Here is a 72,089-nt window from a genome sequence, read left to right as displayed (position 1 = left end):
TGCACAGAGATTTTAAATGTTACAACCTGGAGGTAACAAAATGAGTCAAGAAAAAATTCCTGTCATGGTGTCTGATCATTAGCTGCCCACTGGATTCAGGTGAGGAGACGTGCAAAAAGAGGATGCTGGGGATCATGACCACCATCTTAAAAAAAGCCTCCCACTCACTGCATTCCACTGTGGAGACCATGGACAGCTCCTTCAGAGGCAGACGGACATCCCAGATGTAAAACAGAATGCTGCCGTAGCTCATTCATCCTCTCTGCAGTAGGAGTGTATAACTCCTCAGTTTAAGCCGTGTGTTATCCTGGTACACAATAACGCCAATGCAATATTCAGTATGTGCTCAATACTCGTTCAATACAGGATTTACATAGTATGTCCGTGTCTCTTGCAGTATGCTGCAGGTAGGAACCCACGTTTTTTCTTTTTTTATTCGTGGTTTTTAGTGGTCAAAAGCTACAGTAATAGATTACTGCCTATGTGTATATGTATGTACCTTTGTTACTATTTTTCTTCAAATTATTCTTTTAAGTGTTGGTGCTGCTGTAACAAGCAAATGTCCCCTCTGTGGGATCAATAAAGTCCATTCTAAACAAATGTAACCACATATTAGTGAGGGGGTACAAACGTTGTTCTGTCAATATGAATAATCTGAATTGAAAATATGCCATAAAAGTAAAAATAATCAGTCATTTTAAGTCTATGAGTTCATGATTTTTGGAGGTTTTAGATACACGGTTGAAACTGTAACTGTGCTAATATGAGAAAGAAAGAAAGAAAGAAAGAAAGAAAGAAAGAAAGAAAGAAAGAAAGAAAGAAAGAAAGAAAGAAAGAAAGAAAGAAAAGAAAGAGAAGGGAATAAAACAAATTGCTAAAGTGTTCAACTATCCCTTTAATTGATGTAATGTGATCCTTCGGTTCTCTTGTGGCCCAACATCGAGTCAGTCCAGTGCTGTGGAGCCTCTCATCAAAATGATCTACGAGTCATGACGTGGCCCTTGTATCTCCCTCCCCCACTATCTCTCCCTCTTTCTGTTTGACTGCCCAACACTTTCCCATCTCCTACATTAGATAATGCACAACCCACCACGTAAAAAGTGCAATAGATTACTCTCTATTCTTGGTGACAACGGAGGAGAGGGAGGAGGATTATAGGGAACAGAATGATGAGGAGGCTAATTTAAGCAGTTTGAAAACGCTAAAGTGAGAGCGAAATGTTGAAGAAGGGATGAAGGGAGGGAGAGAAGTTTATGTGGTAATGTTTCAAACGTGTTTTGGAAAAATAAAATGTGTCTTCTTGAATCCACTTTCCTTACCACGGCTACCTAAGTAAATCTCTTCCACACACTAATGAACTATTATGACAAATACCAAGAGAATATTTATTGTGTTGTGTCTTCTGTCCCAGAGGGCCAAAATAAATTATAAATCACCTTTGTTTTCTCTTCCCTTCCCCTGCCGCCACTTACAGCTTGTTTGCTCTTGTAATGTACCTCACCCCCGCATCTCTAGCCATATGGGGACTGGCATACGTATCTCTCATCTCCTCCCACAGAGCGACCGAGCTGTGTCACTGGTATGCTGCCTGTGGAAGCCTGTGGTATTGAGTTTAATGACCACCAGCGTTTGTTGCGATTAATTGATACTAATGGCTAAAAGAGTTAGTGGTGAGCGATTACTGCCACACCGCAGACACGCTGAAGGACTTGACACAAATCAAGTTCTGACTCTGCTCTCTCTGCAGCATCATGCTCCGTCTGTTCTGCAATATAGCACACAGTCTGGGACCAAAGAGAGATTGTCTTGGACCATAAAACACCAACTACATCATCATTTAAATGGGAGCTGTTACACACTAGACTCTGACTTCACTGTGTGCAGAAAATACTGAAAGAAAAGTGCGTTTATATCAAGTTATTAGCTTTTATTTAGTTGGCGCATCTTAAAAATGCACTTTGGCCTAAATTTAACTGCTTTGCAAAATTTCAGTCAAGAAAATGAAACAGAAAGTGCATCATGTTCACCAAGAGAGTGAGTGTAATCTCAGACTGCAAGTGTATCACAGCATGCAGTGTGAGCCATGAATATGTATAGATTTAGGGATAATTCATCATAGCCATGTCTGCAAAATCCTTCCAGGGAAAGCATAACAACACATGCAATGGAGTTCGGATTATACAATAATTTTCATCAGTATTCCTGCAAAGCAACTTAAACGTGGAAGCAGAGCGCTGCAGTACATGATCAAGAAAGGATTTTGCATCACATTGCCCTATATTCAAAATTAAAATCATAGCAAAAAACTGTACAAATTATTGCCTGTTGAGCGACAGAACCAAACACAATAGGTAGTGCAATGATCATAAAGCGGTAACAATCACAACAATTCATGTCCACATAGTGGAACATCAGGAATAGTATTTGTGCAGTAATGCCAGTGTTGGGAACGTTATCGTTAAAAAGTAATTAGTTCTAGTTACTGATTACTTTGTCAAAAAAGTAACTCAATTACCTACTGAGTAATTAATTCTAGTTACTGATTACTTTGTCAAAAAAGTAACTAATTACTTACTGAGTAATTAGTTCTAGTTACTGATTACTTTGTCAAAAAAGTAACTCAATTACTTACTGAGTTACAAGATTATAAAAGTAACTAATTACCAAGAAAAAGAACTATTTCATTACTTTTTTCATTAAAGAATGCAAGAAAAAAGGGTCCCCCTCTTAATGAAACATACTTAATTTACTATCAATTATGACAATACAGAAATATAAATGACTAATGAGTCAAAATTCCTGAAATAAATGTAATTTCCACAGTTTTCTGATTTTTTCTAGCTTCACATAATTGTGCGTTTTAGTAGCATTTCTGTTGCTGGTAATCTAATAATGATTCAATAAATGAATAAAAAAATCCTTTAAAATGACACTAGAAGAGGCACAAAACTGATGGAGGACTTAAATGTACTAACTTGGGTCAGACCCAAACACAGACGAGCTGAAGCTGGGTGGTGAAGACACACAGGTAGTTCTAATAACACCTGAGTGCCATGACGTCTGAGACTGATGCATCAGTGTTACAGCGGGACTAAAGAGATGATCAGGAACAGGTTACGGTTGGATGATCTAGGAAGGTAGGAGATCGTGACGTCTGAGCGGTGAATAGGTGAGCGGACCTTCGAGACGTCACGCTGTCACGCCAAGAAGAGCACGGCTGCAGATTCACGCCTGCAGCAGCAAACCTGCGAGCCAGCAGCCGTAGACTGTTCATCACATCTTCCTCGTACTTCACGGGCGTGATGCGGTTGGATGAAAACATCCACCTCTTTAGCTGCCGATCTGCGGATGACAGCTTCAACACACATGATAAAAGAAGACGGTAATGAATTAGATTACTCGTTACTGAAAAAAATACTTTATTTAGTAATGCCATTATTTTAAACAGCATCATTCCCATCACTGAGTAATGCCAGGAAGAACTGGAAATCAAACCTCAGAGAAGAATCATCAACACCAGATTCCCCCTAAGGCTCTGTACTGAGTCCATCACTCCACACCCTCGTTATCCACGACTGTAAGACCTCTCAGAACACCACGGTCAATAAGCTGATCACCAAGGGACTGGAGGCAAACCACAGGACAGAGGTTGAGGATATGCTTACGTTAGAACAGCAGTGGGATGAGTACTGATCCAAGGACAAAAGATTTTGTAATTTCTGTGAAAGTTGAAGAAATGTGGCATGTCGAGGAAAAGCTTCCATCACACTGTGGCATGGAATCACCACCGTGGAGGAGAGCAAGGCATGCAACACAGTCTGAGCAGCACACTTGTGGACTTTTCTTTCTTTCTTTCTTTCTTTCTTTTTAGTAAAAGACCTGTATTTGGTATAGTATCTTCTAGGGTTCTACAACCCCCAAGGTGCCTTACAACACAAACAGTGATCGACCAAAGCACACACACATTCAGATGCTGCTGGTGATGGGCTACAATGCCCTGGGGCGCACTGACACTAGTAAATCTGCCAAACACTGGCTCGGTCCCGCCGATTGCCACCAGCAAGCAAGGACGGGTTTAGTGTCCTGCCCAAAGATACAACTCATGCAACAGATGGGGCTTGAGCCTGAAACGCTCTGGTTGCAGACAGACACTTAACTCTTGTTCCACGACTAAAGATGAGAACTAAAGACAAAACATACAAAGATACATTTGGACTTCATCTTCAGTAATGAGAGCATTGCTCACATCTCTCGTGATGAAAAAGAGAAATAAGGCTCATGTTTTTTTGGTTTCGGCTGAAATGCACTTCCTCTGTGGGCTTGGTCAAGCTCTGCCTCGGGGATAATGTTAGGTACTCTTTCCTTAAGGGGACACTTGGAATAGAGCTGCTGCTCCAATTGGAAAGAGTCAAAGAAGTTTGTGCATCTGACTATAGGATGCCTCCATCTGAAGGTTTTACAGGCCAATCCACTGGTGGAAATCCCTAGACCTAAATCACAGCAGAAGGATTATGTACCCACTCTGGCCTGGGAACACATTGGGATCTCCTAGAGGAGCTGGAAAGAGGAATTTCAGGGCATATCTCCAGGATCCGTAGCTTTTGTCACCTGACTTTTTATAGGGGGTATGGATGGTTTAATGTAGTGTTACCACACACTTGACAATAAGCTTCTTGCAGTTGGAATCAGATGCAAACTTTCATAACTAAACCTTTTGGGGATTTCTGATTCTTTTATCATTTATTTTACAGCATCAACAAGCTTCAGTGTTAAAGCGCACCAGATTGTTATTGCCGCATCAAACCATAAAATGAATCATGTTTCCTTGGCTTCTGCGTCTGCTGATCACACAATGTGTTTCGACAACTGTTTGAAAAATAGTCATCCACTTCGGCCTGGATGACTCATCCTGTATGGCTGTCTCTCAATCACAGTCTGCTGGCCGGTTCCCTTCTTCCTCCCGTCGCTCCCTCGTTGCTCTTCTTCACCTCTCATTCATAACTCATTCTTTTTGACGTTAACCCCGAACCACTGTTCTCTTGGTTAGCCGAGACAAAGAGCGCGTCGTTGCTCTTCATCTCCTCCAGCTGACTGACTGACAGCTTTGACAGCAGGAAAGGTAGGAGGAGTTACTGTCCTGCTTCAACTCCTCATACACACACATACACACACACACATACACACACATGCACGCACACGCGAAAAAAATCTACATGCTTCACCCTTTTTATTCCTCCAAGGAGCACAAGAATCCCATCATCCCTCCATGTCAGCATCGTAGTTGCAGCCCTCAACTCATTTGCATAATATTCCCATCCCCCTGCTGCCTCACTCCTTGGGTATGTTACAAGAAAGAAACTTCTCCTGGGAATTATTATTATTGTGAGATATTCTGTGAATATGGTCAAATTTCTTTATTTTCTCAGCTTATTACACATTCCCATCCCCGTGCATGCACGCACGCACACACACACACACACACACACACACACACACACACACACACACACACACACACACACACACACACATTTAGAGGCTTGCAAACACAGACTCATAAGAAAATTGCATCAACTTTAAGTTATTCTGCAGAGCGAGCCAAACCACAACTTTGCTAACAAGCAACCCCATATTCCATGTTTTACCTCCATGGGATTGAGTTTGCGTTTCCAAGAGCAACTGGTTGGTGTCCGTCAAGAAAAATAGTTTCTCTCTGTTTTGAACAACGTTTCCACGTGTCTTTATCAGTGTGTGCCATGAGTGACAGTAGTACTACATGAGATTTAGCGTCTAGTTGACACTCCTTTCCTGTACAATTGCTCACTGCTCGTTACCCAATCATATGGTAGTGATGTAATGCACTTGGACATCTAGATGTGGTGAAAATGAGTGGCTGAAGTTTAAATGGAGTCTAATTGAGCTAGTCTGGATATCTCAGAAAATACTATAGGGATTTTCACCCACAGCCATTTCTGGGGATTTCAAAAGATTAGTCTTAAAATGTTGTGTGGATGAAAATGTCTTGATGGTGCAAGAAATCAGAGATGAAGTAGCAGCTCAGATAACAACTGGTTCCAGCCAGAAGAGTGTCTCAACATGATGAGCCTTGAAGCAGACGGAGTCCAGCATCAGAAGACCACACCAGGTGTCTCTCCTGTTTGCTAGGAACAGGAAACTAAAGCTCAACTCAACTTGCAGCCCTCAACTCGTTTGCATAATATTCCCATCCCCCTGCTGCCTCACTTCTTGGGTATGTTACAATTACCGGATCACCGGAACTAGACATGGGGAGACTGGAAAAACCTCCAGCTGCAAAATCCATATGTTCAGGTCAGAATTTGGAGTCACCAACATGAAAGCATGGATCCATTTTGCCTTGTATGAACGCTTCAGGCTGCTGTTAGTGGTGTAAAGATGGTGGTGGAGACGTTCTTGTCCCACTTTGGATCCCAAGTACCGCCTGAGTTTCAAACACAAGCAGTGACCATTAAAACATACCTAATCCTGGCTTGAATATTAGCTGGAGATGGCTTTTAGGCTGCAGGGTGAGCAGAGTCAAGTCACCTGACTGCAAATATCTTAGCAGAGGTCTATAATTGCCAAAACGCCTGCAGGAGCCTACGGTGCGGTGCCTAATCTCAAATAAAACTCATTTGGTGTTTTATAACTTGTGCATGTTTGAAAAGATTCCCAAGGTTATGCTCACTGACTGAAACTCATTATCTGCTTACAGAAAAAAAATAGGTAAAAAGCTTAATTGGTTATCTTTAAATGATTTATCTTATCTTTGAACAAGCAGAAAAATATGTTAATTTGTTAGTGTATTAATAGCACCATTACTCAAAAAATCTACTAAAGCACTGAATTGTCTGGTAGCTGATCATTCTCCTTATACTGTAAATGCAGTTGTCTTCTGGCCAGTGAAGACAGACAGACAGACAGACGATTCCTACAGTGTGATCAAACCTGAAATCATTGAATTAAAGGCTTAAAAGAAAGCAAATAAATTTACTGAAGAACAAAATAAACCTGTAAATAACGGATCCTGTGTGCAAACCTGAAGCAAATGGATCACTCTGATGGATGGATAGCTGAATCTGGAGCCTCTCAGAAGGCGTGCTCTCCTCTCAGAATGATTACTTTTCTGCAGCAGGTTCAATTTCTGATTCACTGAAGACTTAACTTTGCCTCCATCTACCAAGAACAGGAGGTTTTACCTGATTAACAGTTGCAAACCAATCCTGTACTCTATCGCCCCCTGCTGAGGATTTTGGCAAAAGTCTAACAAATTAAGGGATTTGAAATTCTACCAGTTTTTTCGTGAGATTAAAGCTGATTCTCTTGCTGTTTCTAATGCCTGGATGTTGTTACGTTATGTTGGATCATAGAAGCATGTAGGAAATCATCTCTCTGAAAAGTGTCACAGAAAGATGAGCAACAAGCAGGAACTTCAAATTGTGATTATTTTTTTAATTAGGTCAATCAGACTCAGCTTTGAAAAACTGCAACAAAAACTGAACTTCTTGGGATTTTTCATTGTTACAGGACAAATTATTAATCAGGAATAAAACCAACCTGGTGGTGTTGCTCTTTGAGGAGCTACGATAAAATATGCTGCTGATGCGACTCAATTTGTCAAGCATTGTTCTACATGTTATACCCAAATAATAGTTTTAACGTCACATGTAAGACAGTGTTGTATACGAAATGTTTATTTAAAGTTTTTTATTATTATCCATCCATCATTGTCTGAACCCGCTTTGTCAATGTAGGGTCGCGGGGGGTGGAGGGGGGTGGGGGGTGAGGGGGGGTGGGGGCTGGTGCCTATCTCCAGTGGTCAATGGGCAATCAGGCGGGGTACACCCTGGCCTGAGAGCCAGTCCATCGCAAGTGTTTATTATTATTATTATTATTATTATTATTATTATTATTATTATTATTATTATTGTTGTTGTTGTTGTTGTTGTTGTTATTATTATGTAGTAATTCATCACCAGAGTCTAATGGTTATATGAAGTGGTTAAAAAGCTACTCAGAAAATGAGGCATATTTACAAGAAAACGAGTTAGAAAGTTGAAGAGATCCGATGTGACCAGCAGGTGGCAGCAGCACGTCTGCTAATGTTTGAGTTCCCAGCTGAACCGTGAGCGCACTCGACTCCATCCTCTGATGAACAGGAGGAGCGGTAAAAAGTGTTTTTGACTGAATGGCTTTTGATTGGTTGGAAGTTTTAGTGATTTTTTCCCCTTTTCTCAATAATTCTCTATAAAGCTTATGATGTGTTCGAAGCTTCATTGTTTGAAAGCGCGCGCGGTACACCTCCTTTGACGGGATCAGGACGGAGAAAGTGATCTTGTTTTTGTTGGACTAACTTATTTGATGGGATATCAGTCCTAGACTATATATTTCTGATAGATTTTTACTTTCGGGCTTAGTTGTATACGTTCTGACTGTTTTTGAGTTCGGAAGGGGTCATCTTTACGCACACTTTGCGCCATGGCAAACTCTTGTCTCCGACTGAGCGGATTTCTCCTCAGCACCCTCGGATGGATTGGTATTCTGATCGCCACATCTACAAACGACTGGGTGACGATGTGTAAATACGGATTGAACACCTGTAAGAAGATGGATGAGTTGGTGTCTAAGGGACCCTGGGCGGAGTGCGTCATCTCCACTGCGCTCTACCACTGCGTCACCTTCACTCAGATACTTGAGCTGCCAGGTAGATTCCTCAGGCTTTCAAATTTTGCTTTCACGTTTTTTCCTGTTTGAGCAAATTACATTTTCAAACCCTCAAAGTTTCCCCACATAACTGCTTTTTCCTCTTCACAGCCTTCATCCAGACAACTCGAGCCCTGATGATCATCGGCTCGATCCTGGGTCTCCCTGCAGTGGGAATGCTCCTCATGTCCATGCCTTGCATCAGCCTTGGAAATGAACCCCAGAGCTCCAAAAGCAAGCGCGCCATCCTGGGAGGAGTAGTGATGCTGATCGTTTGTAAGATTTATTTTTATTTCTCTCACATTTAGACAGAAATACAAAAACAGAATCAGAAAAAGGGTGCATTAACTTTTAAAAGTAAAAAAAATCTGCTCCAGTTGACCTTATTTGACCTTTACCAACATGCTACAGAGAGCAGAGGATGTTGGACCCTTCCTGTCAGGGTGAACACACACACACACACACATCCACACCTTCAAACTGTTAAATGTCTCTGTTATTGACACCCCCACCCCTGCAGACCCCATCACATTCCTCCTGTCCACCTACTCTCATCCACACCCTCTCTTTGTCCTAGGCCACATGGAAATTCCCAGAGCTGCCTGGGTTTGCTGTGATTCTAAATATTTGACTGTTGTTGGAGCGTTTTCCACCACCTGCTGTTGTCGCTCCAGATCATTTCTCTCTTCCACACCTTACATGAAGATTTTTTTCAGTTTAATCACAATTTTTTTTGCCCCAAATTGAGCATTTAAGCCCTAAATAACATAATCCCAGCCTGAACTGCTTAAGACATTTATGATGATGATAATAATAATAATAATAATAATAATAATAATAATAATAATAATTATTATTATTATTATTATTATTATTATTATTATTATTATTATTTCATTTCCTAATCTTTATTTCACCAGGATGTTTCATTTAAAGAGAAACCTGATTTTACAGAATTGGAGGTACTTTTTTTTTTTTTTACTAATGTCAACAAGCACAAAATCATTATATGAGTATCACATTCCCCCCAGAACACAAATACATTAAAACAACAGATCATATCTTTAATCTTTAGAAATCAAAGACTGAACAAATATGTTTTGGCTTTGAACAAACTCAGTTTGAGGAGTTGTAGATCATTTCTGAACAGAGACATAAGCTAACTAATAATCATTGTGGGGAAAGTCAAAATAACATATCGTACCACAACATCTCTTAGCAGGTTATGTGATTGCTGTTTCCCAAACCCATACTCTGCATTTCTTGACTCGAAGTTCCTACAGGTGCTTGAAATCCTTGAAAACAAAGAAAAATGAAAAAATGTTTTTGATCATACATTTTCACATTTAATTTAAGTTTAGCAAAGGTGTAGGAACTCGAATGTTACTCTAAGAGAATTTTTCTAAACTTGGCTGGAACGGTCCCACCTTTTGTCAGTTTGGTTGCAAAAAACACAGAATTACATGAAAAAATACATTCAATATAAAGGTTATGGGGATGTAAATGTTTATAAATGTAGAATTACATCACTAGCTAAATTTATGTTGAAAATTAGGCTTTTTCTTGGCCTGTTTTGGTGCAACAGATGCACAATATTTGTTTGTGTGATGATGTCACAGCTAACTTAGGTTCATAGTAGCAAGAAAATGAAAATATCCCTGATAAATCCCGTGTGTGCTTATGGAAAACACTGTTTCCTGATTTGGACTGTGTCAATGTTTATCCTTCCTGTTGTAAAATCCTTGATGCCCTCTGTTAGTATCATTACCTTCTAATGGAGTTTTTATAATAAATATGTTTTTATTTAAAGGGACATTATGGAAGTTTGACAGCCAAAACATGTATAGAAATAATACAGTTCTTCATACATTCTCCTGCAATGCCCTGGTCCTGTAGAATGAGCCCTGGCATTTTTACTGTGATTGCCTGTTTTTCTGTAAAATCACAGAAAAAGAGAGCTGCTCGGGTCAAGCAGGCTGCTTCACGCATATTCACGCTCAGGCGTCGCCCGTAGCATTTGCTATCAGTAGCTTTAGCAGCAGAGAGAGAGGTAGTGCCAACTCATCGACTTTGTCGCTGTTCCTAACGCCTAGTGATGAACCTAGCTACATTTCTGAGGACCCTTAGCTACTTTCTTCTAGATAATTCCTGCAAATTCGCAACAAAATAGCCATTTTTGCTCTAAACCGTTCTTTGAACATTGTTTCAGCTGTCATTCAAGGACATAAAAGCTACAGATACAGAAGATGTTATTGGTGCTTTAGCTCACCTGGTAAGACAATGGACTCCCGTGTGGAAAAACCGGGATCAAATCTAGATGTGAGCAAAATTTACAATTTTTACAGTAACATGGCCACATTTTTATATGACTCGCCGAATGGCATTGAATTCACAGATAAAAAAGATGTGGGTTCAACTTTCATTTTGGAACAATTTTTCAAGCAAGGGAAGGGAAGTTCTGTGAAGCTGACAGACTGACCCATCTTAAACCTTTGTCGGCTGTGCTGAAGAGAAAGGTACAGAACCAAATTATTTAATTAATTAGCTGCACGTTCTCCTGTCCTCTGTCCTCCAGGCCACACGCACACGGAGCTGACTGTCTCAGCTGTTATTGTCGTAAAGGAGTGTGCACGTACAGCATGCGCGCCTCGTGCATGAGCCTACCATTGAAGCTGCCGTTACGCTTTTGGCCTGAGGGGGCAATAGCGAGCATAAAAATTCAAAACTCTGTAAAGTCCCTTTAAATGTTTTATATCCCATCCTTATTGAAAATTGACCTTGATTGTGCAAAATATTTCAGGGTTTACCTGCTTGCACTTTGCATTCCCCTTTTATTAGAGTATAATTTGTCTTTCACTATTTAATATTCAAGTTAACTTGGACTAAATGTCTCTGTCTCTCCTCAGCGCTGTGTGCGATCGTGTCCACCATCTGGTTTCCCATCGGCGCCAACAGAGAACACGGCCTCATGTCGTTTGGCTTCTCCCTTTACGCTGGCTGGGTGGGCGCCATTTTCTGCTTGCTTGGTGGGTTCACGCTCATCTGCTCATCTGACTCCTCATCCCCATCTTCGTCTCGCTCTTATCAGGACAACAACCATTTTTACTACTCCAAACAGGGAGGTGGCAACCTGCCTGCTACCTCCTCCAACAATCACGCCAAAAGTGCCCACGTCTGAGACGTGTCGTGTGTTAGAGCGTCGAAGGACGGGACTGAACTTTGTACATAGAGACTAAAGCACAGAAGTGAACAGTCATGGTCATTACAATCACATACATATGTTGCAGAGGAGAAACACACACACACACACACACATGCTAGTTAATGTGAATACACACCTTGACTGAACATACCATCAGAATACATCCAAAGACTACTTTTTCTCCTGTAGTACGATTCGTCCTGCCTGCCTATATTAGTGTCATTTGGACTTTATTACATACCGTAAATGAACAATAATCTAACAGCAGCTTTAGGTATTTTTCCACTTTTTATCACACAAAAAAAAACCTCACAAGTGCCTTTGTTCTTGGTTATTTTGAAACTGTTGTATCGTGATGTGTTGTATTGATTCAGTGTTGTTATGAAACAAGTGCTTGTGTACTTTAGCAGTGCTGGACAACTCCTGAGGGACTGGCTCAAATACATTTTAACACCTCCACATATTGATGGCTGCATTCCTTTGTCATAAAAGTGTATTCTCTATTAGGTTGTAACGTTTTGCACAATAGAAAAGTATTTCAAAGTCTAACATTTAACTTTGTCTCCTGATATTCATAACTGGAAGTGTGCCTTTAGTATATTTTTTTAAAGCCTGTGTCTATTTTAGGTTTGGATGATGAATTATGTGACACAAAGATCACTTTTATTATCCATAATTCCATAATTAGATGAGATATCTTTAGGTTTTCTTTTGAGGCCAAAACTTCCTTTGACCTGTGATAACAAGAAGATGATCTTCATTGTAACAAAGCTTCCAGATGTGGATATTTATTGTTTCATTACGTTTTAGTTTTCAGTGATTAATACAAAAATAAACCATATTTGACAGAAAAAAACTGCTTTCTGATGAGATTTTTCTTTCAAACACTCTGTTCTTTTTCTGATGAACACACACAGGAAGTGATCCTCATATCCTGGAACAAGGTTACACACTTATGCGTGGGTTTTTGCTAAATCTATTACAAATCTAAGCTGAAACAAAAAGAAAACAACATATGCTGTGACTTCATTTGCCTCTGTGACCTTAGCTGAGATAATCCCAGAAGAATCTGTCCCTAATAATAAATAGCTACATTATAAACACACAGTCTGCAGCTGAGAGAGAGATAATCATGTTCGCTGTGTTGCCCGAATCAAGGTCACCATGTCATAACACAGATATATAAATCTAAAAACATTGTGTTCTATCAGTGTGTCCTCTTCTTATCATCAGACAGACAAAAACACACCTCTGTTGCTCTCCACACAATTACTGTATTCTATCATTTTGCTGTTGTTTTTCATGTGAGTTTCCTGGCGCGTCCATGGCTGCAGGTGTGTAAGTGTGTATTCCCTGAAACATGATGCAGTTCCAGGCACAGAGCCATGCAGTTCACAGGAGGCTAGTGGGAGGTTTATAGGCTCGGGATTGAGTATTTCTGTCTGTTTCTTATTGTGACGGGGATCCAATTTCTCATATTTGCTTTAATTTTCTTTCAAGATTTTGATTTTACAGGTAACTTTTTTTCCCTCAAAGATTCACTTTCCACCATCCCACCACTGAGTTTTAATCCCAACCATATTAATGATAAACATGGACATCCTCCGTGTTTTATAGCAATAAATATTTTTGGAAAATAGCAATTTAGTTTGACAATAATTTGCTTGAACTACAGAAAATGCAAGTTGGACCACTTAAAAACATCTGAGTCTCATTTTTATTTAAGCATTGACCATTTTCAAAAGAAAGATAAGAACTTTCTCATGTCCAAGATGACTGAAAGCTGTTTTTGAAGCCCAGAGACAGTTAAACTTGGAAAATGAAACAATGCAGTTATTTAAAGAGACAATCAGTAGTTTTTACCTTAAATCTCTGGAAACATCCATCAAAATGTTGTTTAATACTATTGGCAGCTTTGTACCAAATAACAACAAAAATCAGGTCTAAAGTCCACAGGGCGCGGGTCTAGCGTCTTTGAGGGAAACCATGGGTGGTTGTCGATGCCAAGGAACCTCACTTTGATGCCTTGGCCCCGCCCCGGTTGCCTAGGAAATACGTCATCAGGAACCACCAAGACGTGTTCCAATGTTCATGTTCTGTTGAGGCGTGGGTCTCCGTTTGTTAGCCGTTTAGCTAGCTGAGCGAGGATACACGGGAGATGTCTTGTAGCCTAGCCTTGGTCAAAGATTTCCCAGAATACACCGCAGTATTTTCAAAAGGATGGCGGATCAGAAGCCAGCAGCTACTTTGGAGGCAAATTTCAAGTTTAAAAGTAAGTCAACTAATTTTAAATGTTTATTTTAGATCCAATAAGTTTTTTATTGTTGGTTGGTTGCTTATTAGTTGCAGCTTTGGTGGCTAACGGGTAGTAACTCACTTATATATTTAATTTAATAAACATATACACAATTTAAAAAGTAAAGGGCTCATTTTGTATTCATATTCAAACTAATACGTATAAAATATAACGTTATCTCCGGTGTCACGTGACGTTACTTGACTGCCGTGGAAGTCGTGGTTACATGATGGAAGTCTGATCCATTTAACCGTTTTCTTTGACCAAGGAAGGAGAGTGTCCTCATAAGCAAGGAGCCTGGCCTTGCAAAACATCGCCTCGCATGGTGAGGCGATGTTTTGGCTGCCTTGGGGTCTTGTGCCTGTCAATGACGTCACAATAGAAGACTGGCTGGATGTGCGACTGACTGAAATTACGTTATCACGTTCAAAAACATTTAGGCAGAAAGAAACATTAATTTTAAAAACAAAATTGCTAAAATCATTCCAAAACTTAAAAGAACAGATTTGAACCCCAAGCTGGAAAGGGCCTGAAAACTACAATCAGCATTGCATTTTCTCATGGAATTACCCGAAGGACCATCAAAACCTGAGGAGTCGCATCAAGGTTGCATGCTTTCTGCTCCACAGGTAACGTTTACTATGTTTTTAACTGGCGACAGTCAGGAAGATGTGGTGTAAAACTACCCTGACATCTATGTGTGTTCTTCTACCTAGCATCAGGAAACTACATGCTGCCACTTTAAAAGAAAAGGTCTGGAAATGATCACAAGAGTGGGATATTTTCTGCCTCATTTTACAACATCGTAACCAAGCAAATTTGGTGTGGCAGTGTGGTTAAATCCGATTTCATCACTTCCATCTATTTTGGGAGTTCACTTTTTTTCATGAGTTCACAACAGTTGAAGGGAGTGTTGATTAAAGGGTGAGGGATTTTAGCTCTATATGAAAAACATGTTTCAGGGCACACTTTGTAATAAAAAGGTACCTTCTGCTCTTGCAAAACCTTATAAATTAGAAACTTTCATAAAAAAAATCTTAACAGTTAGAAAAGTCACTACAATTTGTGGCATGATGTGTTCCGATGCTGTTTGGTATTTATGTAAATTAATGAAAACAATCAATATGTTTACTTTTAATCAATACATTTGCAGTGGTCTCTGGTAGGAATGAATGTCTTGCAAGTCGTACCCGAGGGAAAAAAAGCCCAGGAGTGCCTGGATCAGCACGGACAAGTCTACTGCAACAGAGTGGCAGCAGACAGCAGGATTTTGAGTCTAATTTCTTGATATTTGGACATCTTGCCTCAGACTGGATAACAGCAAAGTGACTCTACCACTAAGTCTGTTAGCTCTGCGACATGGATGTTTTATGTCCACAGATAGCACACGCTTGGAGGAGGTTTTGCCTTGTGGTGGAGTTGCTAATGCTAAGGGCTAGCCGAGATGTTCAATGCTGTTTCCTGGACGCTAAAACGAAATGCCTTCCCCATCGCGAGCCAAAAATGGGTGAGCCCAAGCAACCGCTTGACGTAGAGTGGCTTTTCAATGTCCGTTTTCCATCACAAGCTAGGAAACAGGTGTAAGAGAAAGTTTTCATGTTCAGCCTGCATGAAAAACTCAGAGTAACTGATTATAATAAGAAATAATAATTAAAATTGTTTTTTCAGTGAACCGCACCTTTAAAGTTCGTATCTCTAAAGTTTTTGTTTGGAAGCATGCAGATGTTTTTTTTTTCTGAAACCAAAGGATACTGTACATCTTTGCAACTGCTCTGCCCAAGATCCAGAAAAATATGTAAAAGTTCACTGACGCACTCAAGTGCAACGAGTGTTGCAAAGTGAGAATATTTCAAACTAACAAAAGTTTTGATGCAAGAAAACCAAAGCAACAAAAGTGCAACCATACTAGAATCATTTGTGTATTTAAGGGGGAAATGATGCAACAAGGAAATTAGATCCAGCCAATAATAATTTTTACAATAAGTCCACTAATTATCTTAATAATTAAATGTTTTTACAGTTTAAAATTAAACCAGTTTCTTCGTCTTTGGAGATTTTTAAATATCTTGGATGATATTTTTGTGCATTGTGCTTTAGATGCATTATGTGAATCCACTAAAATTAAGTCAAATGTGAAATTGTTACCCAGTAAAAAACATCAAAGATCACAACACACCAACTGTGCATTTCACACAGTAATAAATGACGCTTCAGTTTGGTATTTGCAATAAACAACTTCATTGTTACATGGAAGCAATATCCACAATTTAGCAACAAAACAAAGAAAAAAATGACAACGGAAAACAAAACATCTCACCCAGGATGAAGATAATGACGGATATGGAATAAAAACATTACAAATCAACATAAAAACTCACACTATTATACAGCTTTGTGCCCAAATTTACAGAAGAATAAAGGAACATCTAGTTGTTGCGAGCAAAGCCAATCTCAACATTTCCAACACACTGACTAGACACGTGTCCGCAGCGAACATAGAACAGAAGGAACATGGCACGTCTTCTCCAAGACAAAATAAACAAAGAGGAACTGATTTGTAAACCAATGGTGGCAAAAGTTTTGATTCTATCTGCTTACCCCTTGTTATAAAATAGTTTCTGCATTTTTGCTAAACTTTCTGGAGCTCTAGAAACATCTACAGCAACCATTTTAAACTATTTAAAAGAAAAGGAATACAGTTTATAAATTAGCTTTATCTTTTCTAGAGAGCCTGCATTTGGTAAAAATAGACATATTTATAGTTTCTGTGCTGCATCCAAGGCCTCTTTCTGATTAAACAATAGCTCATAAAGCAAAGGCTGAAAACTCCACCCAGTTCAGCTGAGCACACCCACCCGAGGAGAGCCTGTGGATGGGAAACAGCTGTAGAAAAATACTTCTCTTTTACTTCACTACTCCTTTAGTGCTGTTCTTTTTACTGGATCACCCAAGACAAATGCATGGAATAGTCATCATAGTCCAAACCAATACTTTCAAATTTTAACAAAACACCAGCAATAATTGTACTTTTGAATAAAGTTTCTCTGTTTAGGGAAAGTAGCTTATAATACGACCATTTAGAGAAAGCTTTGTTTTAGATTATGTTCTCACTTTCTGTGAGTGATTAGGTAAATAAAATATAATCAACGTTATGCGCTTTGGTTGGTGAAGCCAGGAGGAACTAATGTACAGGAAGCAGAAAGTTGCCGGTGTTTGAGAAACAATGTGAAAGGAATCATTTCTCACAAAATCATCTTTGCTACATGTTTTGGAGCCCTGGTTTGTTGTGATTTCACAAAAAAAAATAAAAAAAATAAATACATACATACATAATCTATCATTTAATTCAAATGACATAAACTTAAATCAGAGAGAATTTCAGTGCAATGCAATAAACAGACAACCCCTAAAGAGTGTTTCTTGGAGCTACATCCCTCTAAAGAACAGAATCCAGGGCCTTTATGTATGAAAACAAAAAAAAAAATCAGCATTTGGTTTGGTTTATTGTCTCCTTTGTCCTGGTGAAATCCATAACCTCATGCAAAAACTACATTTAAACGCAGAGCCTTGTGCATGAAAAGCATGCTGTAACATTCACCAGATGGCCACACTGATGAGCAGGCATTGGACCGCAAGTGCAAATCAAAACACACACACACACACACACACACACACACACACACACACACACACACACACACACACACACACACACACACACACACACACACACACACACACACACACACACACACACACACACACACACACCTGCACTGCACATGCATACAGCCAAGCACACAGAACAGAGAATACACCATGCTGATAGTACAATCCAGCACCAGAGGCACGGCACCGTCGGAATTTGCCCGTTTGTTTTGGCTGAACTGTGAATGCAAAGTATTTTGGGGGTTTTTGGTTGAAGGAGGAGGTGAAATGAGCATGGCAGACGTTTTTGCTCCATTTGTTAAAAGAGAATTTATGTGGGTTTGTGTTAAAATGTGCCAATGGTTCAAAACACCGGAGGGAGCTTTCACGACTGAAGAGTCTGCAGAATGTCGGATTGTTTACTTCCTATTTATAAAATCGTTGATTCACTAAACCATTCAGACTTATAGAAAAACAGTAGGTGTGTTATGTATGGTTCTCTCAGATCATTCTTGTAAAAAGCTAATTAAGAACCTTTATAAATGGGTTCAAACCTTTAACTAGCATCTGACCAGGCTTTGACTGTTGACAAGTAATTGAATATTTGCAAATGATTTTAAATAAAGGTCTCAAAATCAATTTCCCTCTGGGATTAATGAAGTATTTTTGAATTGAATTGAAAACATTCATGAAAGTTCTAATTCTAACCAGCCTGGGATGCTGGTGATTGGATGCTGGACCATGTTGGACCAGCACCAAACACAACACATGCTGGTTTTTCCATTAGGGCAAGCTTAAACCTGTTCTAACTGTTTATGCAATAATAATTTCTTCGTAGAATACTTGCAGAGGGCCCGTGGACCTTGTCTCAAACCCTTCCTGATTTAGTTTTTGTGAGTCTTAAAGTAGAAAAAAAATGTGGAACAACTTCAGTTTGAATCCTTTAATTGTAAATTAAAGGGAAATCAGGGAAAATTATGAAACTTTGTGATGCATGATTGCAATTGTTTGAAATGATGTCATATGTGTGAATGTGTGTGTGAATGAGTGGATGACTGATTGTGTTGTGAAGCGCCTTGGGGGGTTGTGGACCCCTAAGAAGGTGATATACAGAAACAGGCCATTTAACATTTACCATGCGTCCCAATATCCTCATTTAGAAAAGAATGTCGGCAGTTGTCACGGACTTCTGTTTAACTAAGACGTAACATGCTTTTTAATGCGATCGAAGCAGCGCTCATGACGTTTTTTTAACAAACAGCTCCTCAAAATGTCTGTTCTCTACAGTCCCTGTGCAGTCTGGTGATCTCAGCTCCAGCTCTAATGAAGAGAGGCTCCTGGAGCTCTGCATCGCTTCAGTTTATCATCTCAGCTGGTTCTGTTTACAAAAGTGAAACTTACTGCCGGTGTTTACTTTCATTTTCAATATAGCTGCAGGCAGTAACTCTCCATGTGATCATGTGTTGCAACACATTGTCACACCCAAGGCAGCTAAAACTGAAGAAGGGTGACCCGACGCTTTAGGGCTCCCACCGCGTTGGAACCAAACGCTTGGTCACCCTTCGTCAGTTTTAGCTGCTTTGGGTGTGAGAATGTGTTGGATCATGACACCTCTCTCTTTTGCACCAAGCCGTAATCTGCATTCACAACTCCAGCCTTGCGGTAATATTTCTAAGCGTGGCGGCCTGAATGTCACGAAATTTCCGCAATGCCATGCTGCCACGGCTCGTTCATAACGCACACCATAGCGGCAGTATTATGCAAATGTCCCAGCATGGTGTGTCTCAGGGCTATTGACAGTATTCCATGCATAGTAACGGTTGGAAGAATGTAAAGCAGAAGTTGGAGCCACAAAGAACAAAAATGCCTCCTAATGGCTGGTTAGAGTCAGCATTAAGTTTAAAGTCGTGCCCTCATCAACACAAACGTTTTCTTGGTAAATGGCCTGTGTTTGCATGGCCCCTTCCCCCCACAGTTGCTTTACAACACAATCAGTCACACACTGGTGATAATGAGCTACTTTGTAGCCACTGCTGCCTTGGGGTGGCCTGCCATACATGGGCACCACTGGTACTGCTGACCACTACCAGCAGGCAAGGCGAATTAGTGTCGTGTCCAAGGACACAACAGCAGCAGTCTCTGTTGGGAGCTGGAATTGAACCTGCAACCCTCCAATCACTGTATAACCCTCTCTATCTCCTGCGCTACTGCCATCTTGACTGAAAGATTAAAAATATAATTTTATTATGTCAGCTGTACAAATTCATTGTGAAACCAAAAGAAAATGTGCACACTTATTTGCAATCTTGTGTCTCCAGTTAGTCGCCAACAGATTCAGCCCAGTAAGATGGTGGCTTTGAACCAAACCAGTTAACCAAACTCTTGTGATACAAACTAAAATCATATAAGTACTCCATCATTTTGTAAATGCTTTGATAGAGAAAAAAAAGAAGAATGTTTTTATTTTAAACAGAAAGATAAATGTGGGAGAAGAGGTAGGGTGGTGTTGGTTTGTTGGGGAAGGTGTAGCGTGGCATTCTTAGATTTAGTGCATTAGACAGATAAGGCTTCCCAAAAAAGGGACTAATGCAGCAACATGGGGCACAAGGAGGAGGTACAAGGGCAACAATCAGGGCAGAAAAGCACCACAAGCAAATTGAAAGGGCATCATTCACCCTCTTCATGTTAGCATTACCTTTGGTGTATGCAAGTGATATGATGGTATATGTTGTAAAATGACTTTTCTTGCCTCATCTTGAATTAAAACGTCAATAGTTTTAATTTACTTGGCCAACTATATGAATTAAACAGAGAATGTCATTAGAATTAATAAATTATCTTCAGGCTGTTGTTCACCAGAGAGAGTGAAGAAAGTTCAGCACTACAACTACACGCATGCAAACTAAAGAGGAATGGGTAAGCCGACAAGTCAGATGGGAAGTGGCAGACACTTATTAGTCAAAAGTGGAGCGAATGGATCCATGGAGCGTGAACAGATCTCTATCACGGATCCAGACTGCAAACCAATTTCTGGTTTATTACTTGTGACTCTGAGTAACTCACTGGGGATATGGTTTGATTGATATCAGGAGGAGAATACGGCGGTAAAAGGCTGGAGGAAGGGCTGCGCTGGAAAAGAGAAATGATGAGTGGAATGTGTTAAAAAATTGAAAAAAGGAGAGTAAATACTAAAGAGCAGTGCCTTGATTGACCATAACAAAATTAAATTGGGGGGGGGGGGATGACTCATGAACGTTAAACCACACAGACACAACTTAAAAGACAGCATGACATTCCGTTTAATAAACCCTGCAGAATGACTGAATGTTTCTGCCTATTTTGAGTTTATTCTCTAATCCTTAATTAGACTGATGAGCAGACATGATGAATCCTGCAGGTAGAGGGATTCTGAGTTTAATGCTCAGAAGGGAGTTGGGGCAACCAAAAAGAAAGGAACATACCTCAAATTAAAAAAATCATAAAACAAGAGCCTAAATAACAGCATGGATGTAAAGGTGGAGTTTTAGTGCACATAGAACAGACTCCACACATACGCAGGCAAAACGAAAGTAGAAACCAGACAGAACCAGAAAGACACAGTAGATGAAGGCACTATTGCAAGCAAAGTCCAAGTACTATTTGTCACACACACACAAAAAAAATACATCAACACCCTTTTCCGTATCCTTTTTTATCCCTTAGGCTAGATAGAAACATGAATTTATTGTTGCTTTCTGGGATGTTTTTGAGAGAATATTTCGAGCACTTTTCCTTGATTTCTCACAAACATGACAGCGTTGACAGTTGGACATTGCTGCAGGAAGTATTTGGATTCTTCACGCTGTCGTCTACCTTTCCTGTCTGTCTTGAAACAGGAAGAAGAGATGCTGATTCATCAGTCTCATCTCCTCATCCTCCTCTCTCCTGTGTCCCATTAATCCCATAAATCTTAGCTAAACAGTTAAAAAGTTGCTCAGTACAGAATGCCACTTCTCAACACAGTGCAATGATACAAGACATATCTTATCGCCTGCTTTGTCAGCACCCGTCTAGCTGACCTTTCACTGTGTGGGAAGTGGAGTCAAGTGGCTGAATAATAAGTGGATGTGTGGAAACACTCATGACCTTGATCTCCACGTTTGTGTGGGAGAGGAGGACCAAACTAAGAGGTGAAAGACAAACTGTTCCACTGCTCAGAAACAAACTAGCCCAAGGGTTTGATACATAAACAAAAACACACGTGCAGGCATGCAAACACACACGCACACACACCAAAACCAGTCGTGCACTCACGCTGTTCCCCCTCCCTTTCCCCAGGAAGCAGACACGGCAGTACATTCAAGGTGACACAAAGTTGGCCCCTTCAGAAATCCATCGGATCCTCCTCAGCAAGGCCGCTACTATCAATGGTTCTGCTTCCATCTTTTGATGGAATCCCATCACTTTCAGGCTTTGCCTTAGGAGGAGATGTCAGCTCAGACCCTCCATCTTGTGCACCCCACGAGTCAGTGGTAGGTGGGTAAAAATCATCATCAAAGCCGCAGAACCCTTCGTCCACCCCTTGATCGTAGCGCTGGTAAGTGGAGGCGTGAACCTCATTTTCTCTAGCGGTGATCTCCAGTGTGCTATTCCACATGCCATAGCCAAAGTAGATGAGAACACCTGAAGAGAAACACAAACACCTCAATGCACAACAAAAATTAAACAGAACAACGTATCTGGTCACATTTCATCTACAGCTGTTTGCTTGCATAATCAAAAGCCTGATTTCTTGAAGGAATGTACATCGCATCCATCATTTATAAATTGTCCCATAATCTTGAAGGAAATGTGATATTCTTGGTCTTGGCAAAGCGATTCCCCTCCAGGACAACAGAGGGCGCAGTGCTGTTCTGTGGTATCCTGTCATGTATCCATTCTAAGATAGGGCCTTTACTACTGCGTTCAAATTATGTATTATTTTTATTTTTATTATTTTTTTTGTATTTCATATACCGTTTAATACAGACCGTCCCTCTTTCTCCTCCACTTCTAAACCCACATTTCTCATGATTTCCATTTATGAATAAATGCTTGTTGCGCATTTTGGGTGAATAAAAGTTCAGATTTTCAGTTTTCCTGCAAGGCATTCTTCATGCTGCTCTGTGTCTGCTGCGAGATATCTTTAGCTCTCTATTTAAAAAATGTTTGTGAGAGGGCAATGGCAGTGCTGTCGATGAATTTAAAGGAAGCAGTGTTCTGGCCCATCACAGTCTTGCGGTCTCCATCTTGTTTGATGGATGTTTAGAAAAGTGGGCTTGATTCTGTCCGTCCTTGCGTGCCGGAGAGCCCTCCCAACACCGGATAATGGTGTTGCATGTTTCTCTACTGACACAGACCGAGATGCATGAATTAGACGTTATCTATATCCATCCATTTTCTATACATACTTATTCACACAGGGTTGCGGGGGCTGGTGCCTATCTCCAGCATTCGCAGGGTACACCCTGGATAGGTTGCTAGTCCATCACAGGGAAACACAGACACACAGGACAAACTGCCATGCATGCCCACACTCACACCTAAGGGCAATTTAGAGAGGCCAGTTAACCTGACAGTCATGTTTTTGGACAGTGGGAGGAAGCCGGAGTACCCGGAGAGAACCCACACATGCACAGGGAGAACATGCAAACTCCTTGCAGAAAGACCCCAGGCCAGGATTTCAACCCAGGACCCTCTTGCAGCAAGGCTACAGCGCTAACCACTGTACCACGTGCAGCCCGCTTTTATCTACAATGAAACACACTTTTAAATGTAAAAAGGAAAAAGATGGAGTCATTTTTGTGTTTTCTATCTTTGTTAGTTCAATGATGGATAGTTGTAGAAGCTGGACCTGGGAGGTCCTTTACTGGGTTTGTTCCTACACGTCCTGTTTTATTGTGTTGTTTCAACTCTTGTTTCATTCTTGATTTCTGATGGTAATTGTCTCTAGTTATCACCATATGTGTGTCATTAACTTGGCTGTATGGATTCAAACCCTGTCTTTTCTATTTGTCTCATGTGTTCAAAATTCTTGCCTTTGTCATTTACAGATCTGCGTTTTTGACCACTGTTCAATTTTGGATTTGCATTTATCTATGTTCATTTGGATTTTTGTGATTTGACCTTGAACTGAACCTAATGAAGTGATTTTAGGTCTTTTTCTTCTGAGTGTTGCCTTTATGTACCATTACTAACAGTACAAATTGGCCCCGTCACATGAGTGAACTCAAGACTGGGACCTTCCTGCTGTTCCACCTGCTGATATAACATTTTGCCTTGAGTCTCCAAAGCATTTACATTAGCCTGCTGAGTCAATTTGTGGCTATTTCATGGTACAGAAAAGTAGGGCTCAAAAGGCATAATACTTGGATCAATTCCTTTAATCAGGGCAAAGGTAGGGCAAAGGTCAAAGCACAGAGCTCCACAAAAACATTCAATCTAAAACACACCTGTAAAAGGTCTAAGGCTAACTACAAGCTAGCAACTGACCGAGGCAAAGGGCATGGTTCAAATACACCATGGATGCCCCAATCCAATCATGTGATTTTCAAAGGATCCAGAATCAGTTGGAAAAGATCGGCTAAAACCTTGAAAAACAAAAAGCACGACTTTTACATTCGTTCGGAGAAAGCAATTTTCAAATGTAATAAAAGTGGTTTTAAAGGAGAAAGGACTTTCACTTGTTTAGCGCCTTTCTGAGTCGGAACTCCAAAGTGCTTTACACTACAGTGAATCATTCATCCATTCATACACACATTCACACGCTGATTGTGATGAGCCAGAATGTCGTAACAGCAGCGCTGGGGCACATGACAGATGTGACCTGCACACCATCTTAATGGCCTTCTCACAAGCACCGCCATCACCAGTGGTCACCACACAAGGATGGTGAAGTGTCTTGCTCAAGGACACGATAGCAGAATTCCCTGCAGGGGACTGGGATCGATCAGGCAAAGCTCAGATTATTGGACAACGTACTTTAACTCTTGAGCTACTGCTGGCACCTTTGATTTTAACAAGCTCCACTACACCAATATTCACAGTTTCACAGTTGACAACACCACCATAATGCCACAAAATGTACAGTTTAGCAGAGGAATTCAGACACCGTAATATGTAGCTGATAGCAAACAGGCTAGCACAGATATAAGCGAAAAGGTCTGCAGTTGGGATGTATTTTAAACTGGACAGCAAAGGCAGTGCAACGGCCACCTATAATGTGTGCATACTGGGCATTTCATATGGTGAAAAAGGTAGAGCAGCGTTCAACACTACAAATGTATGCCACCTTCAAAAAAACCTGCTCTGTTCAAAACAGCAACGAGAATAAAAAAACAGAGCCAGATGACACTGAAAAGTGTTAAAAACAAAAACAAAGAGAAACTGCCTCTGAACAGCAAAAATGCTAAGATATGAGTATTCGTCACACTGCATGACTGTGTGTGGTTACACTTGTCGGGGTTGCCAGTTTCCTTTAGTCGCGATAAGAGTTGCTTTCTCATCCCAACTTTCAAGATGCAGTTGTGCAGGTGTTTTGTAGGAAAACGTGAACCTGCTAGGCACAACATGCTGCGCATGCCCTATTATGGTAACAGACATTTCTCAAACTGCCACGCACCTACCCTGTGGACCACTTTTTCGGCCATCTTGGAAACGGTGTGAAAACAGTTACTATGTTTATTTTGTGATTTCAAAGCCAGCAGCCAACATCAAATAACCAGTTTAAACCAGATAAAAACATGCAGATAGTTTTATCAGGGGTACAACACGACCTGGGATTTTGAGCGTAGTAAAGAAATATCATCAGGTTTTATCTTTGAGGAGACCCCTAATGTAACCACTTAGGAAATTTCAAGTAATTACATGAGTTAATTAAGGCTTCCTGCATAAATGAATTACTCTGTTTATTATTTTAAAATGTTTGTGGCGAGAGATGAAAATGTAAAACTAGGTTTATAATTTTAAATTAAAGGTTCAATATGGAACACGGACACCTAGTGTTTAGAGGTGGTAGCTGCAACAGAAAACATGTTCCAGCCGTCGGGGTGTTGGTTCACTGCTGACACGTTCTGTGACCAGCCAGCACCATGTTCAGTGACGAATCGTACAGGGTAAGGACTAATTTGTCAAGTCTGCCATTTTACACAGTCGCAGCCTTGCCTTGCCGAGCGCACTTTTTAGCGCAACAGTGCCCTCTGATGGCTGGTAGATGTAAACATAAATCCAGCGCCGTGCCCAACAAAATCAAATTTTGACTTTTTTTTAAATTTATTTAACTTTTAAAGAAAGAACTGTACATTCATTCTGCACACCTCTAAGTGCCCCGTGGAGGTATAATTATTTTTTTTTAATCACATGCTAACGCTACTTTTGAATACCAAGTTTGCATGTTTTTTTTCAACACATTTGCGGTGGTCTCTAGTCAATGTCTTGTGAGTAAATCTCTTTGGGAAAAAGATGTGGTGCTCCTGTTTCAGTATCTAAAAATGAGCCTCAGCAGAGAGAAAACTACAATATTTCCTGATATTCAGACATCTTGCCTCTGATTGGCTAACAGAAATGCTACTCAACCAATGATTTTTTTATTTTGCAATGCTAATGTTTTATCTCCAAAAATAACACAAGCCTGAAGGTGTTGCTGATGCCAACAGTTAGCGTCTACTAGTTGAGATGTGCTCTATTCTCTTCTGGAAACTAAATCAACACTGCCCTGTTGACATAATGATGTGCAAATATCGGGCTTTTCTAATCCGAATGTTTCCTCGTTTATTTTCCAACGGTTGCTAATGCACAAAATAGGGGTAGAAGCATGGAGGTGCACCAAATGTTTCTCCATAAAGTATAGAAGTCCATTTTCACTTTTAGGCTGCATGTGAAATTAAGAGTGACTGATTATTTTTCAAAAACAAGAAATAATTTTTTTTCTCAATATAGTTAGCCTTAAAACATTTTAAAGACTTAACTTTTTGAAGGCTTAACTTTTATTCCCCCCCCAAAAAAAATCCTTCAGAGAGACAACTAACACAGATCACGTAAATCTTGGGAAAGGGAGAGAAAATTTCCTTTTTTATTTTTTTTTACTGTCATGCTAATAATAAAAAGACAAACTTAATTTAATGAAAATAAAAGCAGTGCCTTTTGCATGAAATATATTCTAAGTTACTGTTTAATATGAAGCAAACACATGATTTATTAAAAGGGATGCTTACCCACGAGGCACCAGATTGAGAATCGTATCCAGGTGATGGCTGAAAGTTTAAGCATGAGGTAGATGTTGACCAGCATGGCTGAAGCAGGTACAAATGGCACACAGGGTGCCATGTAGGGCAGCCGCTTTGGATTCTCAGGCTGTTGAAGGATGATGATTATCAACAGGGCAATAATGATGATGAGGATGATTAAGAGCAGCAAAGCCCACCATTGGCCCTCTTCTATGCTGCTTGCCCCTGAAGAAAAATGAAAAGAAATGAACACATGCTCATCACAGGGTAAATTTGGCGTTGCTCACCAGTTCATACCAAAGATGATGAAGGAGCAGAAAGCAAAGAAGAAGATGAAGAGAAGAAGAACACACACAGTCACAGTTTTCCCTGTAACCAAAGTTGGCCTGTCCATTTTTCCAGGGAGGCCAAGTCGAATCCTCAATGTGTAATAGCGTGGACCAATCAGCTTCTTCAGTCGCCGGGACAACCCTCCCTCTGACTCATCCGCCTCAATGCCTGTGGTCATATCTACTGTACCATAGTTAGGGTGGCCAGCAGTGTACGTGTTTTTGTCTGGTTTGCCAATCAGCATCTCGTTGTCACCAAGCGATGGCAGGTTTTTGGCTCCGCAGGTGTTCTGGGGTGGACCTCCATATTCGTCAGCCTCACTGGTTGGTGAGCAGGCATCTTTCTCACATTCGGCCAATATACCTTCCTTTTTCTTCTTGTTCTGCTCCTCTGAGAGGAAATTCACAAACCCATGGATGTCACCTTCAGGTTGGTAGCGTAAGAGAAGTACGCAGAGACTCACCTGTGGAGGATAAGGTGGAGCAGTTTGTTTTATGAATAAACAGAAACACTTCAAACCCAAAATTTAGAACAGGTTTTAGATGTTTAGCCCCCTTGTACCCCATTGAGACCCATCCGCAAAATGTGATCAATTAGAATGTTAATGGGTTGCACCCTAACTCTACACATCAGCCGGACAGTCCAACAATAATCCTACTCAGTGTGCCTATGATTGCACCATGCCCTGGGCTCTACCCTGGCAAGACTCTTTAGGGTTGCATCCTAACGCAGATGAAATTGAAGATTTATTGAATGGTGTCAGCTCAATTTGTCAATAACCAAGTCACACTGGTGAACATGGGCCTCATGTCATGAATACGCTGCTGTAACCTTCTACCCAGGACCCCGATACACAACCTCAATTATAACAAACCACCAATATTTCACTAACAACGGTTTTTCCAGACTCAAAATCATTGTGGACTCACATCACAGACTTTGGAGTCCCCTGTGTTATTATACACAACTGAAGACCAGCCTAGAAATTTAGACAAACTGCAGCAGTAGCAAAGAGATTTTGCTCTGCAGTTTGGTCTAGCCATGCTCCATTATAGCTTCATCAGGTCTGCCAGTTGTAGGTCAGGCCAATGACAGTGCTCTCTGTTTGTAGAGAGAAGTTGGGAGGGCTTAGAACCATTACGGCACAACTTTTTGATTTTTATTTATTTTATTATTTTCAGGCAGAGATGCAATTGAGTAAAACTACAATAAAGGCATAGATCCAGAAAGGAAGACATTAGACATCAACTTTGGAAGATTTAAACGTGGGCTTTTCTTTGAAACATGAGCAGACAGAAGTACTTCTATTTTCTATGGTGTACAGCGGACTGTCTTGTTGACAGCTTTTCATCACTGTGAGTATGTCATATTGTTCATTGCTCTGATTGGCCCTGGCACTGCCCAACTTCATGCAGAGGCAGTTTGTAGAACCACTGTAGATTCTGTCCCTATGACATCTATCAATGAGTTGTGGCCAGACCATATATTACTAGGGCAGCAGTAGCTCAGGAGGTAGAGGGGGTTGCCTCATGATCTGAGGATTGTGGGATCGATCCCAGCTCTCGTCACCCAACTTGCCTTTGTCGGTGGTGGTCAAAGGGGCCGACTGTGCAAGCGGCATCTCAGCCTCTCTCAGACCGCCCAGGGCAGCTGTGGCTGCATAGTAGCTTACTATCACCATCAGTGAATGTGAGAGTAATGGAACGCACTTTAAGTGGCTAGAAAAGTGCTATATGTAATCCATTTTTTATATATTTTTATTTACATATACAAGGTGGCTTGCCAAGCTAGAAGATCACATCAAGAGCCTTGACTATTTTTGTTTTGGTTGATATTTTTCATTCTAGCTAAGCCTTCCAGTGTGAAGGGTGTCTTTAGTTAGTCGCCCTTTGAAACAATTTGAAAATTCCCAACGCCTTCAAAAGCAGATCGGATCTTCAGGTTTTGTTGCTGAAGTAGTCAACTTTTGTATAAATGATGCATCAGTACCAGTAAAAACAAGATAACCAAGGACAACATTTGCTGTAACGCATTTGTAGCTAGATTTACAACATGACTCACTAGTGTATAGGCTAGCAAGGTTCCTATAGACATCATTTCAATGAGGTCTCTAAGGCTGACCAGAAGAGACAGGAGGGCAGCCAGGAAGCCTGAAACCACACAGGCAACTGCAGGGGTCTCCGTGTATGAAGACACATGGGCCAGGAATCTACAGACAACACAACCATAGAAAAACTCAGATAAATACAATGTGACTTTTTAAAATCATAAAAGCAAGCAGAACTAAACAAGGACTAACTTAAATAGAAGGCCATCTCCTGCCATGGCATAGATGACCCTGGGCATGGGGAACAGGGACCCCAACAGGGACACAGTGAGTCCAGCTATAGATCCCACAGCAACGATGTATTTTGCAAACATGCAGCCATGAAGGGAAAACATCTCCATCAACGGGGCATCTGCATCAATTTCGGCATATGGTACCATCAGTGTCAAGATCACAGAGACCTGGATGAAAGATACGGAAGACACCGTTGGTTAATAAAAATGTTGTCATATTTTGAAAGGAAATGATTTATTGTACTTGTATTTTTGACAATGGATTAAGTGCGTTAAAATATGTGCATGTTTGGAGATATAATGTATTAAATAACAAAGCAGCGGTCCACACAAATAACCACTTTCCATAAGAAAACAGTTACGTAAAAGATGGAGAGAAAAGCCAGAACTTTTTTATTTTGTGCAATGTGTCATTTTGCAAGTTTCTATCAAAAATTGGTCACATAAAAGGTTTCTGACAAGATCACAACTCAGCTTTTCCAACATTTTGTGTTTGACCTTGAACGGAGTAGATGAACTAAATACTCATTAGTCATGCTTTTCTCTCTGTGTGTGCACATGAGTCCATTTTTATCCCTTTTTGATGTGCGAGATCATGCTGTGCCGTCTGTCTCAAACACTGTGAAGCTAAGGAGACAGATATGCATGAACACTGCTAACAGAAAAATATATTTTATATTTTAAAGAGGATCATTGTCTCGCTGCAGTTTTATTGATCATTGTGTTTTCAGGTTTGACACTGATCATGAAGAGTAAACAGAATCATAAAGTCCCATGTTGTGTTTTACTGAAGACATTTGTGCTGCTTTTTCAAATATGCTGTGTTGAAAGATAAAAACAAGCAAGAATGTACCAGAACAGCGCACTACCATCACCACATTGTACAGCCATCATATTCATTCATTGACAGCTTTTTTTCATCTTTAGATGATGTTGAACCAACTACAAATAAATTGTAATGCCAGTCACATGTCTCCAGTGACCTGTGATAGCACTTGCACCTATCTCTGATCATTTTGATGGTCGTCACATAATTTTTGGCCTCATGTGTGTGTGGCCACTGTGTGGGCGTCGGAACGAGCCCTCGCACCGTGAGAACAAACATCCCAGCTCTAAAGCCGATCTTCATCTACGTATGTCACACATCACGTGACCAGGAAGCAGAAAATCCATGTGTTAGGAGATCGTTTTGGGCCGCTGCTGTAAAAAAAGTGAGGTGCGAACCAGAAAAGCTTCAGCCGATCACAATTCAGTGACGGATTATGAAAGAATGGATAATGCTCAAAATGCGCGGATTCTTCCTGATGTAAGAGGTGAGCCTCCTCTTTGTTTTGTTAGTTTTGGCGACATCATAGAGCTCAATGTTTTGTGACTCTTAAAAAAAACTGTAAAAATGCAGAAAAACGCTGGCAGCGAAGGGCTTTTCTGATCAGGAAACAGATAGCAGTAAATGAGTTAAATATGATTTTTTCTTCCTGCCTGACTTTGTTTCAGTGAAGTTCTACCAATGCCCACTCCAGTAACAATGCACCTACATGAGCGTCTTAGTCAAATTTGCTATTGTGTTGGCCTTGATATTGCGGTGATCATCTTGTTTTGCCATGTATTGACAATGGTTTGATTCCTGGTGTCGTCAGTAATTAATTTAGCTAGCTGATATATATATATATATATATATATATATATATATATATATATATATTGTCTTATTGATTATTTTCTGCAAACTATTTTGTGTCTCTAAATATCTTCGGATTTGGTCATTTACTGGCTAAATAAACAAAGTATAAAAGAAAAAATATCAGTCCTTTTATTTTACAGTTTACCATTAAAAGACTGAAAAAATAATATTGGCAGTGTCTTGTCCCCAGTGCAGAAGTAAGTGGCCAGAATATCCACTCTGGTACCAGTGGAGGTTTAAAGCAGTCATCTGTGACATGAAGGTCACATTCTCAACTGGAGAATGGAAGCAGCCGGCCTATGCCCGCAACTAGTAGAAAGTGAGCGCTAGCTTCCTACTTCTGGGGGAGAGGGGTTTCAGATCTGAAAATAGCTTAAGGGGGAGGAGCAGGGCTTGATGATGCACTTAGTTTCCATCAAGGCTTCTGCAGGATTTTCTAAATAAAATTCAAAAGTTGCAGCTGCGACAGGAAAATGCATGAATGTAGGCCAAAACAAGTTTAGGGGTATTTTTCATAAGGAAATAAATGTACCACATGGTAAAAAGGCTCTAAAAAGTGGATTTTCCATGATGTGGCCCCTTTAAAGTTTCCAGTAAAGACATGGATGAGTGAATTTGGTGTGGAGGAACTTGACATTTTTGCCCTTAACGTGTCAAAACACCAGAGCTTTATTACAAAAATGCATTTAATGGTAAAAAATAATAATAATAATAATAATAACAATTCCCATTAAACAGTTTCAGCTCCTCTGAGATTAGTTAACAGGAATTTGTTCATGGGAATTTTGGACCAGAACATACACTGGTGTAGCATGCCCTTTTAATCATCCCCAAAAGACCACCGGTAAGAGTTCGAGTTCAGAACAGAAAGAATTTCAACCCAGGATCAGAAAGATGATCTCACATCGTTCATTCAAGTTACAATGCAACGTCACTAAAAAAGAACATGAGACATTTAATATGCAGAATTATTTCAGTCATGTTATTCATTAAATAAAGGCAGTTGGAAGATCTGAACAGGAGAAGGAATTTTTTACAAAATGCCAACAGGTCAAATCAAAAAGGTTAAGGAAGCCTTGGAGTGAGGGAGAAGCTTGATGGTGGAGGAACAGATGTGGCTGAGAGCAGGGGGGTAGCAAGCTTCTCAAAAGTGTGGCAGATGTTGAGATTTTTCACACACACACACACACACACACACACACACACGTGCGTGTGCGTGCGCACGCTCGCACGTGCGCACATGTAGTTACACGACCTATGTGCATTATCCTGAAATCATTAGAAATACTACCTTAAACGTATTTGGAATGCAATTTTAAAATTAGATTATTTTTTCTCATTCATTTGGCTTTTTTTTTTTTGTTTTTGTTTTTTACTTGTTTTGTATGAAGCTGAAGTTGGTTCCCCGTTTTAGTTTTCAATTCAGAAAGGTCAATTCTCAATCATTTTTTCCACCCCAGTATCTCTAATCTACTGTAATTATGAAATGCAAAATGTTTTATTTCATAGGTGATCAGTCGGAACTCTTGAAATAAATGTTCTTACTCATATTCAACAGTCAGTAATCCATCTTAGACTGAGAAAACTTTGCAGTTGTTCATTCATTAGCTGATTAGAGTGTGACACTTTGAGCCTAGAACATAGAACTTTTTCACATTGTCAGACATTTTAAATGTGAGATTTTCATAAGCTTTAAGCCATAATCATCACAATTATGTCAAATAAAGGCTGGGATATCTGGATTTGCATGGAATGAGTCTATCTTATTGCTTAGTTTCACCTTTTAAGTTCAAATACTGTAATAAATCAACTTTTGCACCATATTTAAACAGTTTCACCTGTAGATGCAAAATTAAAAGTGCTGAGATCTGCTTTCTTTGGGCTTTCACAAAACAAATAAGCATTAAAGTTCAGAAAAACTCTAGTCCAGGTTAGAAGAGTCTAAGTTTTGTAGTTTTAGTATGAGATCAGAGTAAAACTGGTTGGAATAGCTCTTCCTGGCTCTGAAACTAAAACTGGACCAATTTCAGCTTTGTGGTACATCCTGATAACTTTTTGTGATAATTTAATCTTTTGTTCTTCAGTAAGAGAAAGATAATCACAACCTTTGAGATGATGCATATTTAGGGGTAGTGCTCGTAACTTTCACTAAATAATTTGGCTACCCGAGTAACCTACCAAGAGTTGATCTGCTCAAAGATGTTTGAGCTGAAGGAGGCTGTAGTTCTCCTGTGGTTAGAACAGAACGCGCTCAGAGCAAGCTTGTGATGAGCCCATGTGATCTCACTGCTCGGGCAGTGCAGAGCAGCAGGAGAAACGCATGTTAATGATTGACTGGGCTTGAATATTTCACATAACACCGGTGCACAGAAGTGCAGGTTTCAATGGTCAACAGGAGAGAGAGGCGGGAAGGGAAAACACATCAAGAGAAACACGGAAGGACCGAAGTGATAGCAAAGTATTTTGGCTAAACTGCGGGAAAGTGTAAGTGTTTAACCTCCTCACTAGAAAAACATCCCCCACGGGTGTGACGCCCATGGCTGAGTGAAGTTTGAAAGTCGATGCAATTTTTGCCTGAGGCAATGCCTAAAAATCCCTGATTTCTGATTGGTTCCTGTTGTGCAGCACCCACAGCAACAACCAGTCAGTGTACCCTGAAAGCTGTGTGACCTGAATACATGAATATTGTGGATAAATTCAACCTTTTTACATTTACAAACAGTTAAGATGTCTCAAAAATTCAAACACTGTTATCATTTTGTCACGTAGATCAGGTGAAGTTGAAACAAACGATCGATCAAATTAGCTGAGAAACCTGTGTGGGGCCTGCGTGATAGTCTAAAATACTCCAGCAGAAGGATGATTCAGCTACTTGATTAATGTCAGTGGGAGTGAGGAAACTCACAGAAACATAGGCAGTGAGGCAGGTGATGAGTGAGGCGGTGATGGCATAGGGAATGGAGGTGTTGGGACTCTTGGCTTCTTCTCCTGTTGTAGCAATGATGTCAAACCCGATGAAGGCATAGAAACAAGTAGCAGCACCCTGCATCACCTGCAACACACATTCAGTAAAATAATTAATGGTTTGTATAAATAATACAGAAGGATTTTGTGTGTGTGCGTGTGTGCGTGTGTGCGTGTGCGCGTGTGCGTGTGTGTGTGTGTGTGTGTGTGTGTGTGTGGTGTTTGCACACATACTCCTGACCACCCAAAGGGTAAAAATCTTCCCTCATCCCAGTTCTCTCCATTGACAAAGAAGAGTCCAGCGATCATCATGAACACCCACACAATGAGGTTGATGATGTTCAGAGCGTTGTTGAAGCCAATGGAGTTTTTTACTCCTAAAGCCACAATCACTGTCACCAACAAGGCTATTAGCAGGGCCAGTAGGTCAGGATATGACTGTTCTCCTTTACCTAAAGGAGATACACACACAGTTTAGAAATGAAGTCATTTCAATAAACAAGGGAATTCAACAATATAGTCATATTTACTCCGTTGACCCATGAAATGCCCAAACCTGACAGAAAATGTTAAAGTAAACTAGTTTACCATGGGAAACATCATAAATATTTAAGTTACAATAAGAAACAAATTTTATTTAAAAATCTCCTAATTTTCCCGTATTTGTCAAAAAATATAGTGCAGAAAAACTATTTACCGGTAATTGCATTTTTCCCAGGAATGTTTTCTACTTTAGAAAAAGGTATCTTATAAAACTGGAAGATAACATGAGGTTATTATGTAGATGGACACAGGAATTCTCCAACAGGGCCATACAAAGACCTGCCGTGTCTCCACCATAAATGTGTTTAAATGCTGTTAATAGGAACGGCTTTAATTGTAGCCCAACCATAGAACAAATTTTATAATAAATTCATGATGTTTAGCATCACTAAAAATTATTACTACTTCACATGTAACTTTACAAAAGCACCAGCAGTCGAGCTGTGTGTTTGGAAACCAATGAGATGTACTTTCAGCTAAATTCCACCCTTCCCTTGGGTGTGGAGGAAATAATCAACAGCTGGAAACATCAGCTTTCCAGTCGAAGATGGAACAGTGCCATGTGACCACTACAGTGCCTGCTAGATTAGCAGGAAGTAAGCAATGGGCTGGGTATTTGGGTTTGTTTGACTTTGGCTTAGGTTACTTTGGGTCAGGCAACAGAGCTAATCCAGCCACTGACTGAGATCAGAGGTGAACAGGAAGAGCTTGACAAATCAGCGACACCCAGACAGCTTCTTGTAGAATCTTCTGTCTGGCTGTAATATGTGTTGCATGAATCATTTGAAATTTCATGATGGCACTGCTGCTGTTATGTCACGCCGTCCAAGATAAGCAATGGTGCAAAAAGAAAGAAAGAAAATAATTTAATAAAACTTGGTTGAGTTCCCAGATAGAGGTAAAATTTCACCATCAATATTTTTCTTAAAATTTACAAAAATGGGATTCAACAAGACCGGGGTCACATTTTCTTGGATAAACACTTCTGATTTTTAACGGCAATGTTTCTTTTTAATGCTGCCCAAACAGGTAAAAGGAAGCCATGTTTGTGTGCAAATGTTGAATAACACAGTTAACAACATCAACCTTTTGGAGTCACATCTTCTGCCCTCGAAACATTACCTTTAAGAATCTGACTCTGATTATTTATGTTTCCATGCCAGAAACAAGGGCAAAAGCAGATCATCCAGGTGGACAATAACCCCAGAAAAAGGCCAGAGAGGCAGTCATTTTAAAAAAACCTGGAACCTTTGGATTAGTGGGAGAGAGCTTGACATTGTTTGGTTGAGTATTCCAAACATTCCCAATGACAATCGAGTAAATATGACCTTATTAAAAAAATAAATTAATAAATAAATCTATTTCTGTCCAGCTGCAACACTTCACCAGCTAACGAGAACCATCACAGAAGAACTAAACTTATAGAAACTTTTAATATTCAGAGTACTAGAGAAAATGTTTGGATGTTGGAAATGTGACTTCAGTTCTTGGATCCCTAAATTTTAGAAACAATATTATAGAAAAATGTAAAATTCTACTCAAAAACACCACAAACTGGAGTCTACTAAATAAAGTCCACTCCAAACTACCAAAAAGAAGCTGTAAACCATGGTCTTAATCCGTCTTGCTGTGTCATCTCACCTAGGCCATTGAGCGTCCCGAGGTGTGAAATCATAAAGTTGCTGATGCTGTGATTGGCCAGCGAGTCTGCCATGCTGCTGAGAGCCGATGCGCCGGCTGCCGTGCCAATCAGATACTCCAGAATCAAGTTCCAGCCGATGAAAAAAGCCACACACTCACCCACGGTCACGTAGCTGTATGTGTATGCTGAACCAGTGGTCTTAGGCACGCGCACACCAAACTCTGCATAACACACTCCTTCAGGAAAGAGGAGACGCGCATGCATTCATTAAATCATTGACAGTATTATTACAGGATCAAGAGGCTTGGTGAAAGGAAATGATTGCAGCATTAAGGTTATTCTAAGATATCCCCAGAGGGCCTTTCAAATTATAGCTTTGCCTGTGTAATGTCCATGCCCTTGCAATAAGTGTACGCTTACCAAAAGGGTCTTCATAAATCTTTTTAGGATAATGATACCAATGTACCCTTTAGACTTCTATTGCTTTAAAGTGTGTGTGGGTGCTGAAGAGACACAGGAGGACGTGTGCACTCTCACCTGAAAGTATGGACGCCACAGCAGCGATTATAAAGGACACAATGACCCCAGGCCCAGCCATCTCTTTGGCAACCAGCCCTGAAACCACGTACATCCCCGTACCAACGCAGCTGCCTACACCCAGTGACACAAGATCCACTGTGGATAAAACACGGGCCAGTTTGGTCCCGTGGGAGCTGGTACCCGACATGGCTGAATCCAACATGGACTCCACGGGTTTGGTCCTCAGGACACGGGATGTGAAAGTATTCCATGTCGAGCCCCATTGTATTCTACGTGGGTCCATTTTCCCCAGCAGGTTACTCATAATGAAGGTGTGAGGTGAAAGTGAGGAACTTCAGAGGGAAGACTAAGATGGTTGTTTTCACTGTTTGATCAGCTCAGTAATCCAGAAGACACGAAAGAGAATTAGTCCTCATCCATATGGTAGGGATGTGTGGAACTTTATCCAGCGGTTTGTGTGTTCTTGTGTAGTTTATTGGAATGCCATGTTAGCTTTGACCCACATGGAGAGAAAGAAAGTGATCTGAAACACAAAAAATGTAAGATTTTATTTTATATTTCACAATGTATTGCATTTAACTGCATATCTGAGACAGTGGTTACCTTTGGAAGTACATGCAAATACACAGAAGTCCAAAAACTGAAATATCATTACAGTCTCACCACAAATTACTTCTCCCATAAATGGATATTTACTAATTATCAGTTTCTGTTTCACCAACAGATAACCACAAGAAGTTAGCATGCCAGCGAGTGCCATACAGCGTTGTTTTCTTCATTTTGCAAAAGAAAAAGGGAGTAATATTTACATCTTGTATTATAATATGTAAAACTTTGTCAGTGAGACATTCAGGACACCCTGAACGCTACAATAGGTCATTCAGTCCCACTGCAGTAAGAGTGTCTAACTCCACAGTTAAACTGTTACTGGCATTGTCTCTTTTCACGCTAACATCACTGCTACATTCAGTACATGATTCTTTTTGGAAACTCAATTTGCTAATTTTATTCATTATTTTAATTGCGTAAGGTTAAAATAATAGCTTTCTGCCTTTGTGTATGTATAGTGATGAATACAACACTTCTACTATCATAAATCGTAGCAGTGGTGGGATTCCTTGCATTGATCAGCACCTGGGCTGAGGAAAAGTGTATGGACATAAGAAAGGAGATGAGTCTCCACCACAAAAAAGGTAGAGAAGATGTTAGCAAACAGGAGAGCAGAGCTGCTGAAATCTCAAACTTTCAGGTTGCAGGAATGGACGTAATTTTCACTTGGGGGGTGGGATGGGGGGTTGTGTGTGTGTGTGGGGGGGGGGGGGTCTTTACAGTATGCTCTAATGGGAAACAGGCTTCAACACAAATGGTTGTTTTCTGCTTGGTCCTAGAGCTCAACCAGTGCCAATTTAATATAGAAAAATATTGTTTTTGGATGGTACAAAGTGCAGGGGTCAAAACTTGACTGTTGGAAAAAGTGGGGGGGACATGTCCCCCCCCCCCCCCCCAAAAAAAATTACGTCCTTGGTTGCAGGGTTGTAATGTGAAAAACGTCCTTTGTATTTTGTTTCATAGATTAATTAAAGGGGAACTGGGCAGTTTGGCTTGCTTTTAGCGCCCCCTAGGGTTTGTTTGTAGACCTGAAAGCAACATGTATCTCCTTGCTGTGTTTTTTCTCTTTTAACGCCTTAATCCAACAGCTGACATGTCTCCCAGCCTTCCTTAGTGTCTAAAGGAATGATTCATCATTAAATTGAACAAATAGCTGTGTTTGTGATTTAAAACATGCTGGAACCAGACTGCAGCACCAGGTATGTCAGCTCAACTTTTTCCCAACTGAGTAGCCCGCCAATCTGAAGTTGCAAGTGGAATATTCTGGTCACCTGGGCGATAGGGGCTGGGTGGCCTTTCGTTAACACTGTAAAGCAGGGGGGCCCAATCCTGATCCTTGAGGGCCGGTATTCAACATGTTTTAGCAGTTTTTTGTTCCAACATGACAGATTCAGTGGTTGAATCACCTGTGCAGCAGCTCATCAGGGTCTGCAGAAGCCTGTTAATTACCCGCCGACTGAAAGCAGGTGTGCAGAAGCAGGTTTAAAAATAAAACATGTTGAATACCGGCCCACCAGGACCAGGATTGGGCACCCCTGCTGGAAAGAGTAGCTTTAGCACATACTGACTCAAAAAAATGATTTAAAAATACCAAAAAGTTGCAAAATATCCCTTCAAATGGTTTTTGTTTTTTGGAATTAAAAATGTGTGAAAGTCTTGTGTCACAGCATGGATTTATTATCATTTCTGCATCAACTACAGTATTTTCAGAGTCTTCTTTACATTACTGAGCGACACCTTGTCAGTTCTTCTGTATTTACTGATAGTCATACAATCATCGTATAATATAGATTGTATTAGATCATCATTATAATTACAAATTGTACAGTTAAAATCCATTTGATTTAATTTAATCTTCGAAAAACAAATAAAATACAAACATGTTTAACTTTGCCACCACTGTCATATTTGTCAATCAATCAATCTAGGCTTTATGTAGCGCCTTCCTCACCCATTGCTGGAGGTCAAGGTGCTGAACAACAAAATGCAATCATGATAAAAGAAATTAAAACATTGAACATCAAACAAAATAATTAAAAGCAAAAAAAACTTAAATCTACATAAAAGTAAGCCAACTTCAAGCATGTTCAAGAAATTCTAAATGAATTGATTTTCAGGCGACTCTTAAAGACCGGCAAAGAAGTAAACTGCCTAATTGCACTAGAAATGAAAAAGCCCGGTCTCCACGAGTCTGACACCTAGTACGAGGGACAATTAGCAGGCCCTGATCAGAGGAACTCAAAGAGCATGCTGGGACACATTGTTTCAGGAGCGCCTCTAAGTAGAGAGGGGCATCTCCATGAAAGACATTAAAAACAAACACCAGAAGTTTAAAATGTGCCCAATAAAAGACTGGAAGCCAGTGTAGGGAGGCCAGCACTGGACTGATGTGGCCCCCTTTGCTGGCTACAGTGAGAAACCTGATGGCACTATTCTGCAAATCTGAAGACAACGAAATGGTGAATGACCAAACCCGGCACAGAGTTACAATGATCCAACCTGGAGATTACAAATGAATGGGGAACCTGCTCCAAGTGTACTCATGTGACAGCAAGGGAAAAAACCTCCCAAAAATTTTATGTTAAAACAAAAAACTCTAACTTGTGAATAATTTCCACCTGAATAAACTTTCCAGAAATTTTCCAGAACCACAACAAATGCAAAGAAATAGTAAAAAATTATCTCATCATGGTAAATAAAAATATGGAAAAAATAAATCAGTGAGTCTTCTCCACATGGCTCGGTCTGTTTGTGCGATAACAATGAGATTAGAGACACTGTTGAAAGGAGAGCTCTTATAGTAGCCCAATCCGCTCTCTCACTTTCTCTGAACAGCGCTACACCGGCAATCCCCACTGAACAAATGCTGAACAAACACTCATGAACGGCACACCCACGTTGCCTCTGAGCTATGATGACTGCAATTATCCAGCTGTTTAACCAGACTGGGACAGGGTCACTATTGTAGCTGCACTTAGTGGAAGCGTGAGCATGCACAGTGGTATAGAGAACTGAAAAGGCTACTTCATTTGAGTGCTGTAGTGAATGCTGAGAGGGATGGAGACTTTACTGATCATTCATGTGGAGAAGACATAAATGTTGAACAAACATCTCAAATATGCTTTTGGAGGGATACAAACAGGGAAGAGTGAGATCTGCATCTTTATCTTACCTTTATACTGAGCATGGCTGGTATGTGGTGGTGGAAGGACTTCACAGAGCCAAGAGCTGTGATTAGACTCTAATTCACACCTGGTGTGTTTGAATGAGTTGGCTGTTTTAGTCATACGCAGGACAAACTCTTTCTGCTAGTGTTCTCTGTGTCCTGGAACAATGTAGTCCCTCACTGACTGCGTGTTCAGACCAGGACAGTCACTGTTTGTCCCTCCCCAACAAATGGTGAGTCTGGCTTGGAGGGGAGAGCACATGGATGACTATTGGAGGTTAAATTCCTGCTACCAGTGCAACATTCCAGGTTTAAAAAGGACTTTGGACATGCAAACACATCTTAGAGGATAGATGCAGCTGCTTTGATTTTAATAGTGTTTAAAAACACTTTTAAGCTTCTTTCCTTTAAGTCTTGTAACTGGTTTGTGACTTTAAAGTTGAACATGATCATAATGCATATCTCAAATGTAGACAAGCAAATGTATTTTGGCTAATTAACAACCTGAGGTTTTTATTAATTATAAAAAAAATCATATTAATATAAGTTCAATAATTCAAGCTTTAAGAGTGAAAACCGAAAGAACTTTGATTCATTTGACTCTTCATTAAAACAAACTTTTCATTTCTTCTTCAGCTGTTCAAACACACCGAAGGTTACCTTGAAATTAATATTCAACTTTAAATTGAAATTCCACTCAATCCATTTTCTGCCTCATGCAATTATATCTCACAGAACAATGGTATACATCAGGCGACATGTCCCACCCGCCTCAGCATTGTTTCACGCTAACATCCCAACACAGAGAGAACGTATCTGTAGAGATTTCGTAAACACATCACAGAGACTGGAAAAGTATCATCCTGGAAGCCCAGAACTTAAACTGTCTGAGCATCTTTAGGTAAGCTGCAGCAAGGCAGATCTAAATAGGCTCCACCCCAAAACATGTGCCTGTGCCAGACCACCCTATAGCACTCACAATAGGACAGATGGTTTTAATGTTGTGGCTGATTTATGCAGGCTTTGCAGTTATCTATCCCATAAGCTTAATGGTAAATGCAACCACACACAGTAGGTCACATATTTTCTGTGTTTGGGGCAGTGATGTATGTGCTGACTTGGGTTTGTGTGTTAGGATCAGATTAGAAGGAAAGGATGAAAAGGTCAGGGGGACTAAAACACAGGAAATCTGCTTTTCATTAGATCTGAGCTTCGATCATCTAGTTTGGCTTTGGCAATGAGTATATTTTGGAGGGAGAGAGAGAGAGAGAGAGAGAGAGAGAGAGAGAGAGAGAGAGAGAGAGAGAGAGAGAGAGAGAGAGAGAGAGAGAGAGAGAGAGAGAGAGAGAGAGAGAGAGAGAGAGAGAGAGAGAGAGAGAGAGAGAGAGAGAGAGAGAGAGAGAGAGAGAGAGAGAGAGAGAGAGAGAGAGAGAGAGAGAGAGAGAGAGAGAGAGAGAGAGAGAGAGAGAGAGAGAGAGAGAGAGAGAGAGTGTGTCAGAGTCTAGACAGCCTATCAGTCTTAATTTGAAGCACTGACAACTATGCACGAACCGATCACCTTCACTGGTATAAAATAAATTAAACTATGAGGATTTTTTTTGTAATGTGAGAGCTGAACACACACACACACACATCGTCCTGTGCTGATGATATTTGAACAATCCCAAACGAACAAAACAGACCCATCCATTGTCTGATCCCGCTTTGTCCACTCAAGCGGGGGGGGGGGGGGGGGGGGCTTATGCCTTTCTCCAGCGGTCAACGGGCAATCGGGCGGGGTACACCCTGGACAGAGAGCCAGTCCATCGCAGGGCAACACAGAGACACACAGGAAAAACAATCATGCACACACACACACACACCTAAGGACAGTTTAGACAGACCAATGAACCTAACAGTCATGATTTTGTACTGTGGGAGGAAGCCAGAGTACCCGGAGAGAACCCACGCATGCACCAGGAGAACATGCAAACTCCATGCAGAAAGACCCCAGGCCGGGAAGCGAACCCAGGACCTTCTCGCTGCAAGGCAACAGCTCTAACCACTGCGCCACTGCGCAGCACAAAACAGACTCATACAAAGAATTGTGATAACAACTGTTTTCTCTCAAAGGATTCTTTAAAGATTTTCCTGACCTAAAATTCATGTCCATTGTTCTGCCGCTTAGAGAGGAATAGAGAACAACTTTTTTTACAGTATTTGAAAAAATATTCCCTATTCATGTTTTCCACCAAATCTCTGCTTCCTATTCTACCTGCCAGGTGTATTATTTACTGCATTCCATAATGCATTCATTTATTATTTATTTCTATTATGTTTGCACGCTTCCTTGTGCTTTGACATTAGCCTTTGAACATGCCTCTTTGTCACTATTCTGCACAAGAGAGCTCCTGGGAATCAACAACCAAACTGGAACATGTGTGAGTGGAAAGAGTTGATGATTTGCTGCCTCTCTCCAAAGTCCCCTGATGTTTTGTTTATAGAAACTCTGCTTTGCTGTATAATAGAATGTTGAACAAGACTTTTTCACAAAATTACATACCTTACTAAACACCATCTTTTGCTCAAAGTGCCTCCTAAGAAAATCAATAGCTAAACTCCTGTCATCATAATCACCTTCTATTATATGTCAGTGTTATTGTGACTCCTCTTCAGATAAGAGAGCTGTCAGAACAGCCATCCTTGTGTGTAATCAGCCATGACTAATCCTGTCTCTGCGTCTGCCTGTCTGAATGGCTGTTTGAGTAACTGGATACAGCTTGTTCTGCATCGACTTTTAAAATAAGAGCTGCATTCATTTAATAAAGGAGAGTTCCTCTGATCACTCAAAACCAACCTGCAGTTTGGCAAACCTTCCACGGCGGGGGCCAAGTTAGGCCTGGCAGGCAGCTTTGACTGATACAGTAAAGGAAGAAAATGTATTACGTGTCATTTTATGGTGGAACATGAGCAACTTTAGCTGCCGGTTTTGTACCGTAAACTCTATGATTTTGTTTTTACAGTGTATGAAAAGGCACTTTTTATTATTATTATTATTATTGCTTGGTCCATCTCTGTTTTAGAAAATAATTAAAATGAAGAAAAATACTCTTATATATAACACAATTACATAAACAACAATGTTGGATGCCTAGGCAGACATTTAGGCAGAAGGAGGGCTTGAGTGAAAGAGAAACTATTACTGTGCATAATTAGTGAGCCCAGCTGAGAGTTACTTGCTTCAGTTGTTAAGATTTATGAGTGTGGTCTCGGTAAAGTGCTTAGAGCTTCTTGCAGTCTGTGCTTAAATATTTGCAATGCAAAGCTATCAATCAATAGAATGCAGTCAAGTGCACTTAGTTTATTAAAATCAGGCTTTTGGTGCATTTTTTTAAAGTTGTATTAGTTTTAATAGAGTTATATTTGTCAATTATACCTGGCTGTTTAATTATTAGGTTTGAAATGTTATAAGTCCTCAGTTTATATGGATGCAAATATTATTTCAACTTGTTTTCTTCCCAAAATCACCAATTCAACAGGAAATGTCAGTTTTTTTTCTCTTCTTTGCCTGACCTCCTTTGGTGGCAGAAATGTGCTGTAGAAGACTGGCCGTTGTCTGATATGCTAAATAACTCTGAAGCACGAGAGGAGTGGCTGCCTGCTAGGTTGACTTATCCCACTGACCTACTGGTTGTTCTTCGACCATCCCAGCGAGATTCATTCTTGTAGAGAACATCTGATGTGCCTGCTGGTTTCAAGAGCAGGTTGCTGGACTTCGCTCAAGGTTTGTTTTTAGAGGATAGTGATCACACTCACTTCAGTACATGTTACATCTTCATGCCTGAATTTTTCATTTTCGTCAATTTGTGAATGTCATTCATGTAGAAAGAGAAACGTGATAATCACAGTGATCATGTAAAACATGGATTATTGTGACACTTTTCCACAATTTAAAATCTGATTGATCTTTTTGTACCATTAATATTTCTTATTACACCACACAGCTCTTATTTCTAAACCTTGTCTATTAATGTTTTTTGAATGACCATCAATCCATCCACCCACCCACCCATCCATCCATCCACCCACCCATCCACCCACCCACCCACCCATCCATCCACCCACCCACCCATCCATCCATCCACCCACCCATCCATCCATCTATCCATCCATCCATCCACCCACCCATCCACCCACCCACCCACCCATCCATCCACCCACCCACCCACCCACCCATCCATCCACCCATCCACCCACCCATCCATCCACCCACCCACCCACCCATCCATCCATCTATCCATCCATCCATCCATCCACCCACCCATCCATCCATCCATCCATCCACCCATCCATCCATCCATCCATCCATCCATCCATCCATCCACCCACCCACCCACCCATCCATCCATCCATCCATCCACCCGCCCGCCCGCCCGTCCATCCATCCATCCATCCATCCACCCACCCACCCGTCTGTCCACCCATCCATCCAACCATCCATCTATCCATCCATCCATCCATCCACCCACCCACCCACCCGTCCGTCCATCCATCCATCCATCCATCCACCCACCCATCCATCCATCCATCCATCCATCCATCCACCCATCCATCCATCCATCCATCCATCCATCCATCCACCCACCCACCCATCCATCCATCCATCCATCCATCCATCCATCCATCCATCCATCCTTCCATCATCCACCCACCCATCCACCCATCCACCCATCCATCTATCCATCCATCCATCCATTATGGCTTCTTAGATGAGATGTGGTGTGTCTGCTTTAGGTTTTCATCTAGTGGGACAAATCCCCAGACAAAGGTCACCTGGAGGCCTAATCAGGTCTTCTAACGACTTTTCAATGTTGAGAGTTTCTCCCTGGATGAAAAAGCTCCTCGTGCTTGTGAGCCCAGCCAATCCCTTTAGGGATTATAATTTTGGCTTATTGTGTCTAGAATCTTGTTCTTTTGGTCATGCAGATGAAGCCCTAATTCATCTGTCAATCTAAAAAGACACCTTGCTATCTGGGCTCCTCTCCTTGAGCCAACGATTCACTTCCAGCTAGGAGACAGAACTCCCCCTTGTCCTTTAACTTGACAGACTGACTCTCAATGGAATTTAATCATTATTTTCAATTCTCCAATCAGGATCCATATGTCACCTTGTTTTTACCTCTGCCACATTGAGAGCAGATGGTTGTCAGTGCTGCCCAAAGGTTGTTATAGATATCTGTCAGCATCTCAATCATCAGTCTCTTCTTTCATGTGTTTGTTTTTCCAGCAGGCCAAAAGCTTAAGAAATATTTTGACTTCTCCACTGGTGACCGAAACATCGCTCCACCCACATCCAACTCAACCCCCTCATACAACTGCAACTCCAATGTCCAGGGCCTTGTGGCTCCTCAAGCTAACAATCTAGCCAATCTAGCTGACAAACACCGATCACATGTAATGCTCATCTTTGTCGGCTCATCCACAGTTTATGTCACACAGACAGAGGCACAGGAGAAATATGGCTTTGCTTTCCTGAGCGGCATGACCAATCGGTGACTACAGCATCATTATAGTAATAAATGGGGACATTAAAGCTGTTTTACTTCAAATCACTTTCATTTAAATCCCTCGACTGAGTTTAGGAGTCTATTTGAGGATTCTGCCACTATAAAATGTAATTTTCTCCTCGTACAGAATTTATTTCATGCCTTTAATTATGTTTTAAATTGTAAATTATCTGGTTAGGCTTTTAAACTAAAAAACAACCCAACCCCCCCCCCCCCCCCCCCCCCCCCACACACACACACACACACACACACACACACACACAAGATTTGCAAACGTAAATGAAATGACTGGAGTTCATTAGATTGTTTCATAAATTATTTCACCTCAAAGCCAAAAAGTCTAGATTCTGTTAATTTGATCACACACAGCCAATTGTTCCAGATATGAATTAGTAAATAAAAAGGACAATTTTTGAAATAAGGTTTTGCCCTTTACTGGTTTACTGCTCCTACTGAGTTTTAAAACTTGTCCACTCTCTACTCTGAAAAAAGCCGCTTAAATGTTAATTCAACAAAATTGCATGAAACAGTCCCACATTTTACAGCAGTTCATTCAATTCAGACTCAGCTATTTATAAAACTTCGCACTAGATTGTTGTGTAAACCAATTCAGTGTTGTTTCAACTAAAAACTGTTCTTTTTCCAATAGTTTTGTATCTCCAACTGGTAGAAAATGCATCACTTCTATATGACTGACTTGTCGGCATGGTCGGCTTCTTTCCACAGCTTGGACCACCACATCCCACTCCGTCTCCTCCTAATGAAGCACAGCAAAAGACAGAATGTGGCTCCAGACTGCAGGATAAATCTAAACAACAGTCATTCCCTGGAGCTTAACCAGCCTTATAGAGACAGCTCCTCTCTGCAGCCTGAACTAAGAGAACAGCAGGGTTGTCAAACACACACAGAGACTAAACAATAAGTATAAATGGAGATCTGTTGGTCTAAAAGAAGAATTTATACAAAACAACAATAATGGACATTAAATGATTGCCGTTAGATGAAATAGGTTTCCTCTAGATTTTACAGTAAATCCCTCTTCCAGCTGCAGGCAGTTCTGTGTTTTCTTCTGTCTGAGTGATCTATTTATCGTATCACTGTCACTGAAAAGCTTTCATAAACCATCTCTTCATCATCACACCCTCCAACCCCCACCCAGCTGTCTTTCCTATTTCAATTATGCCCTCCTCCTCTGAGAAACATTGTTCATCATCTTGTAGCCTCACCAGCAAATGAGGTGGTGTTGTTTGTTCTGCTCAGTGTGTTTAAACAACCTAGCTGATGGTTCTTTCCCTTATCAGCCCCGTTTCCTGTTTCCCATCACTTTCTGATTGGTTTTGTTTCTATTTGTAAACATATCAGGGTCTTAGGTCAGATTTTTTTTTTACCCACAAAGAGAAATACCACAAGAAAACTAGAGAATGGATTACTTTAATCTTTGTAATCTCTAATCAATGTTAAGCTTTTATCATAAATAACAACTTATTTTCCTACAATTTGACAGGAGAGTGATGAACTAAATAATGTGAAAGCTTTTACGGTTTGACTTTATGGATTCATTCATTTGAAAATGTTTCATTCATAATGGTATTAAAATGTTTATTTGCATAATGCATTAAATTATACAGTGACACAAATATATTTTTTTTAAATGTGGTATTTGTTAGTAAAAGTAAGTTTCGTTCTGCAGGAATAAAAACGAAGACTGGACCAAACAAGCCCACATAATGCCCGCCTACTGTATTGTTTCAGATGCTAAACTAAAGCATGAATATTCAGAAACTGCCCACACTTGCATGGCTGCAAACATCTCAGCTAGTTTAGCCTTTTAGTTACACACATTTCTTCATTTTATCATTATTTTTTACTTTCATGATCAAACTGATGCTTTTCTGAAACTCCTATTAAACCTGTGGCACAAAAATGAGGAAAAAATAGTTTCATAAATATCCATTCATTCACAGATTGAAAATATTTTCATTCCCATTTATCTTTTTGGTGTGAAAAGTTGTGCTTCTTTTTTGAAATTCAAACTGACTATAAAATATCAGTTTAAATGCTAGCTAGAAACCGCAAGGCCTATTAACTCAATGTTGCATTTAATAATAATATTTATGTCAATTGGTGTGCTGCTGTAACCCTAAAGACAATGCCAAAAGATGTTTTTTTGAATATTTAAAAAACAAATACATCAGTGTGTTCTCGTTTTATCTTGGATAATTTAGCCCTTCATAAATTGCATTTATCTCAGTTCAAATCCTGACTGAACATATTTTCTCTTGGAAATGTTCAAAGTGGCAAAAATTACAACAGAAAAGTAATATTAATGAAAACGTGTAGATGAACCTCTGAAAAAGCAACTTTTCATATTAGATTTCCTTGAAGTGACAATGATCAAGTCCATTTGCCTCCCACACACACAACACCCCCCACCCCCCCCCACCCCCACCCCCTCTCGCTTTGTCTCCTCTCTTTTCTCTCTCTCTCTTTAGTACCTGCTGAAACACAAGCCTGACTTGTTTGTGTGCTCATGTTATTGATGGGAACAAAAGAGAAAATACAATGTGGACATGTGTGTGTCTGTGTTTGCATGGCCCCTGATTACATTAGCCTTTATGTGCAGATTCTGTATTTGATACCATCTAATAAAGCAACAATAGGTGGGGATGAAGCAGGGGTGGGGGTGGGGGGCAGTCATTCATAAATAAAATAAATTATTTATTACTTGTGGTTTTTTTTCTCATTTTTTAATGTTAGTCAGTTAGTTTTAGGCCCAAAATGAGAGTTTTTCCTTTGATGTTACACATGTCCTAGTTCCCTGCCTGTGACTTACTCACTGATGTCTGGATTATCCTCTGAGATGCAGAGAGTTGAACGTCAGTTTTCAGTGTAGAGAGCTTTGATCTGCATCAGAATTGTGGGTGAAGCTCAGATTAAAACCTGCCAGTCTGAATGTTGGAGTGGCAGTGAAAGATCAAATCCCCTGTGTTAGCGTGGATGATGATGCAGATCTGCTTTACAGAACAACATTTTATGTCTCCATGGTTGATAACTGGTCAGAAGAGAATAAAAAGGAGTCTTGTGATTGAAAGAGTTGTGAACATCTGTAGATGATGAACCTGAAAAGCAATGCTGAACAGGGTCAGGGTCAGCTGTTCTCTGAGCATTAAAGTTGGGGAAGTGTGACAGTAAAGCAAACACAGATTGGATTTAAGAACAAGCTGACCAGTAATCAATCAGCCACACACACGCACGGCAACATTTTAATGCATGTAGGGGAGAAGGGAGATCATGTTATTTTAGTGGGCACTTGGTGCCTGACAAGCTGGCCTGGGTGTTTCAGAAGCTCCTGATCTACCCGAGTTTTTACCCGCAACCACAGGCTTTACCGCCCTGAAGGGGAAAAGTTCCAGCAAGAAGCAGATGTGTGGTTGGAAAAGTCTTAATGATGTCAGAAGTAAGAGATGAATGGCTGTAATAAGAATCCCCCAAAAGCTCAGATAACCTCTGGTTCTAACAAAGTTCTGTAGAACATCATCTCTGAACCACATAACCTTGCTCCAGGTGGACTACGTCAGCAGAAGACCACACCAGGTGCAACAATTCACTCAGGATCACCAGAACTGGACCATAAGAGACCGGAAAACTGTTTCTGGTCTGATGAGTCTGGATTTCAGCTGCAACATTCAGATGGTCAGGTCAGAATTTCACAAATGGTTCTGACACCACACCTCATGAAACGGATGCAGTGATGTTAAAAATACAATGTTTGGTTACAAAATGAGAGTGAAAAGAGTAACATTTATTTTGAGAGCTTTTAGGTACTTCACACATCTATTATTAGTTTGTTTGTCACCTAAAATTCAGCTGTAGCTTCTACAGCCCCATGCTTCCTTATGTGTAGAATTAAACAGAAGACGAATCTGGGGGGCCAGGCTATTTCTCCTGGGCTGAGTTATTAATTAATTAATTAATTAATTTTTTTTAACTTTTAGGTAAACTTACACCTACATTTAGCAATTATCAATCATGTTAACGACTGGGCAAAAACATTTTTAGTGGTTTTATTTGAGGTACTTTTTTTTTTACATGAAAAGAGCATAACAATCACTTGATGTTTTGAGACAAGGACTGGTTCTTCTTCATCCCCCTCATGAAATAATCTAGTGAGATAATCCTAGTCAAAGACTTTTTCTTGTTGAATCACAATTTAAACGTTTATTTCTACTTAACAGCCTTGATATCATTGAGTAAAAGATCTGGTAAAATATTTCATCAATAGCGTTACTTAATTAATTTTCAGAGAACTTAAATGATAATTCCAGTCGGTGTTCTGATGTCTGATGTTTTGTCTTAGGAATATGGGTTAGGGTTAGTTATTGCCTTTACTTCTCTGTTCACTGGATAAAATTAAAGACAGTGCAGCTGAAAGTGAGACCTGCATGTCTTAGAGGCATCCTGTGAGTAAAATGCAGGGAGACAGCTGCAGTTGCTAAATTGGTCAGTTATGTAATTCCCTTCCTCTGCCTCATCACTATTGTTTCCATCAACATGTCATTGTTCTGATCTTAGCATCTTTTCTGTTTCTGTTTGTTTCCTACTTAAAATGTGACTCGAATCATTTGTACTTAGTTTCACATTTTGATTAAAAATCCTTTGGTGAATGTGCACTCACACAAACACATGCAGTTATTCATTAAAATGAACATATTAAAATTTAAAGACTCTTTTCTCTTGCAGCTTTTTGTTAAGGTGACAAACAGACGCCTGTTGAGTCATGACAGGACTATTAGACTTTGTTTTCACTGAGCCATCTGCTGACGTCTGCTTTCAGCACCACGGACAGCGCGTCGTCGCAACTCAGTATGAGACGAATTTAAGTGGGGGGGGGGGAGAGGGAACTTATAGTGAATGAAAAGAGGGATAGAGGGAGAAATCTGCCTGTGTCATTAGGGATTAACCCAGTTTGACTGCTTGCGGCTGTCAGTGACCTCATAAAAACACAAAAACATCTTGTCATATCACATGAATGGATAAATGAATAAAAACGTTTTGCGTCTTTCATGCAGCCCTTACAGATTATGTTCTCACCTACAGTGGAAAACCCCGCCCCCTTTTCTAATTTGGGCTCCATGTCTCTTCCTGTTCTCCTGTAAACCCCCCCCCCCCCCCCCAAACGAATATCCTGCTGCAGCCACAGTCCGGTGGGAGAAGCGACACCCGCCCTAAACTCTCTCAGGTTGGAGCACACACACAGGAAGGAGTGTTTATCTCTCAACATGTCTTTTCCATTCCGCCTTACCCCCCCCCCCCCCCCCCCCCCCCCCGTAACGAGGTCGTTTCGGCCGTGTTATGCGCCATGCAAAAACACGAGCACACAAAGAAAGACAACTGAAAAACGAAAGATGGGAAAATAAGATGAAGGGGGAGCATCAAGTTAGAAAAGACAACGTCCCGGTGAGGGAAAAGAGAGAGAAGTGGGGGGAGAAGACTCACTGTGCCTCGGCCGGATTAAAGGATGTCGGATGCAGCAGTCGGTCACCAACATCAGCAGCAGCATCTCCGGGCTGCGCGGTGCATGTGCATCAGCAGGAGGGAGAGGGGGAGGGATGACGGGAGGGTGAGGCTGATGATGTAAAAAGCTCTAAATCATTCAGGAAGCCGCTGAACGACGACGCCGAGACAGAGGCTGTTATTTACCCCGGTTTGTTTACAGGACAAGCTGAAATGGATGTCGTTGTCTCAGCCTCTACCTCCGTGATTGAACGGATCCGAGCAAAACACGAGGATCTTCGGCACAGTCGGCCGAAACGGTCCTGAAATGTACAAAGGGGCGTGAACGCATCTTGATTTTCACTAGGCTAAACAAATCTAATGGAAAGATTTTAAAAAGATGACGATGATAGCCATTTTGATCAAAACCACCAAACTATAGTTTGACTGACATCACTTGAAGTAAATAATAAAAAGATGCATTGTGGGAAGGTTTATAAAAACAGAGTTACCTGTTTTTGCGAATGAAATGTTCACATAAATCCTTTAATTTTCCAATTATAGCCAACAACCTGTCATGTTAGGCATAAAATAGCATTGGGGCTCTGGTTGTAAAAGTAGCAGCTAAATTCATCACGTTTATTTTTTTTAAGTTACTGTGTTTTGTTAAAATATTGAAGCAAAAATGATTTAGAATCAAATCAATGTAAAGTTAAGTCTATATAAAAAATATGTGTGTTTAAGCAAATCATTTAGTTAACATGCAAACTCAAAATACAATAAAATGTAACTTGTCTTTAAAGATGAGTAAGTAAAGGAGATCCTGAACATCTCAGAGTCGTTTTGATGTTGAGATGGAATTGGTCACTTTAAGTTGTTCATGTTCTTCCTGTAGCCTACAATGATATAATGATCCGTGGTTAAACAGATGAATCCAAATATACCATCAAAGGGACTCCGAGACCATAGCCCTGTTTGTTTTAGCCAGCTATAGCCTTGGGGGTTTCTAGAACCCCAGTAGGTGCTAAATCAAATACGGGTCATGTAGAGGTTTGATTACAGCACACATTTGCTGCAACATTGTTTTGTTAAGTTTCTGCAACATTACTCGATTTATTTCCAACTAACGTTGCATTAAGTTTTCTCTATAATGCATGGATGATGGGAGAGTCTGACCACTACTCACAGCCTTCTCCAGCACATCCCAAAGATTCCCAATAGGGTCCAGATCCAGACTGTGTGGTGGAGGATCCATGTGTGAGTTGTTGGATAAGCATGGTCATTATATTCAGGTAAGTCAGCTTTGTCATGTCATGTTCCTTTTGATGTTGCTGACCATACCAACTGCAGCAACCTCAGATCGTAAAACCGTATTTACATTTTATCCTAAATATTTAGGTTTTACTTTAGGTATTTATGTTTGGTCTGAAAACATAATTAGATATATTTGAATCTGAGTCAAGTAATTTTTATTTGACTTCATATTTTGAGTATTGATTTAATCTAAATTCAGCAGTGATAGATAGAGATTTGGTTTTAAATTCATTCAGATTTTATTCAAAATATTCATATTTTGTTTATATTAAATTATGTTGGAATTATATTAAAATTTATATAAGCTTTATTTAATTTGAATAGATTTTTTTGTGTTTTAATTGATGGAAAAAAAATTTTATTACAAAAATAACTTTGAATTTTAGTGTGAATTTAAATTATGTTCCCCCAAACTTTAATACAAATAAAAAATGCTTTAAAACATAAACAAATTTTTAAGTGTATTTGACTTAAAGCCTGTTTCTATGGAAGCCCATTCCCTCCACTCAGATTTAAAAAATAATAATTATCTCATAATCATGACTCAGCTGATTCATGATTATGAGAGAATTTTTTTTTTTGAGTGGCAAGAATGGGCTTCCATACTTTTCTCCATCTTTGCCTGAATATTTTTGCTTCAGCAACATTAGTCATGCAGGTTTTTTATTTGAGCAGTTTTTCGTTTTATTCCTTAAACTAAACTACAGGTATTTGAGTTTGAAGTGTTATGTGCAATAGTTAATAATTTGGTTTTCTTTGTAGTTGAAGAGATCAATATCAGGAAATTGCCACACACGCCACCAGTGATAAATGATCTTCTACAATACATAAAAGTCGATAAGAGTCACTCGAGGCATGTCTGTCACTCCTAACAATGACTGATGATGACATTCATTAGACATATTCATGTGACATTTCCCACAGACGTAGTGGCCTGAAGGTATCTTGAAACTGAGTTGCTTTTTAAAGAGAAAGGGAGGAAAGGCATTCACTGCTCATTTCCAAAAGCAGCAACACTGAGAGTCACAAGAAAAAAAACAACAACTGGTGTTTAAATTATTCAGTCTGTGCTGGTTTATGATCAAATATTCAGCAGATGGCCATGAGATTTAGCCTATTTATGTCTGCTTTGTTTTTTGTGTCTCCGTGTCTCCCTGAATGAGGCAGACAGGAAACAGTTTCAGGTGTGTTTACAAACGTCACCTCATCACCATGAGAGGATGGGAAGCAGTCCATCTCCTCTGGAGGAGCAAACATTCAGCAATTCCATACCAGCAGACACATTCATGAAAAAAGAATAAATCCACTCCCATTTTCCTTAAAAGCAAAACAGCTTTGATATTTATCGATAATTTCAAAGCTTTAAACTGAATCTAGCTTCTCATGTATAAAATAACCCCACAATAAATAAATCAATAAACAACAAGAAATTTCCTGTCAATTGCATTAGAAAATATCAAAGTGGCAGTTAAACTAAACCCTCTGCTCACTGAGGTCAGTTTTAATTTGAACCTCTATGGCTGCAACTCTTGTTTGGTTCTTTCTCTCCAGCTCTCACTGCTTCTCCCTCCTCCGTTAAATGTCAAATACCCTGCAGTCCAGCTGCTGTGTGAGTGTGGGACTTTCTGAGAGTGTTTGCATACAAACGAGGGAGACATGATTCACCCTCGCTGTGCTTTGAGCGGTGAGGCAGACGTGAAAGCAAAGTGCCACTACCCATGATTCAGCAACATCTGAAGAGGTCCACAGACCACGGGGCAGAGGTGACCCCCTTCTCTCTCTCTCTCTCTCACACACACACACACACACACACACACACACACACACACACACACACACACACACACACACACACACACACACACACACACACACACACACCCTCCTTGTATGTCAGACAGACCCTGGTTTAATGAAATAGGGTGAGGAAATGACATTTAGCCCCTCACACTCAGAGTGATGATGGATGTTTCTGTGTGTTCATATTATCAATAAATTAAATGTACTGTTCACATTTTCAAGTGTAAATCCAAAAGATTTATAGATTTTCATTTCTTCCAACCAGAAACTGAACTGCCAGCTCATATTTCATTTGAGCAAATGCCCCACATTCACACGCTATAAAAACTCCACCTCCAGCCCAATAGTCTCCCCTTCATCCATTATGAGCTCGTTGGGTTTGGTCTAACCAGCATGAATTATTCAGCAATCTCTTCACCAGTAATCCTCCTCCCACCGCTACAGAGAGAGTTAAGAAGACGTTTGAACAAAGCAGTTGAGAGCTGGGTTGTTGATTTTTTCTGTTTTTGACTGAATTGTGGAAGATTGAGAAGACGAGTTGGAAAGCCAGGATTCAGTTTGTGAAAGTGCTGAGAATTGTGCAAAAATTCCTTTTCACAAAGTTTTTTTTTGCCTCAGTTTTAATGAGGAAAGTTTACAGAAACTCCAGAATGTTGTGAATAATGATCAGATACATTATAATTATTATCTAACCGTTGTGTTAAAGATGATCCTCATCCCTCCAAAAGCCCATTACCAATACATTTGTGAAGAATGTGTCAGGACAGGGTTAGGGCTAGACGTCCACCAAGCCTCAGGACCATCTCCAAAAGTTGACTCAACTGCTGGATTACACTAAAGACTTTTGGACAGTTTCCATACCCCTCTCTGATCCTTTGACCTGGCTGTGTGTTCTTTAAGAGACTGTTTACTATATATATATATATATATATATATGTGTGTGTGTGTGTGTGTGTGTGTGTGTGTGTGTGTGTGTGTGTGTAGCATTCACACTTTATAGCGTGACGACTGCAAATATAAATATGAAACATCAACCTGATTGATCTTTGAAGTTTAATCAGAAGAATATAGTTACTGTTACTTGTTCAGGGACCAGAAACACACTTCGTATTAATTCAGACAGAGTCAGGTATATAGTTAAAAAAGGAATTTTATTCTTTTTCCTAAACTAGTGATTTATACATGACAGATATGAATAATAAGAAGTGATATAGTGGATATGAGGTGATATAATGTGATGTGTGAGGTGGTGTGGTGTAAGCAAGATGTTTAGCAGAACCTTCTTTGTATCTGAAAGAAATTGTGAACTCTGGGTGTAAAACAATTTGTTGTCTTCTGTAAACTAGAGATTTAGGCTATAAAAACGGCATCAGACGAAATCTATAGTTGTGTCTACGAACCCTGGTGGAGACCCTCTGCAGATGCGGACTGTCAGAAGTCAGGTGGACCTCACGGTACCTGGAGCCCATAGATTAGCTCCGATACGACCCATCCAGTCTTGAGATGTCGTCGGGGTCACAACAGTAGCTGGAATTCTTGTTTGCATCCAAGGTGAATGGGAGCTCTTAAGTAGCCGTCTGGCTGTGTCAGCTTGCAGCGTGTAAACAGGCTTTATGTAGGTCACAAGAGATGTCTCAAAGATGCTTGTCCTCAGCTAGAAACGGAATTAATCGGGAAGTAATTCTTGTTTTATTAAACCACTTTGTTATGAGTTTTGGCCAAGTTTGGCAAATCAGAATTTGACATGTTTCTAAGTATTTACCAACATCCCTCAGACAGCCACGTCCTCCTCAGACACAAAAGGTTTTTAACACTTTGTGAATGAGAATGATCAAAACACTAAATAAGTATCTTATTGCAATGTGTATGAGTGTAAACAATGATTAACTTGTTAAATCAAACATATACTGATTTGTGATACAAATGGATTGTTGTAAGAACAATATTCATTTTAAAGCCATCATGGTTAAAGCACAGGTTATTCAAACAATTGCTTTAAACATCTTGTTCATTCATCACGTATGATTATTTAACTTATAACTGTAAAATCCTGTAGAAGCCAAGTAGGTTCACTTTTTATTCAGAGTGAGAGATCTGTAGTCTGGCTTCAATGCAGAGAGTGCGCATACATACATACACACAAACACACACACACACACACACACACACATATATATATATATATATATATATATATATATATATATATATATATATATATATATATATATATATATATATAATACTAACCACTCTCTGCGTTGAAGCCAGACTACTGATCCCTCACTATATATATATATATATATATATATATATATATATATATATATATATATATATATATATATATATATATATATATATGACTGTTTCCAGCTTGATGAAGCACCAGGCCAGAAGACACAAGTCAGAAGCAAGTGGCTCAGGGAACAAAGCATTTAAATGTGTTTGGTCCATGTTTATGAATCTCTCCAGACCATAATATCATTGAAAACAGATCAGTTCTCAACAGGTGAGTAGACAAACAAAAAACTACTAATTCTTACAGCCTTTGATTTGCACAAGCTTTGATTGAATGGGTTTGCCTCTTCTGTCAGGTTTTAGACTACAAGTTGAGCTCAGAATAGCAGAGGTCTGTAAGAAGAACCTACACTGAAAAATCAGCTCTTTACTCAACATTACTTTAAATGAGTTCCTTTAAAACAAATGAAGCACTTGTAATTTTGCTTCAGTAACCATGGAAACCATTGACCAAAAGAACTTAAAATACTGAATGAGCATTGTCTAAACCAATAATTTATGCTTTTACGCATTAATGTTGATGTTTCAAACAATGAAATCTTTCCCTGGTTTTACAGTGTAAAACATTAGAATTACTTATGCCATTTAAATCCAAAGCAATGAAGTAAATGGTGCAGTGTAGTGACCATTGGACTGGCTTGTATTTTCAACTTGGACTCTCAGATTTTACAGTGGCCTGTAAACAGTGACGTCACACTGATCCAGGATGTATTGACACTGAAAACAATTGCTGTTAAATACCATAGAGTTAGTTTCAGCAGAGCTGGGTGTCAGCAGAAGCAGATATCTTTATAGATTTGATTGTAAAGTTTTAATTCTAGCTTTTAGGCATTTTAGTGAGAAATGTAGTTGTTTACCAATTGGTATTGGTCTTCATGTAGGTGGACGCAAAGATAAATGATAAAATGATAAATGACCCGCACTTGTATAGCGCCTCTCAGAGTAAGGACTCCAGTGTATCATTCATCCACTCACACACACATTCACACACTGATGGTGATGAGCTGCGATGTAGCCACAGCTGCCCTGGGGCACACTGACAGAGGCGAGGCTGCCGAGCACAGGCGCCACCGGTCCCTCCGACCACATCAGCAGGCAAGGTGGGTTAAGTGTCTTGCCCAAGGACACAACAGCAGATGGGTGAATGGTTCTGCCGGATACATAATACTTTGAAGCACTTTGAACACATTTTCATGTGAGTGAGTGTGTGTGTCCTTTGCAGTTCCTCCATGACCAGAGAAGCTCAGAAGGACACGAAAAGACACCAAAATGCCTCAACATCACCCAGGAAGAAATGTCACTGGGAAGAGGGAAAGCTGGGTTTTCCTTTTCTGTAACCTCCAACACCCGATCTTTGATCATTTCTTTTTTCTAAATAATCTTATGACTCACTTATTTCTGTTAATTGCTGCAATCAGATACAATAAAAGTTCAAGGATTTTTACATGAGCATCCTTTTTGCAGGTACTGGGTTAATTATTCTTCAGAATAAGCAAAAATTTAGTTTACCATCTTTACCGTTTGGGAAATCAGCCAGCATTCCACCTCATTTCATTCAATTATTATTTTGTTGTGATCTCTCGTCTACACATCAGCACCCTCTCAGATCCACGTCACCATGGAGATGAAGGCAGAGGGTGTTGGGTTTCACTTAAACCTGAATGAAGCGTTGCTTATGTCTTTCCATCATTCAGTTTTTAATACATCTAGAACTCCTGCTCCAGTCTTTTGATTGAATGTCTTTGTTTCATTACAGTCGGCTCAGTTTCCATTTGCCAGGTTTCCCCTTTGGACATCATCATTCTGTCTCCTTCCTCTTGTGCCACGTGTGTTTTCTAATCTTGTTTTCAGATTCCTGATATAAAGATAAGCACTGCTTGCTTCGTAATTAAAGCATCCTGAGGCAAATGTGACTCATTCAGTGTTTACCTTGGATGTCTCCTCCATTCATCATGAGCAGATGACGACAGCAGGTTGTTTAATGTAATAAAAAATGGTAGAGCTCATTTAAGCATTAACTTATCCTGTTTTAGAATAAATTGCCACATTTCTAGAAAATTAGTAAATACCTAATTAGGAGAAATTGAAATCCAGGGTTTCCAAGAGCTAAAAAACATAACTTCTGACCCAGTTTTTTATGACCTAAAATATTGACTATATTTATTTATGAGGCTAAATTTAACTCTGTCTGCTTTCATCTTTCAACATGGCAGCACTTTATCTGTTCAGTCCGTTTGTGTCAGCTGACTTCATATCCTGTATTCTTGCACACATGTTTCTCATATCCTGTGGCTAACCTAACAGCTAGATTCACGCGCTCCATGTTTATTTTGGTTTTGTTAAAATGAAAGCGAGTTGGCATGTGACCTTTATGGCAACTGGTTAGGTTAAAGGTTAATATGTCATATTTATACTTACTGCAATTATTGGCAATAACTTCAAGCTATGTGCGCTGGGTAGAGCACCCCCCACCCAATAAATAGAAATTAAAAAAAAAGAAAGAAACTAGACAGTAGACACCTTCCTTTATTCTGTTTCTGAGTTTTCATAAATACATAAAAGTATTTAATGAATATTTTGTCATCCTGTAGAACTTATAAATTGATATGCTTGTTAAAGAACATTGTAATTTTTTTTATTTTAATATTTAAGTTACTATAAATTATGATATAACAGATTAAGACAAAACATGATTCAGAGTAATTTTGTTGTTTAGAAGAAAGGTATTATTCAGGGTAGTAAATAAATAAACTAAATAAGGTCAAAATGATCAATAAATATCTGGAATCTCCCCTCCCTGGGCTGCCACCTTACCGTGGTGGAGGGGTTTGATTGTCTCAATGATCCTAGGAGCTAAGTTGTCTGAGGCTTTCTGCCTCTGGTAGGGTCATCCATAGCAATCAGATCCTTGGTGATGGATCAGACAAAGAGCAGCCCAAAGACCTCTTATGATGAATAATATAAATGGAAACCGTGTTCCCTCGCCCAGACGCGGGTCACCGGGGCCCCCTTCTGGAGCCAGGCCTGGAAGTGGAGAACGTTGGCGAGCACCTGGTGGCCCATGGATCCCAGCCGGGCACAGCCCAAAGAGGAAACATGACTTCCCCTTCCCATGGGCTCACCACTCGTGGGAGGGGCCTAAAGGGTCGGGTGCAGTGTGTGACGGATGGTAGTCGAGGGCGGGGACCTTGGCGATCTGATCCTCGGCTACAGAAGCTGGCTCTTGGCACATGGAATGTCACCTCTCTGGTAGGGAAGGAGCCTGAGTTGGTGTGTGAGGTTGAAAGGTTCCAACTAGGAATAGTCGGACTCACCTCAACGCACGGCTTGGACTCCGGAACCAGTTTCCTTGGGAGAGGTTGGACTTTCTACCACTCTGGAGTTGCTCCCACTGAGAGGCAAAGAGCAGGGGTGGGTTTACTAGTTGCCCCCCATCTTGGTGCCTGTACGTTGGGGTTTACCCCAGTGACTGAGAGGGTAGCCTCCCTCCACCTACGTGTGGGGGGACGGGTTCTGACTGTGGTCAGTGCTTATGCACCAAACTACAGTTCAGACTACTCACCCTTTTTGGAGACCTTGGAGAGGGTGCTGGAGAGCGCTCCTTCCGGTGACTCCCTCGTTCTGCTGGGGTACTTTAACGCTCACGTGGGCAACAACAGTGAGACCTGGAGAGGTGTGGTTGGGACGAACGGCCTCCCTGATCTGAATTTGAGTGGTATTTTGTTATTGGACTTCTGTGCCAGTCATGGATTGTCCATGATGAACACCATGTTCAGACATAAAGGTGTCAAAATGTGCTCTTGGCACCAGGATACCTTAGGCCGCAGATCGACTTTGTTGTTGTTTCATCTGACCTGCGGCTGCATGTCTTGGACACTCGGGTGAAGAGAGGGGCGGAGCTGTCAACTGACCACTACCTGGTAGTGAGTTGGCTCAGATGGTGGGGGAGGATGCCGGTCAGATCAGGCAGGCCCAAACATATTGCGAGGGTCTGCTGGGAACGTCTGGCAGAGTCTCCTGTCAGGAGCTTCAATTCCCACCTCCAAGCGGAACACCGGCTTGGGTGGTCGCGGAGGCAAAAACCCGGGCATGGGAGGAGTTTGGTGAGACCATGAAGCAAGACTTCCATACAGCTTTGAGGAGATTTTGGTCCACCATCCGGCGTCTCAGGGGGGGAAGCAGTGCGCTACCAACACTATTTCTAGTGGGGACAGTGTGCTGCTGACCTCTACGTGGGCCATTGTGGATCGGTGGGCAGAATAGTTTGAAGACCTCCTCAATCCCACCGACACGTCTTCCAGTGAGGAATCAGAGTCTGGCGACTTTGAGTTGGGCTCATAAATCTCTGGTGCTGAGGTCACTGAGGTGGTTAAAAAGCTCCTCTGTGGCAAGGCTCCAGGGGTGGATGAGACCCGCCCGGAGTTCCTTAAGGCTCTGGATGTTGTGGGGCTGTGTTGGCTGATGCAGCTCTACAATATCGCGTGGACATTGGGGGCAGTCTTACTGGACTGGCAGACCAGAGTGGTGGTTTCCCTATTTAAAAGGGGGGACTTTAGGGTGTGTTCCAACTACAGGGGGATCACACTTCTGAGCCTTCCTGGTAAGGTCTATTCAGGGGTTCTGGAGAGGAGTGTCCGCCGGATTGTCGAACCTCAGATTCAGGAGGGGCAAACTGGTTTTTGTCCTGGCCGTGGATCATTGGGCCAGCTCTATATCCTTAGGGGGATCCTGGACGGTGTGAGGGAACTTGCCCGAACAATCCACGTGTTTTGTGGATTTGGAGAAGGTGTTTGACCGCTTCCCTCGGGGGGGCCTGTGGGGGTACTCCGGTAGTATGAGGTACCAGGCCCTCTGATATGAGCTGTTAGGTCGCTGTATGACCGGTGTCAGAGCTTGGTCCGCATTGCCGGCAGTAAGTCAGGCTCGTTCCCAGTGAGAGTTGAACTCCGCCAAGGCTGCCCTTTGCCACCGATTCCGTTCTTAACCTTTATGGACAGAATTTCTAGGCACAGCCAAGGTGTTGAGGGCATCCGTTTTGGTGGCCTGAGGATCGGGTCTCTGCTTTTTGCAGATGATGTGGTCCTGTTGGCTTCATCAGAATGTGACCTTTGGCTTTCGAAAAAGATGAATAGCTCAGAAGAGGTATCTGTGATCATTCGTTTTGTTCTGGTTTGCATCTGCTGGTGTAAATGTCTTGTAGAAGCTGTTAGTCATTTTTATTAGATTAAATTTTTGTTAGATCTAATCTCTTTGTGGCTCTTTTGACATATAATATGGTACATTATAACAGGACGCATGATATTATGTATCTTGAATATGGTACAAAACCGCAAAATAAGATAAAATACTATTTGAGTCAATCTAATTTGACACAATTTAAAGTCCCATGTCACATTTGTGAATTTCGTTTCAGTTCTCTGTGATTGCCTTTGCAGAAACAGAAAAATACACAAATAGAGCAAGTGTTCTAAACTGCTTCAGCCTTTAAAACACTGATCAGGTTGAGCAGAAATGGTCTTTTTAACCCTCTTGTTAGAATATTGTGACTGCCTGTAAACGACCATAATGCAAGGAGGCAGTTTATCTACACAGAGCACCACATTTAGATGAGTTTCTACAAACACGTCTTAAAATCATTACTCTGGTTTATATGTGTATCACTAGTGTTTATGGGTGTTCATGGAAGTGCAGAGTATCATGATCAGGTGTGTGTGAGCACCACTGCCTATAACACCAGCCCACGTTTAGATGTCTACATGTGCTTCTTTAATTGATGCAACAGAAGAGGTTTTGGGGTTTTATTGGTCTTCTAGATCAGACGCATGACTGGGTCTGGATTATTTGATCTCGTTGGTCTTTGTTCACGATTCATCATTCTGGACAACCTTGTGCTCAGTTTTGTGTTACCTCCAAGATCGTTTTATGTGGGTCACTGATTTAGTTTCATAAACACTTCATGGAGCTCTGTTGTTCCTCTATTAACAAAGTCTGAACAACAATTTAACTGAAGCCCCACCAAGCACTGATTAGATCTGAGTGTGGCAGCTTAATAGAGACTTTCTATGTGTGAGTACCCAACACACCAATTAGTTTCAATTGGTCAGGAACAGGCTTATATTAACACAGAAATGAATGTCTGTGTGTGTGTTTTTTTATTTGTTTTAATTATGCCTGATTGATGGATCTATACAGGCAAGCCAAGGCAACATTGCTGAAAAACATATGACCAGTGATGTTTAGGCCACACTTTTGGTCAGTTGTGTGTGTGTGTGTGTGTGTGTGTGTGTGTGTGTGTGTGTGTGTGTGTGTGTGTGTGTGTGTGTGTGTGTGTGTGTGTGTGTGTGTGTGTGTGTGTGTGTGTGTGTGTGTGTGTGTGTGTGTGTGTGTGTGTGTGTGTGTGTGTGTGTGTGTGTGTGTGTGTGTAGTTTTGCCCCCTTGGGTTTTTTTGTTTATTTTTCTCTTTCCACATGGCACTGCTGTTGTGGTGTGACCTATCAGTGACAAGTTGGCTGCCTCCATGTCTGCTTGCCCTGTTTCCGTGACGACGACAAGTAGTCCCGGTGCTCAGATCACTCCACGCCAGCACACCTGGACTTTATGAACTCTGATAATCAGCTGCCTATACAATGTCAGCTCCACTACTCATGTAGCTTTCTTTTTTTTGTTTGTTTGTTTAGTTTAGTTTAGTTTTGTTTTGGCGCTCTTACTCTGAGTCACACTCCAGTACAGTAGGTGGCAGAAATGCACCTAGAAGTTAAATGGTAAAATGGTAAATGGTCTGTATTTGATATATCGCCTTCTAGAGTCCTGCAACCACCCAAGGCGCTTTACAACACAACCAGTCATCTACCCATTCACACCCGCCACCCACCATTAAACAAGACAAAGAAGAATTACTCATGGAGCTGCCAGGATGGAGGCAGCCGTTAAACCTCTTTACTGTGGCTTTTTATGAACTTTTGATCAGAATAGCTTTTGTGCCACGTTTGATGGAGAACTTAGATTTTGGGTTTATTTGTTGAGCCCTTTTTTTCCCCACTGTAGCCCCAGAGTGTTTCAGAATAGTTACATTTTTTTAGTTATAGACCAATCCACCAGACCTTTTGTTTGGTTGCTTTGGGTTTCCCACTGTAATTTAAATAGTCGTTGGCTACCCTATGGGTTTTATTTACCTAACTGTTTTTCCTTTTTTCCTTTTTGGGCTGTGTTGGCTTATTTCTGTTAGTATTTCCAGCCCCTCCTATATGTGGTTTATTTCTGTATGAACTTCTCCCTTTTTTGATAGGAATAAAACTTTTATACTTTAATCCACTAGTTGTCTCCCTCCCCCCTTTTATTTTCTTATTTTTCCATCCCCCAGTTAATTCTGGGTAGCGTAGCATTATTCAGGTCCTAACACATATATTTAATCAAGAATGCATTTGTCTGTAGTGTTAGGTTGGCTATTTGTGCTAGTGCATTGGATAACATATTTACAATGTTTGTGTTATGTCTGTAGCTGTGTTTATTAGAACATGTTGGACAGTCGATCATTATCTACATTTTTATGTTGTTTGGTAAAAAACTTAAAACCATTGGACATGTATGTAAGAATTCTACAGTGAAATAATCACAAATCATCTCAGTCGTGTTGGAAGGAAATCACTGAGTCCATCGAGTCTGAAAGTAGTCACTGTTTACAATCTGTGAGCCTGCGGGGTTGCCAAGTCTGCACTGAGCTAACGCTGTAGGGCCATGTGTCATTTGACACTGACAGGCAAAAAGATTCAGAGTTGTTTAAAGAACTGAAGCCAGTAAACAGGAGTGACCTAGAAGTTATTTCTTGAACCTCTAAGAAGCCACTGACTCTTTTGTTTTACCCATCGACATATACATATATGGACAATGGGTTTCCATAGGCTCCAATAACACATTTTTGAAGAAAAATGGGAGGTGGCCACCACCGTCATTTTGACCGTGTCACAGGTTCCGTTAAGCCCAGACAATTCCACAAAAGGGAAGAGAGGTGGAGCTGAGGGTGGGGCTGTAAGGCTGGGATCAACTGACGACACCCGGTCGAACTAGCTACAAGCTAACCTCAAGCTAACCCAAAGCTAACACGGAGGTGGGAGCTAAGCTAACGGAGGCAGCAACCTAGCTACAACCGGAGTTAACTGTGCGCAACACCAGAGCTTCTGAGTCAGAGATACGCCGGGCTGACCGCTGGGTAAAACCAGGTGGAACACAGAGGTCTCCCGAGAGCTCCACAAGCCGGCAGCCGCACAGCAGACAAGCGCCGCTGCGATCTGAGATGCGCAGAGCTGCCGCTGGGGAGAACTGAATGGAAAACATCGGTTTCCATCGGAGAGCTCCAGGCAGCCCGTGCAGCAGACAGGCTGTGAAATTGGTATTTTTAACATGGGAGTCAATGAGGATTCGCTTGCTTCTGACACCAGCCCCCAGCAGATGAGGGTGGAACTGCAATTTATTTCACTTTTGCATTGGACTCAATTTCTGTCACATTGTGGGGGCTTGGTTTTACCCTAAAATCAGGAAAAGTAGGCTACACACTAACCTTGCACTAAAAATGATATTTTTTTCTAATTAGCAAATATTCTCTCAAAAAATATCTCAAGCTCCTTTTTTTAATTACCAACAACTCACTATTACAGTGAAACGTATGTAAGAAGTGAATAATGTGACAACCAAGGCATTTTACTGCCTGTAATGAGTTGTTCAAAACAGCTAGCTAATGGTAAGATGGCAAGCAACCACACATTTTCTAATTCTGGAGACGCATCATCATAATAAGTGTAGTAAATGTTCTTACTGTAAAACACCCAAGAGTGCTAGCACCCAACATGACTATGTACTTATCCACTTATCAACTTATTGTGTATGACTCGTCTTTACTTGTTATCTAGAATCATCTGGGGCTGATTCGTAAATGGCAATAACCTTGAAACCCGCGGAATAGCAGCGAGAAAGTTATTATTTCTTTTTAAAAATGGGCTGCAGTAACCAAATTTAACCACTGGATGTCATTCTTACTTCATGTCATGCACCTTTAATAAAACACATTACTATTTATCCATTTTAAGAAAAAAATGTTTTTCTGCTGCTGCATGCCATGTCAGCTTTGCACAGCCACATGTTGAAAATGTGCTCCTTAGGGGTGAGTAGAGCCACTCCAGTGTTTAGGCAACATGAGGAAGGCATTAGATCCGGCACAGTGTGCAGGTCAAAGGTTAAAAGAGAAGCAGCTAAACAAGGATGTCAAGATCCTTGTTGTTGGTTTTTCTCCCCACCCATTACATCTTGTTTTTGGGATTGTATTTCACTGCTTTCCTAATTTTCACCAGTCTGCTTCCATTTGCCGTTCTTCCCTTTTACATTTCCAGTTAACAGACATCTAATAACGTTGCTTTGCAAAGAGTTTGAAGACGACGTCTTTACTGGTGTTAGATTTGTGAGACTAAAGAAAAGAATTTCCCCAAAAGATTTTGAGTTCAGCTTTTGCTTCATGGACACCATCTGACTAATCTAATAAATCAGCAAATTCAACCACTTCATTGGATTATACAGCAGAACATGATTAACATGTTGGAACACAGGGTCAAGTTAGAAGAGTGATCTCTTTCTGACTCACTACCGGTGTGTGTGTGTGTGTGTGTGCGTGCGTGCGTGCGTGCGTGCGTGCGTGCGTGTGTGTGTGTGTGTGTGTGTGTGTACAGCTAGAAAAGCAGTGAGTGAGTCATAGGTGAACTTTGATCAAATCAGTCTTGAAATAAGTTCTATCCAAACCAGAACCAGATGAGACAGATCAGTTTACCCCGACACACACACACACATGCACACACACACACTTGTGAGTGGTTCTACATGCTTTGTGAGCACAATTTTAGTTTTTTGGATCAAAAAAGAGGTGTGTTGATTTTACCCCTCGACTGAAGGAAACTGTTTTATAATTATCTTTTTAAACAAAGTGGATTTAGGCTGCAAGACTACGAGGATGCTCGACTCATACTTGGTTTTAGGTGTTCTCAGATGCAGTGTGTATGCTCAATCCCTCTCTAGAAAGCCTGAGGCATGGAATCAAAACCAACACGTTGGGAGGGTGAAATCCCCCAAGCCTCATAGTCAAAAATATCTGCGGTGAATGGATCGCTATGAAGTTCCTACCTGAAGTTCCATTCAAACCAAATACTGTTTCTGAGTCAACAACTCAAGGATTCAGCCAGCAGAGTACATCCTCTGAGATCGTATCTGACCGCTGGGCTGAAAGGTCAGCCTAAAGACAGAGGAATGCATCAGAAGGAGAAAGAGGTCAAAACAGAGGCGACCGATAGTGCGTAAGAGCATCAACACGCTCATTTATAAAATGTCGTCTTACCATCATTTTGTTAAAATGCTATCTGTGTTTTTGATCTTTTGGAGGGTGGACAAAGCAGCTGCCTGATATGCATCAAAAACCACTGAGTCTGGACCGGCACAGCAAACACCCAGCCAACAAAACCATGTACACACAAAGAAAAGAAAAGAAACAACCAAACAGAGTTATACATGATTTATTTACACAACCTCTCAAAAAACTGAATTTCAACATTCTTATAAAAATATTGTAGAAAAAAATCATTAGAAGAATTTCCAGTGAATAAAGGAGCATATTAAACAGTTTTAGATTTCATCTCAGCTGACTGTTACATTCTTCTCACTCACACTTTATACACAAAGGAGCATTATTAAACTCCACAGGTCTGAATCTCATGCCAAGATCATGGTGTAATTTTCTATATTAAGTAATAATTGTTGGAATAATTATTCCTTTTGTTTTTTACCTCATCCAGTGCATTTCTCACCAAATCCCAGCAGGCTTAACACAAACAAAGAAAACAAGGATAAAACTAGATATCCAGCAGATCTAGGATTGTTTTTTTTACAGTAGTTTATCTTGGTAAATGTTCTTGCCTTGAGGACAAAAATGGGTTCCCAACAATTACCCCATTTAAGCTATTTATTTCAATACATGACTGTATAGGTGCTTTTGGTATATGTTTCAGCAGTATATGTCCATACGCATGAATCGTTATTGTGGGGGTTAAATACTGGTGCACTATTACCAGTTACCCACATCACAGCTGCACCTCAGACAGCAGCAGCTTTTGGAGTCTTATTTCCTTATATCTGAACATCTATCCTTGGACAACTGAACTCTACCACTGACTTGCAACATGGATGTTTTATCTCCACAAATGACACAAGCCTGCAAGAGTTTAGCCATGTTTTAACGTATCTAATGCTAGTGATTAGCTTCTGCTGGTCTGTTTTCTCTTCTCAGTCCTCAGTCAGTCGTGGCGGACGGCTGCTTGTACTGAGCCAGGATTCTCTGGAGGTTTCTTCCTGTTGAAAGGGAGTTTTCCTCTCCACTGTCACTACATGCTTGCTTTGAATGGGAATTGCTGTAAAGACACAGACACTAGTCAGTCGCTGACACTAGTCAGTGACTCGATGCAATCTGCTAGGTTCCTTATATAGAAAAATTTTAACTAATGTGCATGATGAACTGAACTCCGTACAAACATTTTACTTTGGGAAGTGCATTGAGAAAGCTCTTGCTGTGATTTGGTGCTCTATAAATGAACTGAATTAAACTGAATATTTTGTTATTTGGGAGGAAATCAAAGTAGCTGGAAAGATAAAAACATACGTTTTCACACAGAAAGACAGAGCAGGCAGGAGTTGAATCTGCAACTTTCTTACTTCGAGGCAGTAATGCTACCGTCTGCACCACCATGAAGTATTTTCTCATTTCCATCGTTCACAGTGTAGTAAAATGGCTATGGTTGGTAGGGGAAATGTAGGTGCTGAAGGTCTTTAGTCTTAGTTCTCAGACCACATGAAACTTTATTCAACTAAGCTGCAAACATATAAGTGGGTTTCAGAAACCTACAGCCTCTTCAAAACTTCTAGATACACCTATTCTGCATAATTTTTAACAGTGCATTCATATTCAGGCAAAGTGATTTTGCTTGACCAGCTTGCATGAACTCTACACCGTTTTCTTTCTGAAAAGATGGAGCACATTATAAAATGTAAAAATAGATCAAAATTGATCCCAAACCGTTAAATGGTTTAAATCCCATATTCAACGAGAATCGACTCCAGCAATGAGTCAGTCCCCAAACCCGTAAAACGTGTAAAATAAACTATTTTCCAGAGTTGTGTTGTTATTTATTTATTCTCCAAGTCAATGTATAAATGCAGATGTGTGATTTAATCAGTCTTGTTGCACACCTGGAGTTTCTCCCCTTGTGAAAAAAAAGACAACGTGTCACAGACCTCGTCATGCGTGTATCACTTTGTGTTATTCACCCTTTAACACTCTCATCAATGTTTATTATTGAAACGAGTGACAGAGAGGCTGCTCGCTGACCTTCAGTTCACACAAAAATACACACTCGTGTTTATTATTGGATGCTGACAGATTGGCAGCTTAACAATAAAGGACAGCAAATAGGCTTCTTTTTTTACTTTTTATTAAAGAAGATTTTAGTATGAATCTTAAGTTTCCCTCCTCAGTAAATATTCTATGAAGAATAGCAACACTGGGGTCTCAAAACTCTCAAATGACCTGAAAACAAAGATTGTTCACATCGTGGTTTAGGGGAAGGACACAGAAAGCTGTCTCAGAGATTTCAGCCGTCTGTTTCCACAGTAAAGAACATATAGAGGAAATGGAAGACTACAGGCAACAATCAAGAGTCAACCTACAGACCAGCACCAAAGACCTACAACATCATCCTGCTGCAGATGTGGTCACTGTGCGTCGTTCAACTATTTGGGGCACTTTACACAAGGAGATGCTGCATGTGAGAGTGAGAGGAAGCCTTTTCTCCGCCCACAGCACAAACAGAGCTACTTGAGGTATGCTAAAGCACATTTGGACAAGCCAGCTTCATTGTGGAAACTAGAATAGAGTTATTTGGGCATAACATGAGGAGTTATGCATGGAGGAAAGAGAACTATCATAACAACCAATGATTTCTAAAGGAAAGCATGTCCAAACTTTCGCATCCCACTGTAGATAAACTGAAATGAACTGATTTGGACAGGTGAACGCAACATGACATCTCTTCTCTGTATTTAGACTAAATACTAAAATGCCTCATTTGATCTAATCTGAAGTCCATTTATTTATTATGAACATTTTGTTAATAATATTTTTGCTTTTTGCACCTATAGTTTATTTTTTCTTTAATCATTATTTCTGAATTAATTTTACTTAACATTTTTAAGTCCAGGATGAGAGCATTCCAGTCGAACTCTTTACATTGTAACTGTTTTTCATGATGTGTGTGTAATAGAATTTTTTGTTTACTTTTGTAATTGTTTTGCTGCCTTTTGGCCAGGACGCCCTTTTAAAGAGGTTTATAATCTCAATGGGACCATTCCTGGTTAAATAAATCTTAAATAAAAATCAAATAATTAATATGAATTTATTTGTTTGATTTATTCTCAAAAAGGAAAATACTTCAAATCAATCCGCTCCCTGAAACATTTTGCTTAAATAACATATTTAAAATGGTTTCTGAGACAAGAGAGGAAAGGTGCAGCTTCCATTCAAGTGCAGATTCATGGGTTATATTGTGGTAGAGCCCTTGGTCCTTCTGCTGCCATGGCAACAAGCTTTGAAAACAATGATTTAGAGGCCTCAAGGATGATCCAGCCAGATGCACACATTAGCTTTACTTATGCGGAGAAAGAGGTTAAAAATCCCTTCAGTATAAGGAAATGAGCAGGAGTTGAAGAATTTAGTGGACGTCTTGAAACACTGTTCCAATGTTTGGCAAAAAGAACAATGAAAGAAGATTGTATTTTCACTCTTTTGTACATGTTTATGTAAACTTATAGAGTTAGTGAGCAGGAGTTAATGTATTGCTAAAATATATTTAAATGATCTAAATGCAATCGTTTTATAGGTGCTAAAATGACTCTGCAGGGTGAATGAATGGTCTCTCAACCCTCCTCTCCTTTTGGGTAGAATACCTTATTCACAGCTTGAGCCTCTTCGAACTGGAGTCTCCCATGTATGCGTCTCATGGATTACGCTTTACGGTAATCCATGTTTATACCTCAGAACAGACAAGTTACAGGTGGTTGGCGGTTATTGAATTGTGTTAATCATTGCGGGACCTCCAACGAAACGAAGGAAGCCTTAATCTGACTAAGCTAATAAGAACAAAGGAACATCTGATCGAAAGGACATCAAACAAGAGTCAATATCGGGAAGTGATCTCAGAAATTAAGAAGAATTAAAGTCGGATCAGACCCTGTGATCACGCTATTGTTCTAATCTTGTAAGCATGCAGTGCTTAATTTGCATCTCAAACGTTACCAGAAAGGAAATAGCTATGTAAGACCAGAGTTCACAGGGGTCAAAGGGGCTGAGGTATTGTCAAAGTTAACAGTACTTCATTTGAACACTAGTCTTCAGCTGATCCTCTACTTCATACAGCCCCCACCTGAACTATTTGGCAAATGTAAGAGCTTTACAATAAATTAATTCTAGGATTTAATTCCTGCCCGGTCTGAGGTGAGTGACAGCTAATTATCAGTGCCGAGAAGCAGGCCCAGCAGTTGCTGGTTTACCATCAACCGGTCAGCTATTTAACGCCATAGTAATTCATGGTCACAAGCCTGGGTGGATTTGAGTTCAAAGCTGAAAAGTTTGG

General features: G+C 40.5%; 2 protein-coding genes across 3 annotated transcripts; one reads left to right on the top strand and one right to left on the bottom strand.

Annotated features, from left to right (window-relative positions):
• The first annotated feature begins 7,998 nt into the window (after nt 1–7,998).
• On the top strand, nt 7,999–12,779 carry cldn11a (claudin 11a). Its single transcript, XM_015969645.3, has 3 exons — nt 7,999–8,722; nt 8,833–8,997; nt 11,628–12,779. The coding sequence occupies exons 1-3, from the start codon at nt 8,497–8,499 to the stop codon at nt 11,897–11,899; spliced, it is 663 nt and encodes a 220-aa protein (XP_015825131.1). The 5' UTR covers nt 7,999–8,496; the 3' UTR covers nt 11,900–12,779.
• A 3,654-nt stretch (nt 12,780–16,433) lies between these two features.
• On the bottom strand, nt 16,434–52,291 carry slc7a14a (solute carrier family 7 member 14a). Of its 2 annotated transcripts, none has more exons than XM_015969644.3 (10): nt 51,967–52,291; nt 37,147–37,672; nt 36,609–36,845; nt 34,659–34,876; nt 34,366–34,512; nt 29,739–29,947; nt 29,501–29,648; nt 27,407–27,902; nt 27,098–27,334; nt 16,434–22,529 (listed from the first exon to the last, which is right to left on the bottom strand). In XM_015969644.3, the coding sequence occupies exons 2-10, from the start codon at nt 37,451–37,453 to the stop codon at nt 22,231–22,233; spliced, it is 2,298 nt and encodes a 765-aa protein (XP_015825130.1). In that variant the 5' UTR covers nt 37,454–37,672; nt 51,967–52,291; the 3' UTR covers nt 16,434–22,230. The 2 variants fall into 2 exon arrangements, with proteins under 2 accessions (XP_015825130.1, XP_054597710.1); XM_054741735.2 differs by lacking the exon at nt 51,967–52,291 and adding an exon at nt 40,931–41,223.
• Between the last annotated feature and the right edge of the window lie 19,798 nt (nt 52,292–72,089).

This window comes from Nothobranchius furzeri, chromosome 18, assembly GCF_043380555.1.
Source record: "Nothobranchius furzeri strain GRZ-AD chromosome 18, NfurGRZ-RIMD1, whole genome shotgun sequence".
NCBI lineage: Eukaryota > Metazoa > Chordata > Actinopteri > Cyprinodontiformes > Nothobranchiidae > Nothobranchius > Nothobranchius furzeri.
Note: the sequence above shows the minus strand (reverse complement) of the source record. Positions and strands in the feature narration are given on the sequence as shown.

Excerpts from the sequence above, each read along its gene's own strand:
- slc7a14a (XM_015969644.3), bottom strand. The coding sequence starts at position 37,453 with ATGAGTAACCTGCTGGGGAAAATGGACCCACGTAGAATACAATGGGGC. Across the intron at positions 29,649-29,738 it reads GGAGATGGCCTTCTATTTAA|ATTCCTGGCCCATGTGTCTT; the intron begins GTTAGTCCTTGT and ends TGTTGTCTGTAG. Across the intron at positions 22,530-27,097 it reads CTCAATCTGGTGCCTCGTGG|GTGTTCTCATCTACTTTGGC; the intron begins GTAAGCATCCCT and ends GTTTCTCTTCAG.
- cldn11a (XM_015969645.3), top strand. The coding sequence starts at position 8,497 with ATGGCAAACTCTTGTCTCCGACTGAGCGGATTTCTCCTCAGCACCCTC. Across the intron at positions 8,723-8,832 it reads TCAGATACTTGAGCTGCCAG|CCTTCATCCAGACAACTCGA; the intron begins GTAGATTCCTCA and ends TCCTCTTCACAG. Across the intron at positions 8,998-11,627 it reads AGTAGTGATGCTGATCGTTT|CGCTGTGTGCGATCGTGTCC; the intron begins GTAAGATTTATT and ends GTCTCTCCTCAG.